At 37.8% G+C, this 60,948-nt stretch overlaps 3 protein-coding genes across 5 annotated transcripts; all 3 read left to right on the top strand.

The window, feature by feature from the left end:
• The first annotated feature begins 1,077 nt into the window (after nt 1-1,077).
• Nucleotides 1,078-14,027, top strand: CASP1 (caspase 1). Of its 2 annotated transcripts, none has more exons than XR_011440268.1 (10): nt 1,078-3,371; nt 3,991-4,257; nt 6,558-6,620; nt 8,353-8,468; nt 9,108-9,284; nt 9,711-10,098; nt 10,347-10,490; nt 12,821-12,930; nt 13,397-13,500; nt 13,926-14,026. XR_011440268.1 is itself a non-coding variant. In NM_001081842.2 (10 exon segments), coding segments are annotated over 9 exon segments (1,218 nt in total). In that variant the 5' UTR covers nt 3,333-3,364; the 3' UTR covers nt 13,496-13,500; nt 13,926-14,027.
• A 1,010-nt stretch (nt 14,028-15,037) lies between these two features.
• CASP4 (caspase 4, apoptosis-related cysteine peptidase) lies at nt 15,038-30,101 on the top strand. 2 transcript variants are annotated; one of them, XM_070272177.1, is made up of 9 exons: nt 15,038-15,444; nt 17,341-17,595; nt 21,288-21,397; nt 22,148-22,321; nt 23,493-23,727; nt 24,586-24,711; nt 25,903-26,012; nt 27,532-27,635; nt 29,357-29,964. In XM_070272177.1, exons 1-8 carry the CDS (start codon nt 15,438-15,440, stop codon nt 27,628-27,630), a joined length of 1,116 nt encoding a protein of 371 aa, XP_070128278.1. In that variant the 5' UTR covers nt 15,038-15,437; the 3' UTR covers nt 27,631-27,635; nt 29,357-29,964.
• A 5,698-nt stretch (nt 30,102-35,799) lies between these two features.
• LOC100069290 (caspase-12) lies at nt 35,800-49,044 on the top strand. The gene is made up of 12 exons (XM_014741350.3): nt 35,800-36,197; nt 37,170-37,418; nt 38,697-38,759; nt 38,930-39,007; nt 39,209-39,286; nt 42,059-42,153; nt 42,567-42,740; nt 43,662-43,896; nt 44,331-44,477; nt 47,419-47,528; nt 47,912-48,031; nt 48,635-49,044. The coding sequence occupies exons 1-11, from the start codon at nt 36,191-36,193 to the stop codon at nt 48,008-48,010; spliced, it is 1,335 nt and encodes a 444-aa protein (XP_014596836.3). The 5' UTR covers nt 35,800-36,190; the 3' UTR covers nt 48,011-48,031; nt 48,635-49,044.
• Nucleotides 49,045-60,948: the final 11,904 nt, after the last annotated feature.

The following is a 60,948-nucleotide window of genomic DNA, read 5'->3' as shown; positions in this document are numbered from 1 at the left end:
GATGCTCGAGTGTGTCCAGAAAAACAAAGAAAGAAAATCCTTTCCAATCCAGTCTATCATTGCAACCATTGATTTTAGTTTTTTAATTAAAGATTATTGTGGTATAATTTATATAAAATAAAATGTAACCCTTTTAAGGATACAATTTGATTATTACTGACACATATTTTAGTACATCAATATCCCGATCAAGACGGAGAACATTTACATCACGTCAGAAAGTCCCTTCATACCCTATGCACTCAATTTTCCTTTACCTCCTCCTCAGGCAATTAGTGATCTGATTTCTATCACAATACATTATTTTTTCCTATTCTAGGACTTCATATAATTGGAAGCATAAGGCATATATTCTGCTGTATATGGCTTCTTTCACTCATAATAAAAGCTTAACTTTTTCACCTATCTTTTTGCATATATCAATAATTTGCTCCTTTTTTTTTTTTTGCTAAGTAGTATTCCAGTGCATGCATATAGCACAATTTGTTTACTCATGCAAGCACCTACAATGGATATTTGGGATGTTTCCAGTGTTTAGCACCATCCTTTTTGAGGAAACAGTGGGCCCTTGCTACATAGTGGCTCTCTGCTTAGCTTCCCAGGGTCAGTGAGATAATCAATTGATCATGAGCTTAGGGTTCTACAACCCCAGGTCCAATGCCTCGCCATCCTTCTCTGGCTTGGATGCCACCTCAGCCTGCTTCAACTCAGTGGTGTTTGGTCCTGGCTGGTGGAAAAACCTTCATGTGAAATCTTTTAGGCATTTGGGAAATAACTAAATAAATATACAGAAAAGTAGAAGGGAGACAATATATATGCAGTTTCTGCTTTTTTCCCTGCAATGTTTCCCTGTGGCAAGGAGCACAAGATTGTGCTGCCAACTGGACTGGGCAAGTAGAAAAGTAAAAATAAAAATATCCTGAGAAAAAGATTAAAATCTAGACAGTGAATTTTAGTTCAATTAAAATAAAGGTAATACTTAGCCTAGAGACTAAGGAAGCAAAACTGGAGCCCACATGTCAAAAGACAAGTGTATTTTTAATTGTATAGAGTTTTAAAATGTAATAATAGAGCTATCAATATTTAATTTAGATATTTCAAGCGCGTGTGCACATATACTCACGTGCACGCATTCATGCACACACACGCATGCATTGAACGTTTTAGTAACTCTGAGTCCTTATTCTCTTAAGATAGTACGGTAATAAATCTAAGAGTATTTTCAGTAAATAAATTGAAAAGTGTAGGGCTAATATCTGCATTTCGTTATTAGTTCATCTTTTATCAAACAGCTATAAAATAAATTGACCATATGGAGTTTATTTCTGGGACGGTCAATTGAACATGTGCTCACTGAAAGCAATGGCCTCTTTGGGTGTTCCTGGGCTCCTCTGCCTTCAGTTTTAATGAGTTCTCCAATATTTCATTACCCATTTCCCTAATAAATTTCTTTTCTTTAGTGCTCACTACACTACAATATTCTGAATATCCAAGTTACATATTGGGTTTCATTTTTGTCTCTTGAATGTGAGGCCATGGGGGCAGGGGACCATTGTCTGTTTTTGTTTTTATTTCTTTTGAGGAAGATTAGTCCTGAGCTAACTGCTGCCAATCCTCCTCTTTTCACTGAGGAAGACCGGTCCTGAGCTAACATCTGTGCCCATCTTCCTCTACTTTATACGTGGGACGCCTGCCACAGCATGGCTTGCCAAGCGGTGCCACATCCGCACCCACGATCTGAACCGGCGAATCCCGGGCCACCAAAGCAGAACGTGCAAACTTAACCAGTGTGCCACTGGGCCGGCCCCCATTGCCTGTTTTGACTGAACCCCTACCACCTAGAACAGTGTCTGGCATGGAATAGGTCATTCATATATACTTGCTAAATGGATGAATGGAAGAGATGCATGAGGATTCTCACAAAAGATAAACTCAATGGATAATCCACAAATAATTAACCTTGGTAATTTTTCTAGTGCAAAATATTGATATTAAAAGTAATAACACTGGGGCCAGCCCCATGGCTGAGTGGTTAAGTTTGTGCGCTCCACTTTGGCATCCCAGGGTTTCTCTGGTTCACATCCTGGGCATGGACCTAGCACCACTCATCAAGCCAGGCTGAGGTGGCCTCCCACATAGCAGAACTAGAAGGACCTACAACTAGAATATACAACTACTTTCTGGGGGACTTTGGGAAGAAAGAGAAGAAAAAAGATTGGCAACAGATGATAGCTTAAGGCCAATCTTTAAAAAATAATAATAATAATTATAACATGACTTATTGTGTGCTTACTAAATGTCAGGCAATGTTCTATGCATTTTATACATTTTCTCTCATTTGATGATCAAAATTGTGTAGGTATGTGCTATTAATGAAAGTATTTTACAGATAGAGGAATCAAAGCATGGGAAAGTTCAATACCTTGCTTGAGAACAGATAGTTAAAATGCTAAGTTTGACATTCTTAGTCCAGGACCTGAGCTTTTAATTTCTACAGTGTCCCTCAAAACAGAGCCACCTGAAAAAGAAAAGCATTATGTTAGAAAAGATTTGATCCTGGTGAAAAATATTTCCTTCCTAAAAGTGGAACTGCTTCACAGGGACACATAGCTTCTAGGACACAGTCTAGATTTGGGGCATGACGGTACAGGTCACAGTGCTCCAGCTTCTCCAAATGCTATACGCTGAATGTCTGTGTCCTCTCCAAATTCATATGTCGAAAATCTAATGCCCAAGGTGATGGTATTCGGATATGTGGCCTCTGGGATTTGAACCAATCATGAAAGCAGAACCCTCATGAATGAGGTTGGGGCCTTATAACAGAGACCCCAGAAAGGCCCTGCCATGCGAGGACATGGCGAGAAGTCAGCAGTCTGCAATCCAGGAAAAGGCCTTCACCAGGACCCAACCTGACCCTGATCTTGGACTCCCAGCATGCAGAACTGTGAGCAATGAATTTCTCTTGCCTGTAAGCCACCCAGTATGTGGTATTTTGTTGTAGCAGCCCACATTGACAAAGAGACCAAAAGATGAGTTACTTTTCTAGATCACATTCTAGTGAATGAGAGATTCACTATTGTGTGAGTTTAATTGTATACATACTTTTCATTCCTTTCTTGTTCTCCAAGCCCCACGCCTTTTCCTACCCTGACCCGATCCAGGTGTGGGTGAAGGAAGTTTCCCAAGGATACACTCCTTGATGCTAAGATTCAACAATCTGGTTAGTTCTTTGGGAAAAAAAAATGAAGTCAAGCATATACATGCACAGTGGGTATTTCGCAACATGTGTATACACCCTGCTGAAAAGGAAGGTGGAACAGGCTTTCAGTTTCACACCGCACTTCAAGGCTGACAGGGAGAAGCCATGGCGGGTGAGTTTCTTACTGTCTGAAAGGACACGTTTTGGGGAAGAAATAGTTTTGGAAGCCATAATTAGGTTCTGTGACTGCTTAAGTGAGCAGAACCGAGGGAGTGGGAAGAGAGGAAGGAAGGAGAGCAGAGGGAAGAAGGGAAGAGGCCCGAAGACTTTCACGGTCTTTACATAGGAAGGGCAAGGGCCAGAAAGGAACTGGGTTTTACTGGTCTCCTGCTGTCATTTTGCAATATTAACTGAATTCTTATATGTCGTAATCTGATGGAAAGTGCAGAATTGGAACAAGATGGCTACCAGCAGCTGTGGTCCCCAAAGGAAATGGGCTTTCACGGTTTCATTATTTTATCATGCAGAGTTGAATAAACAGGGGGCATGTCAGGATGATCCCTGGTTTTCAGGTACTATGTAGAGATAGTGAATCTGAGTCTTTGAGCCACTCAGTGAGCACGTGTGGGTAAGACTGAGGGAAGAGTAGGAGATGTGGGTGTCCTCAGGACTACTGCACTGTGCAGAGGGACATTTTATTGATTAAATCTAAAGGAGGTTATTCCCTGTTGCTGACATGAGAGGAAAATGAGACTGTTTCGTGACGTGAGGAATCCTTGTTCTTCAAACAGGCAACGTCCTGAAGGAAAAGAGGAGGCTGTTTATCCGCTCAGTGGGCACGGGTACAGTAAATAGCTTGCTGGATGAACTGTTAGAGAAAAGGGTGCTGAACCAGGAAGAGATGGAGAAAGTAAGAGATGAAAATGCTACAGTTATGGATAAGGCCCGAGCTTTGATTGATGCTGTCATTCGGAAAGGGCCCCAGGCATGCCAAATTTTTATCGGTCACATTTGTGAAGATGACCCCCACCTTGCAGAGACACTGCGCCTATCCTCAGGTAAGGATCAACGACTCAGACTAAAGTTCAGATAGTTCATCGGTCATGTTACTGTGCATACAACTTCCTTACCTCTGGTTTCAGGGTCCTATTTCTATAGCAATGGCCTTATTGCATGTCCCCTGGCTCTTTTACTCTTGATTCTTGTTTCTTTGGCCTCTGTGGCCTTCTTTAGATTGAGGCTCACTTCCCATCCTGGGTATGTGGTAACTCATTTGTTGAAGTTCATGAGAACGGTTTGAGAAGCTTCATACTGTATTCTCCAGTCCTCCTGGCAAGGCACCTTATTTATTTATTTAGTTAGTTAGTCAGTTATTTAGTTAAAGTCTAGGGGTCCCTAGGAACTTAAGTAATCATCTGACATGAAGGCTTAAGGTCTGTAATCAAAGACCTTTTAAAAATTCTTTCCAAAATTTTGCTCTCCAGGAGGAATAAAGTATTTCAGTGATGGTGGAACACACAGAGAATAAATTGAGTGCCTCTATAAAAGTAAGATCTTAAGTGAGGCCCACCCACTCTACCTCCAGGCCTCCTGAGGGCCCAATACAGGTTCAAGCTTCTGAGCTGCCCCTCCTATGGTTCGTTAGTCCTTCCATGCAGCAAAGATGGGAGCTCTGGTGGAATCTCAGCTCCTGGGTTCTTTTGCATTTCTGAAAGCCATTCAGAAGATGTTCTTTGAAAGCAGAAAGTCTTGTTTCCTAGGGATTAGGGGAAGCCTATGCCTGTCTGAGTGATGTAGCAAATGTTTTCTGTGTTCATCTATGGGTAATAAACCTCTTGTTTTTCTTTTGATACCACTTTTTCATTTAATCCCCCTCCCCCAAATCAAAGACAATCAATCAATAGCAATCAGGATCTAGAATAATTGTATAATAGCCAAAGTTTATTCTTTGGTGTCCCATTCCTTTCAACTCATAGTCCTTGAATTTTAGCAGCACTTGTACACCCCATTGTGGCAACTCTAACCCCTGGAGTCTGCCTCTCTAGCTGTCAGATGATACCTCCGCAGTCAGGGCTGTCATGGCTTTGTCTCCTCATCTATTTGTCAATTTTTTCAGAGCAATAGAATGTGATAATTAGATGTAATATTTGAATGTACTTTAATGGGAGAGGTCTAAAAGAAAGTTCTTGGCATGCACGCCACTGCTATAACAAGGCCTCCTCCAGAAAATGTTCTTGAATTTATTGATGGTTAATTTAGTCCAGCAGTCTAGAGTGGAAGATGGGACAAATTGCAGCCTATGCCTTGGGTCTGAAGTTTTGTGGGACATCCTATGGCTATCCTCCATTTAGGGCAAGGAAATGGACCATATTTTGCCTATAGAAATCCTGTCTTCAATAGGTACCATGAAATGAAGACTTGGAGTATTTCTCATTTGTTAGCTCATGCCAAGTTTTAAAGTTTCTGGAATGAGTTTCTAAGGTGGATGTTGCTGTATTGAGATCTTTATAAAACCCTAAATAAATTAAACTTAATTCTTGTTTCTGAAATTGATAATCGTAATAAATAGCACCCCAGAGATTTTATTAATAAGTTTGAGTGAGTTTATGCAACCAAATAATGTAACTGAGGCTTTCCAGTGTTTTCCTCCTCAGAGTCTGGCTTATGCCACTGAGTAGGGCAAATGCAGATTACAGAGAGATTGTATTCAGGTCTCCTGTCACATGTACAACTGTACAGTACCTTTTGTGGGCTGGCAGAGTATCTTAGTGATTAAGAGCTCAAGATTGATAGTCAAGACAGATTTGTGTTCATATCCTGGCTCCAGCAATTTCCCGTTCCATGGCACTTAGGAAATTTACTTAACATTGACAGGGGGTACGCCAGTGGCACCCCTCATCATAATTTTCTGCTGTGATAAAACTTGGCAAGGCTAATTGTCCAAGTGCTTTTTCTTCTTAGTTTTCTCCAAAGTCCAGGTCAGCTCTGAGTTAGACAACTTGACTTTGCACACACCTGTTAGGTAGTAGTAGTCCTGTCAAGAGTCACCTTGAAACACACATATTAAGGTAATTCTTGATCCTATAGCTGATGCTGTCTCAATTCCATTTTCATCTTAGAAAGTAGAAATCAAGAAACTCACTTCTTGACACTTTGGTTCTGCCCCAAGTGTTAAAGTTCAGTCATTCATGCGCAGAGGCTTTTGTTTCCTTGTGATGAATGTGGCTCCAGGTAAGTCATATCTTGAATAGGATCAAGGCCTGTGGAAGGCATTTTTCATACAGAGTGTTCAACACATTGGGGTAAGATTCTTCAGAGATCGTAAGTAATTATTTTAATCTCCTTCATCTTTCCTCAGGTCCACAATCTGGAAATTTTCTTAAAACACAAGACTCCCAAGCAGTGGTTCATTCCTCCCCAGGTAATACTGTTTTCAAAGCAATAAAATTCTTTGAACCCCATCTTCCATGATTTTAGCTTCAGATTCATAGGATGAACCTAAGATGAGGTGGCTGTGGGTAACTCTCATGGATTGATCCTATGGTTTTTTTCTTGTGCTCTATTCTGCTTTAGCAGAAGCCTTTCCTACAGCTTCACTACCATGTCTATACTAACAAATTCTGAATCTGTGTCTCAAATCCTGACTACCTGAGTGCCACATTTCACTATTTAAGTGCCTACTGAACACATGCACCCACATCTCCCATAAACACCTTTATCTATACATGCCCAGAGCTGAACTTGCCACCCTTCATCACCTTGCTTCTCCTCCAGTTTCCCCTATCTTAGTTAACGGTGCCACCATTAGCTAGTTATTCAAACCAGAAGCCTGAAATTATCTTCAGCTCTTTCTTCTCTCTCACTTTCAATATTCAAGCAGTGGCCAAGTTTTGTTGATTCCTCTCTCAAATCCAATCTGTCTTTCCATTTCTACTTCTACTACTGTGTTTCCGAACCCTTATTCTTACAGTGCCCTGTGATTCTACAGCCACAACTCTCGCTCAATTTTTTTTTGTCATTTTTAAATAAACGCATCCTTTCCCCCACTGGACTTTATGCTTTATGAGGAAATTAAACATGTCTGACTTATGCATAGGTAGGATCACATGTAACAGAAGTTGGCTTAGAACGTACATGCAATAAGTATTTGTTAAAAGACTATTTCACTGAATAATTTCATCAGGATTACTATTACTCACTAAGCCATTAGAAAAATATTCAGCATATGCCTACTGTGTTACAGACCCTGTTCTATGGACTGTTTGGAGAGTAATGAACAAGACAAATAAATTTCCTGCTTTTATTGAGCTTACATGAATATATGAGTTACGAAGGAATAGGTATTAAGAATCTCCACCATCAAATTAGAGATAGCCCAAAATTTAGGGATGGAAATGACACTACACACGCTTGTATCAGTTAAGATGGTACGCAATGCTCTAACGGAGTCAAACATTTGTAATGGCTCAGAGAGGATAGAAATTTATTTCTCATTTATGAAAATTCTAAAATGGACATTCTTCATTAGCAGGCAGCCCTCCTCCAGGTGCTAACTCAGAGAAAATATTCCTCCTCCTCTTCACCATATGTACCCACCGTAGAGAGATCTTAAAGGACAGGACAAAAGCCCGCCATTTCTTCCTTCTCTCCCTCCTTTTTTCCTTCTTTTCTTTCTTTGAATCTCTCTAATGCCTACTCTCATGCCTGTTAATAAAACAAATAAATAGATAGATAAACATATGCATTTAAAAATATGTTAAAATAGACCTACCTCCATTAAATTTTACCAAAAGCTTTAAATCATTGAAAATAAATTTATAATTAACTATTTCATCTGACATGTTGATTGTTTTCTGAGAGTTTTATCATGCATGGACTTGAAACACTCTCTATTTTTTAATCTAAAATATTTATAAAAATGCTGATCCTAAAAGATGAAGGTAGATTCTTGTGTCACACCACTGGAAATCTCCTCTGGCTTGGAATGTGTTCTATTAACAATGACTTACTCAACAGTGCTGATGACCAGCACAGGCTCTCCTCCTAAGAATTCATTTCCTCCTCTGTGACTTTATACACAGATGATGCTGTGAGGAACACCAAGTGGGACACACAGGGATGCCATTATTCATAAAGTTTCTTGTCTCTTGCAGCTCTTCAGGCAATGCCGGATGACCTGGCTAAGCTTGCATTGTCAGGGCCAAAAGTGAGCCTCAAGCTTTGTTCACCAGAAGTGGTCGAAAGGATATGGAAAGAAAAGTCAGCAGAGGTGCTGTTCTCAAAACACAGGGATGGGAATGAAAGACACACTGGAGGCAATCCTGAAGTGCAGTGGCTCTTTTTTAGAGCCAATTTCCTTGAGAGGTTCTGGAAAATCATCCTGCTGCTTCCCTTACATAAAAGATTCTTATCTCCTAGAATCCCAGGCTTATGTAGAAAGTTCCAAGTTTCATCCAATTCCCTGAGTAAATAATTATAACAACAATGGCATCTATTGAATGCTTAATATAATCAGCCACTGTTCTAAGCAAGTTGCAAACAGTAACACCTTGAAACTTCATAAAAACTCATTTTAGAGACCAGGAGACTGAGGCACAGATAGTTAAATATTTTGGCCAAATCAGTAAGTTGAGGAGTCAGTTTTAAAAATTAATTATTCTGGCTTCAAAGCTTTTTCTCACAACCCTACCTCTCAAAAATAATTAAAGCAAGTGCTCAGCTGCTAATCAGACATTTGAAAACTCCATTTCCACTTCCATAGTAGGACTCATTCCCCCTCCATGTTTTTATGTATGGTTCATGAGATTTGGTTTCTGGATAGGATGAAGGGAGGAGAAGTTGTCTTAAACAATCAAGATGAATATTTATTTAAGAACAAGTCTGTTCATCCAATCTGCATTTCCTACAGATGTACCCAATAATGGGAAAGTCGATGACCCGCACACGGCTTGCGCTCATTATCTGCAACACAGAGTTTGACAATCTTTCCAGGAGAGCTGGAGCTGAAGTAGATATTGCAAGTATGAAGGTGCTGCTAGAAGGTCTGGGGTACAGTGTGGAATTGAAAGAAAATCTCACCGCTTTGGTAAGGTCCATCATAATGTAGAGACAATGGTCATATCCTTCATATTCCTAAAGAATGTTAGAAAGCTTGGTTGTAGCACCAGAAACTTAATCTCTTGACAGTCTAGAATCTAAATTTGCCATTGGAGGGTGCTGCATGCTACAGTGACCCCTTCTAATGTAGGGTCTTTTAGAGAGAGTTTGGTGAAACTTTTAATTGGGAAGTGTTCTATCAACTCAATAATTCTCCTTTCTCTCTACTAGAAATCCATGGATGGCATTCTATAACCCTTTCTTTACCTTTCTCTGAATTGAGACTTCAATTATCTTTTGCATTCCATTGATTTTTATATCACCCAGGAATTCCTTAAGTGTCTTTTTATTGGATTCCCACGGTGCCATGATAATGAATCACATTGTCTAAAATCAGGGGTATGGTCTTTTCCAGGACATGACTACAGAGCTGAAGGCATTTGCTGCCCGCCCAGAGCACCGGTCCTCTGACAGCACTTTCCTGGTGTTCATGTCTCATGGTATTCGAGAAGGCATTTGTGGGAAGAAATTCTCTGAGAAAGTCCCAGATGTATTAGAAGTCAACACCATCTTTCAAATTTTTAACACCAGGAACTGTCCAAATTTGAGGGACAAACCCAAGGTGATCATTATCCAGGCCTGCCGTGGTGGTGAGTGCTGATGTCTGTTAGAACATGAGACATTCAAGTATTGACCTTATCTTATGTATCCAGGATTTTTCAGCTTTTTTGTGTCTACTCCTTAATGTCAAAGTATACCACTGTCACCAAACAAGATTGAAACTTCTGTGAGTTGTATAACTGGTTAGTAGACAATTTATTCCATTTTCAACTAAAAAGATAGGACTTTTGTCTTAAGATTTTGATTGGATGCCGTTAGAATTCATTTCAGGGTTAGGAGAGATGAGTTGTTGAAAAGATATGTGTGTATGTGCATGTGAATGAAAGATAGTGATGAATAAATCAATAAATATGATTGAGCAGAGATTTATGGGGAGAAAGTAGTTCTCTTGACTGTTGGAATAATGAGAAACCAAATTTTGTTTTTCCAGAGAATCAAGGGGTAGTGTGGTTAAAAGACTCAACAGGAACTTCTGGAAGTAGCTCCTCACTGGCTCCAGACGATTTTGAGGATGATGCCATTAAGAAAGCCCATGTAGAGAAAGATTTTATTGCTTTCTGCTCTTCAACACCAGGTAATGAGTGCCTGTGTAGGAGGTCTTTGTGGGTGTTACTGGCGCAGCAAATCAGACCCACCCACTAGAGAATGGATATCTGTGTTCACGAGACTTCTAAAGAAAAAATTAAATCTTCCCCTCATTACACCTTCAATGTCCCTTATCCACAGAGACCAAATGTGCATATATTTTTACTTAATCAGTAACTAGTAAACTCCCGTGGTGCAAAATATTTACCTGGAACTGTGATGGATAAATAGAAGAGCATCTACACTGAAGTAAATTAGAATCTGACTCCACATAGTAAAGGTTCACGATCTCGGGATGATTCAGCAGTCCAATGCCTAGACGTCATGTATTTACAGAAGGGTAGGATTTATAGAAGGGATAGGAATAAGCAGAAAAGCAGACAAGTCTGATTGAGTCCCTAAGTTAAAGTGGTTTCAACTAGAAGTATGGAGCATATGAAACAAGAAATCTGAATGATTTTCAGTCCAGGCTTTGGATTAAAACTACGGCTGATTATATTCTGACCGTGCCATTTAGGATTTATAAACTGGCTCCAGTTATTTAGCCTCTCAGAGCTTTCTTTGAATTCCTCACTGATATATGTGAATACAAATACCATTGTTCTAAGAATTAAGTGAGACAATATATCCAACATATTGAGCATGGCACAGAGTAAAGAACACATTAAACGACTGCTATTATTCAAGATGTTTCCACTTTGTAACTTAACTCAACATTTTGCCTTGAGTAACTTTTCATCTCAGGGTTTAAATAAAAGTCATTTGAACTCTTTCATCCACTACATTTTGGAATTTCTTGAGCATTCTCATTCTCTTGATTGCCTCTGGCCTTAAGACTTTGCCTCAACTCAAACAGTTTAATTTACAGATTATTTTCTGTAATGAGATACTATCTCTCAGGAGACAACCTGGTTCTGCATTGTGTTGACCATGTCTTGATGTAGAAATCAATGATTTTGTCAGTGCTCAAAATCAATGACACTAGGCAAAAAACCTATGCATTTACAGCTTAAGTGTATTTAGGAAATGTTAGTATTAAACATAACTATTCTTTAAAATCCTTTAATGCCAGCCTTCCTCAAGAGATTTACTTCTGGCTGTATAGCCATTTGTAGGCTCCCAGCTTCTTTACATCCATCTTGTTGATTTCTGTCTCCTTTTCTTTTACTTTCCTCCCCGCTCCTTTCAAGATGATTCTTAGATACTTTATTCAGTTATCTTCAGCTTCCCCTAGTAAACCTACCTCCGCATGCTCTAGCATTAAAGCCAACTGTGTTACAGAGCTCTCCTGAAGAAAAGTGACCATCCACTCCCTTAATTTCACAAAGAACTTTTAGAGATCCCTGCCTCCACGCTCTCTCCCATCTACTCCCTTTAACTGGAACCAGCCTCACAAGATAGCTGTGGTTTTAAATAGAATTTTAATCTATTATTATTATACAATTTATTACCATTTTTATTGGCTAAAAAGTTTGGTTCTATATACAGCTATTTATACCACTTCTTTCTTATATATTTCTTTGAATAATTTTAAAATGGCCTCGTGACTTTTATGCCACTACTTTTTTATACAATTAATACCATTCTTCAGTATTTCTCTTCCATAAGTCTGTTTTGTCCTTCAATAGAATACGATCTTTTTCTGTTAAGCCTCTTCTAGCCTTGTACTTCTTTTATGTTGGTACCATTTTCATATTCAATTAAAATTTTCTTTGTCTAAATACCTTATGGTCAGAATTAATTGATTTTTGATTTAATTATTTATAAAGTAGATAAGTTGAAATGTTATTAGTATAATTACACTGTATAGACTGAGTATTACATACCCTATATTCTCCCAGGCATTTGTAACACATATAGTTAATCTTCAAATATCACTTTGCACCAGAAATTATCATCTTACTCTTTGTAGTTGAGGCCACTGCATTTCAGAATGTATAATTAAATTAAATCAAGTCAGTTAGTAACAATCCTGAGATCCACATTCAGGTGTTTCTTCCCGAAGGTCCAATCATTCCCCTCTACCCCATTCTGCCTTTCCCTCCCTCTCTACTAGATTTGCGACTCCTTGAACTCGGAAGCTGTGCTACCCTAACATCTGCACAATGCACAGCATAATTCATATGATCTTAACAATTATTGAGTATCAGTAAAAAATACTCACCAAACATTGAATATATTCACTAAAAAATGGCATACAGTGTATAGGAAACAGCTTGAACTCAACAGGGAGCCTCAGCTGGTATGGAACTCCTAGGACTCCACCTCTGTGGCCAGGCAAGAGCCTTGTGTGAGATTTGGAATGTGCTTTATTCGCAGATACTGTTTCTTGGCGAAGTCCCACAACGGGCTCTGTTTTCATTGAGAAACTCATTGAAAATTTGCAAGAATATGCCTGGTCCTGTGATCTGGAGGAAATTTTCCGAAAGGTAAGACTCTAGATGCTTCTTGCACTCCACATCCGTGCATGTTTGACTACTCCCATTGGAAATGTAGGGAGCAGCACTGGGTGTGTTTATATTCCAAAAATGCCTTTCTCTCCAAACGAGCTTTGAGGTTCTTTGGTGAATCAGCAAACCTGGAAGCCAGATCCAACCTGTTATGATCTACAAAACAACCTTTAGAAAACAATTATTTATTTTAACTCTCCACTTGCTGTGAATAGATGAACAACTGGACTCCAATATGCCTGTGTCCAGAGTTATTAGATCCAGCAGCAGATTTAAAAAGTCTGGTCATTTTATGCTTAGGTATGCATGTTGCTATGATTCTTACAGATATACGGCCTTTTGGTTTTTACGATTTATTTTGCTATACTCTTTGTAATTTTTCCAGCTTAAGTGAAAATTCTTCTGCTAATAAAAGAACAATCTATAGACTATCTTTTCCATTTAGGTCCGATTATCATTTGAGTTGCCAGATGCTAGGGCACAGATGCCCACTGCCGAAAGAGTGACTTTGACAAGACGCTTCTACCTCTTTCCAGGATATTAAAATAAGTACGTGGTATCAGTGTCTATGGATAGATGTGTGTGTGTGTGGAGGGAGGTGGGGCAAGGTCGGGAGAAGAATACTGAAACTTCATCCTGGTCAAGGTCTCAATGTCTAGTATAAGCAATAGGAAATATCTAAAGGATGCCTTTCTACTGTTCAGTGCAGAACGCAGTGCTCTTCTCTCAAAATTCTGCAGCGTTAGATGGCCCTTTCTCAGGGTCAGCTGATGTAGGTGGAGTGGTGGCCATAAGGTGAGGAAAGCTCGGTTTTAGATGTTCCTCCTCATTTCCTCAGCAGGGCGATATTTAGACATAACATGGGCTCTTCCCTTCTATGAGTGTGTGTGTCCCCATGGATGGAGTGATTTTATAACTTGCATTTCTTTTAGCAGAATTCTTTTTCATGTTTGTTTTATTTCCTTTTTCTGTAGGAAGCCAGGAATTCTGTCATTCTCTACCTGTTTTTGGAATTATGTCTGTAGTAAATAGATATTTCTTTAAATATTCCAATAAATCTGAAATAAAAATAAAAGATTGTCTTTTTTTTTTTTTTTTACCACTTTGAAAAGATAAGGGTTGGAATTCGGAGCAGGCGATGGATTTAGAGTTTTTAGACTTGATCCAGAAGAGTTGAACTGGCTAACAGTACCATTCTTTCTTTCTAGAAGCCATTTGTTAGACTTTCTGCTTTAAGAATACAGATGCAAGTCACAGTAGGTAACTGATTTCAAAGAATTTGGAGCTCAGCAAGAGAGATGCACAGAAGGCAGATAATGTGATAACAGACTTATCTAACATTCCAGAGTTCACTATTCACAAAGCCATTACCAGAAATTACATATTTCTATCCTTCCTTAAGGCATTTCAGGGATACAAAGTAATTTTGATTCAACTCCAACTAGTGGTTTACAGTCTCATTGAGAAGACAAGTCAGCAAACGTGAAACATTTAGCAGACAAGACATGACACCCTAACAATAAGCACTAGAGTGTGTTGTATGCAGAATAATGTCCCTGCATGGTGCAAAGATCGTGAGTTTGGAGTGAAATCCCAAATCCCACCCTGAGCAATGCTAGACTCAGGAAAGACTGGAAGAGCTACCCTTCCACTTGTAAGTATGAGCGCTTTCTAATCCTAACTGTCAAAAGTGAAGATGAACTTCTGACATTTTGAACACCGTCAAAGTTCAACTATCACAGTCGTTCTTTTTCACATTCACTAACTGTTCTTCCAGACATACGTCTTTTGTACTATCACACATTCATTCTACAGCAGCCTGAGACTGCTTGTATGATGACTCTTTGTTCAGAGAAAATCAAAAAGGGGAAGTGAGCAGTCACCGTCAGTAAAAATTATATGTTGAGGCAGGCTTAGGTAGGTAAAGAAAAGCATGAGGGGAGTGGAGACCAGGGCTCCTTCAGCACTCATCTCCAGTAAAAGATTGAGAAGACAGGGAGACAGGGAGCGGATGATATCATCAGGATCGGCACAGTTAAAACAGGAAACAGAAGCAATTTGGGTCATTCTTATCCGGAAATGAAAGGAGACTTGTTAGTTTTAACTTCTTCATGATGTGCTTTTGGACGAGCAAAGGAAAAATGCTGAGAGATCAGAAGGACAGAGAGAAGGAGGTGTGGGGGCAGTGAAGAGAGAGAAGGAAAAGGAAGGAAAAAACAGTCAGAGGGGCCAACTTATAGGACAATATTCTGTCATTTCCATTTTTTTTCTTCCAAAAGGAAGAAACTTTTCTTCCTAAAGGACTGGGTAACTCATTTGCGGACTACTGGGTATTTCCCAACAATGAACCCAGAAGTTCTGAGCAGTAGTTTCACAATTCATGATTAGATGGCCCCTCCCCCTGTGCTAAGGAAACAGCCAGTAACTTTCATTTTCAAGCCTGTGGCTCTCTTCAAGGCAGCAGGAAGAGTCTGAGGCTGTTACCTATGGCTGGTGAGTAGGGGTCCTTTTCTGACTAGGAGTCAGTGACTTGGGTCTTAGAAAACACTGTGACAGGCAGAAATAACAAAAGGGAAGTGAGCCAATAGTGTGCCGGCTGAACTCTTCCCTTTGTTAGCTTTGTGTAACTTGAATCAGGGGACACTGCCTGAGAAATGCTGAAGGAAAGTGCTGTCTCCAGCTATCTCAGATCGAGGAAGAAGTTAATTCCTTTCTTTCAGCTTCTAGCAATCAAAGGGAAGGTAAAGACAAATAGAGTAAGTTACTTGTGTGTGAGACAACTCTGGAAGTTTCTATATGTACTCTGAAATCTTCTCGGTTTCCTCTTGATTCCAAAGTAGTCATCCTGGTCAGGGTCATAAATACTGCTCCCAGAATCAGATGAGTGAGGCTTTGAATTCCTGCCCCCTTCGTCAGCTCCTGTGTTGAATTACACTCAGTCTGTTTAAAGTGACTCCAGTTTTCCCCCCTTTCTTTCTAGCCCTGGTGCTAACTACTGGAGCACAGTATTTCTTGGATTTCCTGGCTATCACAGGTTTTGTTTTTGGGGACTATTAGCCGGGAGCTAACATCTGCTACGAATCCTCCTCCTTTTGCTGAGGAAGACTGGCCCTGAGCTACCATCTGTGCCCGTCTTCCTCTACTTTATATGCGGGACACGTGCCACAGCATGGTTTCACAAGCGGTGGGTAGGTCTGCACCCAGGATCCAAATTGGCAAACCCTGGGCAACCAAGCGAAGCATGTGAACTCAACAGCTAGGCCACCGAGCCAGCCTCCTGTGTTTCTTTTTTTAATCACGATAAGTGGGCAAGAGACATTAGCTGTTATTAAGTTAGTTGATATTAGGTAACTTTTTATTCATGCTTGGTAATTTCCATGTTTCTTTCTCATAATCATTACCCAATAAACATTTATTGAAAGAATAATTCAAGTTAATGGGGACAATGAGCCTGGTGCTTCTGAGCCAAAGTTGTTCTTCAATATTCTGGCACATTTTTTTCAGAAAATGTCATTTTGTGTCAAGGCTATCCTTATATCCAGATAGAATGGATAATTCCCTCAGAATTAATTGGTAATTAATGCGATATCCTGCCTTCCCATAAACTATCGTATCCATACCATATGTCCAAAATGTATCTGTGGTATTAAAATAAAAGATTTATTATGTTGACTTCTACATTCCCCTATAAAAACTCAAATTATCTCAGAGAGTAATAAATTAACCTGGCATCAAATTAATCTACCATATTGAAAGTTTAGTCATCAGACTATTTTCAGTTCTCAATTTTGATTGAAACAAGATGTAAAGTATTAGGACTCTAGATGCATTCACTCACTTATTCATTAATTCATGTATTCAGGAGGCATACAAGTACTTTTAAGTATTTTAAGCATAAAGATGTGGGTAAGGGATGTGGATACAATGATGTAGATTCAAAGGCATGATGCTTTTACCAAGGAAACTAAATACAGAGGAGGGAAAAGATCCTACAGTCTAGTGGGAGGAATTTACAGTTTGGGTAAGAGCATGGACTTTCCTTGAAGCATGCATTCCGGGTGGATCATCATCACTGTGAGAAAGAGAAAGAGAAATATGAGCCCCGTGAATGACCAGAAAGCTAGCATTAGGCCCAATGTCACAGAAGGGAAATGAGAAGCTACCAAAAAAATCTTAAGTGGCAATGAATCAAACACAACTTAGTATGAATTTGATAGGCTGAAAGAACGCTACAGGTACAATGAAAGAGGTATGTACTTTGCTGGGGAGACAGTGAAATAGTCAGAAGGTATTTTCAGGGGTATTTCACATTACAGGGAGCTCTTTAAAGTCAGGGCAAAACTCTTTAAGCTGTTCCCACAAATGAAGGAATCTTTGTATTTCTGACAGAAGACAGACAAGAGAGAAATCTACTTAAAACTTTGGAATCTGTGGGCAAAGAGCTCATTACTGGCCTTTCGGTTGGCTTGGTGGAAAAAGATGTCCTGAAATTGAAAGAAGAGGAAAGGAAAAAATTTTATGAAGCCAAACCTGGAGACAAGCCCTGGGTCTTGGTGGACTCTGTGCGAGACAGACGCCATGAAGCAGGTCAAATTCTTTGGCAAGCCTTGTTTAACATAGACAGAAGTGTCATCAGTAGAAAAGGTAAGACCGGGATCGTTTACCACAGATACTTCAAATTTTCCAGAGTTTACTTAGCTCCAAGTCCCCTCCACTGTCCTCTATAGTCCTCCCATGCTTCTATTACTAAAGTATCATTTTCATTAAATCTGTCATTGTCTTTAAAGGCTGTCTTGTCTCTCGTGAGAGGGGATTAGATTTCCAATTAGCTAAGAAGCTGAGTCTTTGCCTTTAGATTCCTCATAGAAATAGCTAATTGTAGAGACTTTGTAGTAAGGCACACCTGAACCTGAGCCCAGGTTCTGTCACTTTGGACACTCTGTGATTTCATTCAAGTTTCTTAACCTCCCTAGGCATCAGTCACAGCATTTGTGGAATGGGGACAATTTTAGCCACTTCTTAATAGGCTTTGTGAGGCAAGGAACATAATGACAGGCACAGGCTGAAAACTCCTAAGATTTTAGCTCTTGTCCAGAACTCTCCTCTGAGCTCCAGATGCATTTAGCTCTAGCTGCATTCAACATTTCCACTCAAATATTCCACTGGCACAGAACTAATATATGTACAATTAAACACTTAATTCTCCTCATCAAATCTATTCCACTTTTATCCCCATTTCTGTCTCATTAGACAGGCCTATAATCCACCAAGTTTGTTAATCCAGACCATAACTGTTTTCTTCACCGACGAGTAACACCTCTTATCAGAGTGCCATGTACATAGCAGGCACATAATAAATAGAGGATACATAGACAAATGAAGAACATGCATGCAATAAATATTAGTTACCATAATTATTATTTGGCTTTCAATATTTAGACCTTTCCAGTGCTTACTGATTTCTGTGAGTTACAAAATATGATGAGGAGGTCTAAGCGTCTAAGACATCAGAACTTTCAAAGCTTTTGACCTAGGTTGAATTATAAATATTACTAGAGCCTAAATATCCTCAGGCCCAAGTTCATCAGTGACAGATTGAATTCGCTGAGTTTAGCCTGAAATCCCAGCCCTCAATACTAGGGTTTATCAATAATAATAAGCAGTAATAAACAAAAGGCAGTATAAATTACAGAGACCTCACTATAGCAAATCAGCTTTTTCCCTAAGTCCCTCTCTACGGAGAAGGGACAGTCCCACCAGGTGAAAGCACATGCTACTCTCATAGATGTCCAAGATTGTGGCCTAGGCTCTGTTCTCATTAATATTTAAGCCGGTCTTTGTGCAGGTTTGTGATTTTCTCTTAAACCTAGGATGGGATGGAAATAATTTGGAATTAAAAAAGAAAATCATAGATAATTTAACAAATGAGAATCAGAATTGAAGTAATGGAGGTTTCAATGACTTTAGTAATCCCAGGATCACGATCACAACAAACATTAAAGTGAAGGACCTATCCCATCAGAAGAATCTGTGGCAGGCAGGAGGCAGGTATAGACTCTCTCATGGAGTGTCCAGTGGCTCCCTGGCATCCATCTGCACAGGGAGCCTCCAGAGGAATCTCAAGACCCCTAGCGGACACTGGCCCAGCAGGCCAGAAAGCTGGATGAGCTGGGCTATTGGAATATACAAAGGCCCTGGCCAGGCCTGTTGAACATGGATACAATTCCGAGAGGTCCTAGCGCAGTACTGAGGAAATGGAGTGGGAGACAGGAAGAATGCAAGCTATTTGTCCATTTATTAATGAACTCATATATGGACGTACCATGTGCCAAAGACTGTTACTGAGTCAGAGAGATAATTACTCAAATTCCTACCTGCCAAGGAGATGGTTTTGTCTTACCTTGTACTAGTCTCTTTCCTTTTTGTATCAATTTAAGGGGTTTCTGAGCGTTTCATTAGGTAACAGATAAGATTTAGATGTTACAATTTTTATCTAAACTCCTAATTCTCTCATTTCTTTCTGCTGTGCTGCCAAGCTAGTAGGAACTCTCTTGGACAGCAGACTGCATTATAATATTTATTACGCTGTAATGAAAGGATTCGTTTTCATACTAATTTTACCATTAGATGTAGGTTAGAAATCCTAATTCCCAATTTTATCTGCAAACCACTCTATCTGTACATAAACACATAATGGTCATTAGGAGATGACATTTGTTAAGTTAGAGAGTTCACCAAACCTGTAAATAACCTGGAAACAGAGGAGACTTCTGGCGAGAATACATACCCTCTGCCCAGGGAATACTCTAGGACTCTGTGTGCCTTCACATTGGCAGAATCTTCTGCAATAGGAAGGGAGAGTGCATGCCACTATTTAATTTATAAAAAGAAATGTTCAGAAAGTTTGGTGTTCTTGAACACTTACAATTTGCTGCATCTCTAGAGTTTAGCTTTTTAGCATACTTTTTAGAAAGATATTTATCAAAAAATATTATTTATAAACTAATGGCAATAAATGAGTGAAATAGAAAAATATTTACAAAATATAAAAACTGAAAATTGTATGCAAGATAATATTGCTTTTCTCATTTAAATAAAGTAAAATCAGAGAATGTCTTGGTTGGTTCATGTAACTGAACCCAAAGATTTATTCCTTTTATGGACAAAACTCTTGTTATGTCAGATCTTGGTAAACTTCTCCTGTGATTTCTGTTTAAGAATTCTTCTTCCTTCCTTCTCCCAGGGAGGGCTCTGGACTTCCCCAGTCTCTTGCGAAATCTCAGTCAAAGGAGGGCAAGCAGTGTCGGATAATATCACATTGCTCTGGGATTGAGTCAGAATGAGTCAGAAGCAAACTTCCAACAGGGAAGAGTTATTTCTGTTCCTTGCATTTTAAAACATGGGTTGAAAACCTAGTGCTGGTTGTTCAACACTCTGGAGACAAGGACACCAGGACTATGTTAGAATCTCTGAGAAAAAATTGTCCCTTCAACTCTGGATACGGCACTATGGTTACCAGATAGCACTTCTCCTTTAAATAGCTGACTTCACAACTGGATGAGGAAATGCTGAAGCCCATCTCCTTTGGAAAGGTTAAGAATTCAGACTGAGGTTGCTGAAAAAATAATACTTGGATGGTATAGGATTCAAGATTCTATTACGTGTTTGGTGTGTATATGTGTCTGTATGTGTTGTGTGAATTAGGACTGGATTTGTGATGTTAAACCATCCAAGACGATAGCTACTAGCCACCTGTGGCTATTAAGTGCTTGAATTGTGGCTAGTAACACATGCTGAAATGATAATATTTTGGATACATTATGTTAAATAAAATATATTATCAAAATTAATTTCATCTCTTCCTTTTTTGCTTTCCTAATGTGGATTAGAAAATTTAAAATTGTACATGTGATTCAATTATATTTCTAATGGATGTCACTCTGATAAATATTCACTCAATATACACTTGCTGGAAGACATCAGAAAGGCCACATGGATGAGTGAGTGTCCTGGAGTAAAACCAGTGGAAAAAGTCAAACTGTTTTGCTGAATATGGAAAGGCTAAATTTGATCCCAAATCATTGAGGTGTTTTCCTCTGAATGATCAGAATCTGTTATTGCATTTTTGAGTGGATCTCCTTTCTCTACCAAGGATTTCTTCCTTCTTTCCCAGTCATAATACATCCCCTTATACTAGAAGTTAGATAGAATTATAACTCCTACATGTTAAAAAATCTTCTCCAGGGTATCCCTTCCCTGTCAGTATTCTTAAGAGATAGTTGGATCTCAGAGGCAGATATCATAAGTTATATCTGTATATCTCATATATCCTGCAGCTCTTGAGGAAATTGCGGCTGGACCAGCTGAGTCAGCAGAACCTACGGATACCCTCAAGCTTTGTCCTCATGAAGAATACCTGAGACTGTGTAAAGAAAGGGCTGAAGAGGTGCTGTGCTCTGTATATAAAATAGAGAAAGAGGGAGAAACAATTACTTTCACTCAATCCACAATTTCTTAAAACACTAGTTGCAGAGAGGAGGAGCGGGGATGGTGATGAAATACAGATCTTTCACTTTGTTCACTTATTTGTTCTCTTACCTGTTTGGGATTTCTGACAATTTTAGCTGTAGTCATAGACTCAAAAAATTTGTAAGATAACACGACTGAGTAGTAACTCTGTGCATTCTATTTGAAAAGCCTAAATGTGAAGCATATTTAAAAAATATCATTGAAGTCTGCAAGGCATGTTATGCTGACAAGTTAGAAACAGTACCAAAATAATAACATTACCAGAGGCAAATGAGCTTTGATGTATTCATTTTTAGCTGGAGCTAAATGTCTCCTCGTTTTTACTAAATGTGACCTGAATCTTGAATGTTAAGAAAGATTTGAGTAGCTGGAGAAAAGAGAGGAGAAGAAGAGGGTAGGAATTATTCTAGTGTCCTCAGGATTCTTGAGTAACCATCCCAGACACGTAATGGGTCTTGTTCTGGGCTCTTGAAAATAATTCACTTCCAATTTGTGCTTCTTTCTACTGTCAACTCAATCCATTTCAGAGAGAGGGAGGCAGTGTCTTCTGGTATGGGATAGGGGAGAGGGCAGCTCTATGAACCCTTAACAAAGCAACAGTGATTGGTGGATGAGGGTTTAAAAGAGAGTTAGGTAAATCAAACTCACTGCATTCCACTTCCTGCAGATCTACCCAATAAAGGACAAAAAGGATCGCACTCGTCGGGCTCTCATCATATGCAATACAGAATTTGACCATCTCCCTTTCAGGACTGGGGCTGACTTTGACCTCTCAGGGATGAAGAGGCTGCTCGAGGATCTTGGCTACAGTGTGGATGTGAAAGAGCAACTCACAGCCACGGTAATGGCCCCTCACCCATCCCTAACACGCATACATTCAGCATAGATCCTCCACTAACAGATTTGCTTTATGATATTAGGCAGATGCTTTAACAACCTTAGGCAGCTGTGTGTGTGTGTGTTTGTTTACAAAAGTAAAGCATTAGGTAGGTGAAGTCTGTGTCTCTTTTGAGCTCCAAATATCCTCAGCTCCAGAAAACTGGACAAAAAAGGATTGGCATGTGTACCCACACATTTCTTTTTTCCAAAGTGGGATGATTAGGATTCAGCCCAATATTCCCCAGAAAATTCTAGAGTAATGAATATTTAGTGAGTGTGTACTTGCCCTATAAATATTGAGTCCACACTTTGTTTTGGGGCTATTCTTGGCACTGGGGATAGGTCTGTAAATGAGACAGGAAGTTCCCAACTCCCATTGATCTGGGTTCACTTGGTGGGGGGGTAATCAAGCTGTAAGCCCAACAGAAAATTTCAGAGATTTGGTGTACCTATGTGCCTCTATAAGAGTGAAAAGAAAGTTAAAAGTAAGTGAAAAGAAAAGGAAAAAGGAAACATCAGAGCTAAGTGGTGAGTGGGGAGTAATAATGTTTGATGGGATGGTCAAGAAAAGACTTTTTGAGGAGATAATATAGGAGCTGACACAGGACTCCAAGAAACAAGATGGCTCTGGAAAGGTGTGACTGAAATACATTCCAAGCAAAAATGGCTACAAGTGAAAAATCTGAACTGAATATGAAACCAGCACATGAGAAGCACAGAAAGGCCAGCGTGAGTAGAGGCTAGAGCAGGAGGAAGGACAGTGGGAGGGAGGAGTATACATTTGTCAGAAGTCTGATTTTATTCTAAGCACAGTGGGAAGGGTCTTAGAAGGAAAGTGGTATGATACATTTATGATGAAAGGCTCTTATTAAGTAATGAGAGAAAAGACAGAGATGGAAAGGAAAAAATATGTGACAATAAGTAAATACAATATGTATCACGAGGACAGTTTTCTTCTTGTCAGCACAAGCAAACAGCTGAACCCAGTGCTCCAAGATAGAAAGACCAACCACTTTTTGAAGGCACTATGATTGGAACATGACAGATGTTTCTTTTACTGCTCGTGATAAATAGGAGGTTAGATTAATTTTAATGTTTGTCATGTTAAAGTAAGACTTTGTGGTCTTTTTCAGGATATGGAGTCAGTGCTGCGGGAATTTGCTGCCCACCAAGATCACAGGTCTTCAGACAGCACATTCTTAGTGTTCATGTCTCACGGTATCCTGGATGGAATCTGCGGAACGACACATAGTGATGAAAAACCAGATGTGCTACCTTACGACACCATCTTCCGGCTATTCAACAACAGGAACTGCCCCAGTCTAAAGGACAAACCTAAGGTCATCATTGTCCAGGCCTGCAGAGGTGGTGAGTTCTGAGGTGGAAAATCCAAAGGTCATGAAGCTGTTTGCAGACGATTGTGACCTATGTTTTGTTTCTAGGGGAAAAAATCTTGGACCCCATCCAGTGTAAATAAACTCAACTAAACTATTTGGAAATTCCATCTAGGGGGCTGGTATTATGAGAATTTGTCTCGTTGTCTAAGAAATTTCAATTCGATTTAATCTAAAGTAAGTGTAAAGGAGGTTATCAGAGTCCCTATATCAAAGTAAAACAAAAATATTCAAACTTTGAAACGAAATCAGTTTAACGACAGCTTTACTTGTAAATGTTTTACAGACATTTTGACACTCTTGAGGAGAATTTCATTTGAAAATGAGGCTATAATGTAATAGCATCACCCTTATTTTTCTCATACATTGTTGAAAGGGAAATGAGTAGGAAGATGAGGGAAGTTGGAATTGCAGTAAAAATTTTCTTTTCTTTTTTTTTTTTCTGACTTCCAATTGCCTCTTAGCTTTTGAAGCAGTGTTTGAGAAGAAAAGAGCAGAAATAATTTAGCTAAAAAATAGTAACTAAGCTATGAAATTATGCAGATAAGGTTTTAACTCCTTAGTTCTTTAACTTCTTCGCTCAAATGGATTCCTCCAGTTTCTTTAAAATTTACTCTTCTTAGTAAATAGATTCTTTCCATTGTAACTATTTATTGACATGATGCTCTTACTATTAGATGGCACATTGCCCAAAAAAACTAGAGAGAGGCAAAGTGTTGTGTGTGTGTGTGTGAAACTGGTTAGAATAAACATTTAAAAGGAATGAGGTGGGCAACTGTGATAGTCACACTGAGGGAGGCACACAATGTGTAACAAGTTGATGTCTCTACAGCAAATCGTGGGGAATTGTGGATCCGTGACTGTCTAGCAGCCTTGGCACCTGAGAACTTGGAGGAGGACGCCGTTTACAAGACCCACGTGGAGAAGGACTTCATTGCTTTCTGCTCCTCGACCCCACGTATGTGTCTTTCAGTTGCAGACAGGGGTTTGTGGGTCTGAGGGCACCTCAGAATGATTCTGGAAAATCAAGATAGGCTCTATGCAGCAATGATCTGAGATAAATTTTGAGGGCCGTCAATACATTTTACATTTTACCTTTTCTGTTTTGTGGAGATGGAGATTCTGGTTTTTTCCACTTTTTAAAATCATATTTTCATTATGTGTTGCACTTTACAGTCAAACGTATACCAAACATTAAAACAACCTAATACGAGGAACGCCCTTCACCATACACTATTTAAAAACAAATGACAGATTCAACTTTCTATTAAATCCATTTAACATTTTGAGTAGAGTCCGGGGTCCCTGGAGTGGCTGCCCTTTCTCAAATTATAAACTCTAAGCCCTTTTATCCATATTTCCCATCTGATGCCATTTAGAGTTGTGCCATTGCATGCCCCAGCAGGGATGTGAATGTCCTTTTAAAAGAAATAGAAAAGAAACTATGAGGCTTAATAGGCCTAAAAATAGGTGAATAGTCTTGACCTCTGGGTTATCATCTTAAGAAGCCCTATATTTGAGTGTTCCTAATTTGCAAATTTTTAAGTTTTTTTTAAATCACTTTATGGAGATATGTGACATACAAAAAGCTGTACATATGTATAATGTATATAATTGAATGTGTTTGAGGTAAGTCCATACCCGTGAAACCATTGCCACAATCTATGCCATAAACATATCCTTCCCCTCCAAAAGTTTCCTTTGGATCTGTTTACCTATTTTGTTTATTATATTGTGAAAGACCACATGGCATATAATCTAAACAACCACCTGTGTGAACATGGGAAAAGTCTTTAATCCTTCTGACCTCCTATTCTTTCCTTTCTAAAATGAGTTAATTCCAGTTACTTGGCAAGCCTCTTTTCAAAGCCAAGCAAATGAACATAAGGCACATAGTAAAAAGTCAGTCCCCAAAATACAATTCAATCACTATGCAATCTCCAGCAATGCCAGTGAGCCCCTCTTTAGTTTAACCTCTGCCAGTTCTTCATGTTCTCTCTGTGGAAGATGAGTTAATGTAGGGTTATAAGTGTTTCCCCTAAATATTTCAAGATAATTCCCAAGCTACGTTAAAGACAAAAAATCCAAAATGTAAACAAAAAAATAGTGAAGGCCACAGCCCAAGGCTTACCACTCCCTGTCTTCATAGATAATGTGTCCTGGAGAGACATCACAAAGGGATCTCTCTTCATTACACAACTCATCACATGCTTCCAAAGACACTCTTGGTGCTGTCATGTAGAGGAAGTATTTCGGAAGGTAAGCCTCTCTTTCCTTTCCTAATCATTTATTTGCTCAGGAAGACTTTACTACTATTTGTGTTTCAAGTGACTATGACAGACTTTGTCAGGCAAACAAAAGGAAAATGGCACCTGGTTTCTGTCCTCCAGGTGTTTAAAATCTGACTTAGAAAAAAGAAGATGTTAATACATCACAGGATGAGATCAAAAGAGAACAAAATAATATAAAATGTAAGTTTGTATGTTATTGGCTATAAGTTCTTACCATTCAAAGAATGGAAAGTATTTTGAATTAATTTTCATTGCTTAACTTATTAAATATTGGGTGTTCTACCTGGTAATGAGTTCTTTCCTAGAGATGCAAGGGTGAATGAGACACAGGTGACATCAGGTTACCTAGGACTTACATTCTTGTGAGAGAGATGGATACTAAAGATGTAGGCCAACAAACAAATGTTTGATTATAGATTCTGATAGGATCCATAAAGAAAAAGAACTAGGACATGTAAAAGAGAATGTAGGAGAAAATATTGTTTGAATGGAGCAGTCCAGAAGGGAAGACCTGATACTCCTTCCCCAACTCAGGGCATTCCTTATTCCCTGCTCCTTCCCAGCTTATTTTCCTCTATAGCTCTCACCACCACCCATTCAATATATATTTCATTTGTTTGGTTTTTACTTGTATTTACTCATTTGAATGCAAGCTTCATGAAAGTAGGACTTTGCTCAACACTTCAACTTAATATCCGTTGAATAAATAAACACATTCATGAATGAATAGGTGCTCCTCCCTTTTTTAGGGAGAAAAGCATTGGTATTAAGAACATGGGAGGATGTGGTTATTTTTAAATTCGAGACCATAGAGAAGAGGAGCACTCCTGTGGAAAAGAGGGATATATCTTTAGTCAGTTGTAGATTGCATCATAACATGCGTCAGTGTTTCTGTGAATAGAAACTTAGGAAGTTAAGTCCCGTTGGATGAATAGGATTTAAACTTTGTGTTTTCAAGGGCATTTCCTAGGAAAAGACTAGAAATAATGGATCTAGAGCAAATACAATCACATTGATCAGTCCGTGGCCAAAGACTTCAGAGGTCAGCTTGGTGGTGGGGATGTAAAAGTTGTTCACTATTCAGGCTTAAGGACAAAATCCTGGAATTTGAACCTTATTGAATTGAGGAGTTAGCCTTGGTGGAGGTTGAAGGTAGAAGATCTTTGGGATCCAGTTCTCATGAACAGACCCCAAGGGATAACTGATCGTCAGAGCTATAGATCAGAAACAGAAAATAGGAGAAATGGAATTTTAAAGGTCTTGGGTTAGGCATGAGGTGTTTATTTTGAGATAAAGAGCATATTCTGAACTGGGGTGTCACTTCTAAGAGGTAGGGTAGCAATGGAGGGAGCCGGAACATCCATGGGCTTGGTCCCATCAACCTTAAGAGCCCTCTTCATTCCCATAATTTTCTGGCTTATGGCGCAAAATGTTTTCTGAGAGTGCATATGAGGAAGGTCTCATCTAGAGCCTCTTTTTGATTTTAGGTGCAACAGTCATTTGAAAAACCAAGTATTAAAACCCAAATGCCCACCACTGAACGACAATCCATGACAAGATATTTCTACCTCTTTCCTGGCAACTGAAAACAGTAAGTTTCAAGAGTCATTGTTGGCAAGTCAAATAAATGGGAGAGTAATATTGGTGGTGAGGTCTAATGACCAATGACAGCTGAACACTTGGGTGGTCAAATTAGTATTCCTTGTTGACATAGTTTGGTGATTAGTTGCTATTTTTTACTCTACTTATATGCATCTGGATCCCCCTCCATCTCCACAATCAATCGATCAACCAGTAAATCAAGGAGGTAAGCCAAACCAAGACAGGAAGTATTAAACAAGGAAGGACATGGTAGCAATTATTAAAATGGAAATGTACTCATGCTTCCACTATTACTTATATTCATCTCTCTTGCTCTCTCTCTCTCATACACACACACACACACACACACACACACACACACACACACATTGAGCTACCAAATACTGCCTCAGATCCTGAAAAACTAGAAAACAGAAGATTTGACAGTAGAGAAAGTATGACTTTGGTCCCCGGATGCATGTATCACATTATTGACATTGAGCTACCATTGCCAGATAGTATAAATTATATCCTGGTAATGTTTGTGTTGATGAATACTCTGGTTCCCTGACTGTTCTCACACTACAGATCGCAGAACACTCAGAATCTGCTCTGAGATCCTCAATTACTGCCAAGAAACTTTTTCAAGCACCCATGTTAACATTTAAATTTTTGGGGGGTGAAATATCTTAGAAGAGGTACATTGAGTTTAGACCCAACAATTACTTCACTCACTCATAACAACTTTATATAACACTATAGTATGGACATATTATTAATCTTTCTCCCAGAAACATAAATAAAATTATATTTTATAGTAAAGTTTACCTCAATACTCTAAATATTTGCCACACCATCTCCTACCCCTGGTTTCTGACACCCAGGTTGCATAATCCCATAGATACTTCAGCAGAACAGCTTTGAATACCTCATTAGTCTGATAGAAGCACATTTGGGGATTGACTTATTCATTTGACTAATATTTCTCAAGCACTTACTATGCTCCAGGTTCTGTTCTAGATTCTTGGAATATACCAGTGAACAAAATTAACGGTGCCCTGACTCTCGGAAAGCTCATACTCTAGTGAGTGGAGACAAACTCTAAATACACAAACAAGTAAATATATTTCAGAGAGGTATAGAGCTAAGATGAAAAGTAAAGGAGACTAAAGAGACATAAAAAGATAGATGTTGTTCTGCTATAGCTAGATGATTAAGGAAAAGCTTCTTTGAATTGATAATGATGAAATCAGAACAAAGAATGGAGAGTGAGGGAGGGAATCCTGTGGGTCTATGAAGGAAAAGTTCCCCAGCACAGAGAATAGCAAGTACAAATGCTTAGAGGCAGATATGTGCTTAACATGTTTAAAGAATAACAAGATGACAGTGGACTGGAAGGGAATGAGAGTGGGAAATGGCTGAGACAAATTCAGAAAAATGGTGAGAAGCTTGATTGAATGGGCTTTGGTGACCATGTTGTAAATGTTTTGAACTTTTTATCCTGAATGAGATAGGAAACCCCTTAAATGCTTTTGAATGGAGAAATGACATAAGCTAACTTTGATTTTGCAGAGATCACTCTCAGCACTTTTTAGTGAACAGACTACAAGGGTCACAGATAGAATCCAAGGGAAGTGGCAAAAGCAAATGGAAGAAGAATCATGACAAGGGGTGTATTGAAAGCTTCTAGGGATCACTGTCTTGATCTTGTGTTCTTTTTCTCTTCTTCAGGAAACACAGGCAGCCCAAGCCTTCTTGATTAGCTTTAAGAAGCATCTTGTCCAGTCCAGCGCATGTAGTTAACCTTTTGCTATTCAACAAAAGTGGAAACAAATGAACTATGTCTTTTGGATCCTCTAATAGAGAATAGAATATCAATTAAAATGGTGGGTGAATGGAAAAGAAGTGGAAGAAGCTACCGGATTTTCTAGCCTTATGACTCATAGAATATCTGCACTTCACTGAGTGAAGAGAACTGGCTATGACTTGTCCTCAACAATAGGGTGAGAGGAGATGTTACCTATCTGGAGATGAGGACTGTAAATCGGTCAGCTACTCATTTGTACACTCATCAAACCATGAGTCTTGAATGATCCAGAAGAAGTTTTCTAATTTATTACTTAAGTAATTTCATAGGTTGAGCTCATTTTATCCTTCAGTAAACTATTATGATTTTAGCAAATTATTCCCATATACCTCTCTTGCTTGCTACTACAAGCTAATTAATTTTCTTGTCAATTATTTTCTTTGTAGACCTTTGCACATTCTACAATATGGGAAAATTTTATGCTTTAGCAAGAACTTGGCAATTGTCTAAAATAAATTGGGCTTTGGTTTAAGATGGTGTAACCTCAGTGCATTTGTGTATTATGGAAATACATATATATAATTAGTTAGACAGTGAAAAGAATGGGGAGTGTCAGCAATGGATTATAAAATGTCCAAATTTCTGGAAGGGTGAATGTTGGTAGAGGAATTTTGGCATCATGGCCATCGGAGCTACTATGAAAGGAGATGTACCACTTCTGCAATGTACACGGAGAATGCTGAATAAATATTTCAGTATATAACTTAACTGGGTTAAGAAAATACGGGTATGCTCTAAGTGTCAATTATAACCATAATAGTTAATATTTATATAGATTAATTTTATGTCAGGATTATTGTAAAGATTTTGATTATTGTAAGAGATTTTATATATAAGTAACTAACTTAATCCTCACAACAGCTCTGTAAAGTGCTTATTATCAACATCCCGTTTTTACAGATAGTGAAAAAAAAAGAACATAGAGCTTAAAAGACTTGCCTAAAGTCACACAGTTAGTTAGTGGCCTCACCAGAACTTGAATGCAAATTGATTTGCTCTGGAATCTGAGTTACTAACCACTATCCTGCATTACCTCTCCAAAGCATGGAGAGACTGAAATTGTAAGGGTTAACTGAATGTTGAATTGTAAAGATTAATTAACACTACAAAGATTCATGATGTTTATATTTCTGGACTTTGTCCATGTGGAAACATGAGACACGTCACAAAGATCCAAAGGGATAGAGGAAAAACACTTAATTTGAGAAAATCTATAGCTTTCTTATGCACAAATATTAAAATATTACAGTCAAATAAAATACAAGTCAAAAATATTTCTATTTAATTTAGCACTAGACTTCCTTCCAAGCCAATAAAACCAAAAGTAAAAAAGTTTGCAACACAAGAAACAAAATCTTAACCATTCCTGGAAAATATTATGTATTCATCGACAAATCTCTTCAAATTAATAATAAATTCCCCACATTTGCAAGAATTCAGATCAATATATGAAATTTAATAATATTCCTGTATTCAAAAGGTGCTCAGTCAGGAAGCGTTTGCTTTTTCTAAGCCTCTCTTTGCAACAGCAACAAATGTCATAGGATCCTTAAAGATAACTCTAAACCAATAGTTGCAAAATATACATGAAAAGAATATTTTAAAAAAAGATTGAGTGACATGAAAGAAGATTTAACTAGCATGAGGGATATACCACCATCATTGATGAGAAGACAAATAAATGTAAATGCTTCAATTTTCCACCCAAATTAATCTATAAACTCAATAAAATTCCAAATAAAACCTAACAGGATATTTTCTTGAACTTGATAGGTTGTTTATACTCTTTGTTTAGAATATAAAGTAGTGAGACTAGCCAAGAAACAATTTTTTAAAAAAGTGGAGGGAGATTGCCTAAAGACAAATCATGACATAATATAAAACTCTATCAATTGGCACATGGGTAGACAAATAGACACATAGAAAAAAATACAAAGTCTAGAAATGAACAATATAGAATATGGCACATTTCAGAGGTAAAAAGTGAAAAATGATTGAAGAAATTATTTTGTAGACGAACACACACATGCATACACACTTTTTCTACCTCAAGCCATACACAAAATAACATGCCAGATGGGGTACAGACCTAAATGTGAAAAACAAAATTTTTAAGTTATTAGGAGGAGAAAAATATAGGGAAAAATCTTTATGAGATCCAGGTAAGGGGAAATTTCCAACAAGATTCAGAAAGCACTGTGCATAAAGAAAAAGATTAATAAATTTAATATAACAAAATTTAAGAACACTGTATACAATGTTAGCCTTTAATTCGGGTGATACTATCATAGGTAGATGCGTATGTCTAAACTCATCAAAATGTATACATTAAATAAGTGCAATGTTTTGTATATAAATCATATCTTAATAAAACTAAAATAAAAGCAAATATGAATACATAGACAGTGGGGGGAAAAAGAAGATAAGCTGCAGAAACTAAAGGGAAGGACTTTTTAAAATGCATAGACTCAACGAAAAATCCATTCATTCAGTCAACGTACAAATAATGAATATTGACTATATGTCAGGCATTAGGCAACAAGCAGAAAACAAAGCAAAGTCCTTGTCCTCTTGGAGCTTGTAGTCTAATAGGGAAGAGAGAGATAATAGGCAGAAGCAAAATAAGTACATAATTTATTAGCAGAAGAGACTTGAAGAAAAAGAAGGAGCGAGCATGAGATATGTGAAGGAAAAGCATTCCAGACAGAGGGAAAGCAAGTAGGAATATCCTGAGATAGGAACATGGTTGGTGTGTTTGAGGAGTAGCAAGGAGGTTAATAAGGCTAGAATTTAAGGGCACAGGGGAGTGAGGGAAGACTGGACATGGGATCAGAGACATGACCAAGGTCCAGATCATATAAGATATCATTGCTATAAAAGACCATCCACTTTTACTCTAAGATTGAAGGCTATGAGAGAATTTTGAGCAGAAGAATGAATTACATTATTAGAGCCACAATTTATCAAGATAACCCCGGCTACTGGGTTCAGATGAGAATGAGAATGATGGGGCCAAGATAGACACAGAAAGAGGACTTAGAAAACTATTGCAAAAATTCAGATTTTATGGTAGTCTAGATCTACCATCAAATTTATCCAACAGAATTGGATAAAGTTGTGAGAAGGAAAGAGAAGGAAGTCTTCTACTGTGAATAACTGAAAGGTTAAAATTTACTTGAATAACTGGAAGAATAAAATGGGAAACACTCTCAGAGGTGGTAGGTTTGGGGGGATTGAGATCTCTAATAGGCATTCAAATAGATGCCTGGTTGACATTGGCTATATCAGTATGGCATTCACGGGACAGGCATAGGTTGGAAGTTAAAATTTTGAGTTGTCTTCCTATGTACAAACAATATTGAAAACAAAGTTACTAGATGAGGCTGCTAGATAAGTGAAGACAGTAGATCAGAGCCCTTGAGATATGAATTAACTGACAAAGTTTACTAGAAGCAGCTGCCAGTCAAGCAACAGGAGAATCAAGATAGAATTGTGATTTGCATTGAAAATGAATGAGGGGTTTTGGGAAGAGGTGCAAAAGTCATTGTGAAATGCTTCCAATAGGTCAAAAAATGATTGAGTATTAAACATTTAATTTGTCAGTGTGGAAGTTACTGGCTACATTAATGAGAGTCGTTTTGATAGAAGGATAGACATAAAAGAGTGATTGGAGCTGGTTCAAGAGAGAATAAAGGATGAATAGAGACAGTAAGGATAGATGCTTTTGAGGAGTTGTGGGGAAGTAGAATCAAGAGAGATTATTATTTTTTTTAAATGGGTCATTACAATGTGTTTTTATAGTTATAGTAATGATATGATTAAGTGAGAAAACTAATGATGCAGGAGAGCAATGGGGTTATTGTTGAACAATGTCCTTACAAGGGTGAGAGGAAGTTGAATGAAAAAAGTGATGTCTTAACTTTAGAATTACAGGAAAGAAAGCTAAGTATACGAGACCAGGTAATGATAAGTTGGTATATTGTTAGGCTGGAAATATTCTTCTTTGAACAGAAAATTCTTAAGTAGATCAAACCCAAGGAGAAGAAAATGTAGGCCCAACACATCATTTGGCCAGATTACAATATATATATAGCCAATAACAATATAAAAGCTTTTCATTTTTTTTTCAACATTTATTCTATGGACAAAGCCACAGAAGACTTGGCTGTGGATACAGAAGTGAATGAAAATCTTAATAACTTTGAAAATGTGAAATAAAAATATAGGTTAAAATGATGGTCTAGGGGGCCGGCCCAGTGGCCGAGTGGTTGGGTTCACATGCTCCACTTCCGTGGCCCAGGGGTTTCACCGGTTTGGATCCTGGGTGTGGGCAGAGCATCACTCATCAGGCCATGCAGAGGCAGCATCCCACATAGCACAACCAGAGGCACTTACAACCAGAATATACAACTAGGTACTAGGGGCGCTTTGGAGAGAAAAAGAAGAAGGGGGTAAAAAAAAAAGAAGATTGGCAAGAGATGTTAGCTCAGGTGCCAATTTAAAAAAAGAAGAGTGATGGTCTAATTGGAGGTGAGAAAAGAAGGAGAAAATTGTATGAGGCTGTCATCAACTTACATAGAGGAGAATTAAGCTACTGACCAACACTGGGGGAAGAAGAAATGAAGGTTAACTGTTATTTAATGGTTAAAAATTAGTCAAGGAAGGAATTGAAAATTGTGATGTCATCAAATATTAGGTAGAATAGGATAGAAGTGAGGCAGTGTAAGTGAACTACATCTCATTTTCATATGAGACAGTCAATGACATAGTTTATATTTATATATCAGAAAACAGAGCAATAAAATAGACATGTTACTGAGTGTTCTAAAGATTACCACCAGAAAATAAACACAGGTAATTTAGGGACCTTGTAGGTAGGATGTGGGATTGAAGATGGGGAGAGTTGTACTGGAGAATATGGTTTTTATTATATGCTTTTCTATGCTACTAGGTTAGTTGCCTTATGTATGCAATAATTTGACAAACCATTTTAAAATTATACTCAGCATTTTTAGTACTATACAGTCATCAAAAAATGAGATAGTTCTTAATATGTCGACTTTTATAAATGTTCGACATATACTGTCAAATTATAAAAAAGCAAATTATTGGGGCCGGCCTGGAGGCATAGTGGTTAAGTTTACACACAGTGGTTAAGTTTGTGTGCTCTACTTCGGTGGTCCAGGGTTTGCAGGTTTGGATCCCGACATAGACCTAGCATCTATCGTCAAGCCACACTGTGGTGTCCACATAAAATAGAGGAAGATTGGCATAGATGTTAGCTCAGAGACAATCTTCTTGAAGCAAAAAGAGAGTGATTGGGAACAGATGTTAGCTCAGGGCCAATCTTCCTCACATACACCAACACACACACAAAGCAAATTATTGATAATATGTGAAAAAAGTTATAGGTAAATATGTGTTTGTCAGTTATCTGTTGCTGAGTAACAAACCATCCCAAAACTCAGTGGCTTGAAGCAATAAGCATTTACTATTGCTCATAAGTCAACCAGTCAACTGGGCATCTTCTTGTATCTGGGATTATCCATGTGTCTGAGAACATCCACACATAGAGTAGGCGTCTCTACTGACATTGCTGGGATCTCATATATTTGGAAGGCATCTGGCTTTGGAAAGTTTGAAGGTAGTGTAGGATGACCTTGGATGAGACAGCTAGGCTCTCCTCCATATGATGTTTCTTGTCCTCTAGCAATCTAGCCCAGGCTTATACACATGGAGGTTCAGATATTCAAGAGAAAGAAGTGCATGATGCTTCCAAAGACCTGGGCTCAGAACTGCACAATGTCACTCTACAGCATCATGGGGACCAAAATCAAGTCATAAGGCCAGTTACTAGTCAGGGCAAAGGACATGGATACAAGAGGACAATGGTTGGGGCCATCAATAAAATCAATATTGTATTAAGTGTTTTTTAGAAGCACAGGAAAAAATTCACGAAGACGTAAGCTAAACACATAATTGTGTTTACTTTTTAGTGTATTAAAGAAGCTGGGTGATCTTACTCCAATTTATACAATTTTCTATTGTTTAATTTTAGTGGCAAACATCTATCTATTATTTTAAAAAGTTTTTAAGTAAAAGAGCCTTGTGCATTCTACAAAAAAAATAGATACACATGAATCTCATGGATAAACAATACCTAAAATTGACATATAAGCAGATCAGGAAAGAGAGAAGAAAAGAGATTACTTCTCTGGGTTTTTAGAACAGTGATAAGAGTATCACTGTGTCACAGGTCTCAATTTCTCCCTTCTCTCCAGCCTCCCAAATTCACACTTCACTTCCAGGTTGAGCAGGCATCAGTCAAGTGAGGCCTCACTGCCATTTAGTGGCTAAGCAGTGGTACAGGGACAAATAATGGTCAATTTGACTTATTAACAGTGTTAAAAATAGACTGGAAAACAGAACACCAAAACTTTTTGTTGTGTGTGTGTATTACATTCTGGTGACTTTGTTATAGCAAAGAGAAAAGACAAGTGTTGCTTCCTGCTTTCCAAAGCAAAGAAACTACACACCACAGAGGAGTAGTCAAATTCTAACCTGGCAAAGAGCAAAAGAATTTGAGAAGCTGCAGTTTCCCATCTAGTTAGTATCAATATACAGGTCCAGTGAGAGCAAAGAGAGAAAGCTGCTTTCATTTTCACTGTTTTTCTGCCCTGGGAGCCTGAGCAGTAGCAATGGCTGGTGAGTGGCTGTGGGTTTTCCTGGGTTTCCTGTTTATGACTATGTTTGGGGGGAGTTACAGCTCAGGAGGAGGGGCTGGGGGACGGGGGAAGGAGCTACTAAGGGGGACACTCAGTAGACACAATGATTTTACTCTGGGTATGTAGAGGATGGAAGCTTGGGGCACAGAAATGAGTATGCTAACAGACAGAGTATTTTAGTGAATATGTTATAGCTTTTTGGACAAAAGGAAAATGTAAAAGATCTGGATTTATGTTCTTCAACGCCTTCCTACGATTTTAGGCTTTTTTGTGGATTCATACTGACCCAGAATTCTCATCCGTTTTCTAAGTGTTCTTTTGTCAGGGTGAGAGGGCATGCAGCTGAAGAGAGGAACTTGCATTTCCTCCATATTTCTGCTCTCTGTATGACGTCTTATTGATAGCAGCCAACAAACCAGCTACAGTTTGTCCTCTCAATCTGCATACAGAGCCGCCCTGTCAGCCCTGCCTATGGAAACCAAAATATCTTCTTTTACAGGTGTAAGACATTTCAGTTGTAATGCTGTAAATACTGAATATAATGGGCTTTTAAATTATGTATTAATAAAAGTGACAGGAAGTGAAGGGATCATGCGTTATGCAAACACTGAACGGAGTCAGCTATCACTAAGCTCCTTGGTGAAGTTGCTTCACTTCTCTGAACCTCAGTTTCTCCATCTGTCAACAAGCAGAGAATTGAACAAGATAGGTGTTACTCTAAAGTGTTGTCTTCAGACCAGTAGCTTTGGCATCTCCTGAGAAATTGTTAGAAATGAAATTTCATAGGCTCCACCCTAATCTGTCAAATCAAAATCCCTGGGAATGGGGTGCAGGAAGCTCTGCTTCTCAAGCTTTTCAGGAGATTCTGTTGCATGTTAAAATTTGAGAACCATTGGCCTAGAATCAGATATCTATAGTCCTGACCATATCAAAAATCCCATCATTCTCGCAGGCAGGGGGCCAGAGAAAGAAGATCCGGTCAACCTGATGAAGTCCATTGCCAGGAACATGTTTGAAGGCTTTCTTGATGACTTGGAAAATAATGTGTTAAGTAGGGATGATCTAAGAAAGTTAGGGAAAAGAGTGAACCGCATCGTGAATGGGACTGAAAACCTAGTTGAAGATCTCAGTGAGAAAACAGAAGTGGCAGGCAAAATATTTTTGAAACATCTCTTGAAGCCAAAGAAACAGATGAATTTAAGTGAGTATCTCCAGCCATAAGGCTAGTAACTGTTCTTTATCTGCTATCCTTATGTAGTTTCTGTCTTCTTATTTCTGTTTGCAAGTGGAGAATAAACGATCCACATTTCTAGTAATTTCTTTGTCCATCTATTGTTTTTAATACTGAAAAATGCCTTTACCTACCCTGGTTCCTGTTCCAACATCCCCAATCACTTTACACTGCTGCACATTTTCTTTTTTCTTTAGCAGTTGTCACCTTCAGTCATTCCATAACATTTAAGTGTTCATTATATTATATCTCCCCCTGCTAAAATGTAAGCTCCGTGAGGCATGGATCTTTGAATATACCTCAAACTCATGGAAATAACACCTGACTAGGTGCTGGGTAAATATTTATTAGATGAATAAATGGTGCTGGAAATGTATTAAATTCAATGATAGTCTTTAGCTAATCCATGTTACTCTAGCCATACACTATGGACTCTAGAGCCATTCCTAGATATAGAATGTTCAAGAGAAAAAGCCCACCTTCTTCTGTTTAGCTGTGACTTAGCCAAAGGAATGAATCTCTTGGAACCTAGGTTTCTCCTTGTTAAAGGAAGACATGGACATAGGGAATTTGAATGCTGGTGAAACATAAATGCTTCTTTTTCTCTAGAGCACAGGTTGGCACATTTTTGCTTTGAAGGGCTAGATAGTAAATATTTTAACGTTTTTGGACCATATGGTCTCTGTCACAACAACTAGAATCTGTTGTTGTAGCATGAAATCAGCAACAAATAATAAGTACAAAATGAGTGTGGATTTGTTCCAATAAAACTTTATTTACAAAAACAAGTGTCAGGCTAAGTTTGGCCTACAGGCCATAGTTTTCTGACTTCTACTCTAGAGTGAAACATATGCATGAATACATTCCCAATTATTGGAACATCTCTTTGGGTTTATCTTTTTGCTGAATGACTATCTAACTTTGTACAGACATGTACTTTTCTTCCTTAGAGTGAAAAATGCTATTGCCTTGATCAAAGAATTTGATTATTCCTTGAATTATATAAACGTGAAGATACTGAACTTTTTTTTGTTTCAATGAAATCCTGCCTTCTCCTTCACTTGGCAGAAGGTTACAGTCCTCTAAAACAAACCTGGAGCTTAGAGAATTAGCTAAATCTTCAGGTTTCATAGGGTAGCCCCAGGTGAACATAGTCATTTCCTTGTGAGTGAAAGGGAAAGAGTTTGAAGTGTGTAGGTTCTAGAAACTTAGTTCTTCTAACAAATCTTTTTTTTCATATTATTTCAGAATCTCTTGCTGATTATGAGGATGATGAATCTGAGGACACTGAGTCACCTTTTTCTTCAACAGGTAACTGCCTCCAAATCTCACCTCATAGGTGAAAACTCTTAGACCTCTAGTGCTGTCAGAAGGTGTTCTGGTAAAGACATAGTAAACCTGTGTTCTCAGTCAATTTCGTCTTTGGAAGTAACATTCAGAGTAGAACACTGATCCTTAACTTTTTATTCACTCCATCTCAGAATCTGAAGATGAAAGTGAAGAAAGTAGCGATGAGGAAAAAGCTGAATCAGCCCAGGGATTGGCTATGTCTCCAACAGGTAACTGTCACCAAACCCAGTGACTCATGGGAAACTTTCTGCATCACTGGGGGTTAGGCAGCTGACAGGGGCCCTACATTATAGTGGAAAGACCACTGAATTGAAGTTTAGGAAATCAGGGTTATTTCTCCCTTCTGCTCTTAACAAAGTCTCTCAAAAATAAAGTTAGCACTTACAGCCCTGATTTTTAATTCTCTTAAGAATCTGCATGTGAAGGTGAAGATGAGGAAACTGAGGAGAATGCAGGATTGTCCCAGGCATCCGTTCCACCTATGACAGGTAATATTATGGACACTTAATGACATTATTTGAGATAAGGAAGATAAAAAAAACGGGCCCTATGGTGTAGTGGAAAGAGAACTGGAGTGAAACCCAAGAAATCTGTACATTGAGTTCATCACTGCTACTCACTAACCATGTTCTCTGATATAAATATCCCAACTTTCCTGAGACTTATATTTTTCAGTGGGATTAATAACATCTTTAAAAGAATTCATAAATATCAAAGATATAAGCCACTACTAACTGCACAAAACAGCCTAAGGATGTGGTTAAGAAAAGCACACAAAAAAAAACAACCAGTATGAGCCACACATACTATGTAGTCACCAAAGAAAGCGATGAATTATTGGGCCACATTAAAGAATCATAGCATCTAGAAATGGGGTATTGATAGTGTTGCCTTCCAAGTACCACATTTTCAGAGGTTCTGGATAAACTTACAAGGGAATAAAACTTTGTAACTTTATTCATTGTTACATCCATTGAAATACTATATGTATTGATATATTAATTGAAAAGCTACTGTATGCTATTCTAATTACTGTGTTGATAGCAGCAAGCAAGATAAATAAAGATCTTGCTTTCATGGAGTTTACAGTACAGTGAAGGTAGATATATAATAAACATATAAAAAAATAGTATAATTTCAGTAAATATACAAGAGAAAAGAAGATTAGGCCATAGAAAGAGATGTTGTTGTTAGGGTTGAGGTCGGCACATGAGCCAGGGTCAACAGTTATGAGAACGCTTTTGAGGTGCTATTTCAGCATATATCTGAACAATAGGGAGGGAGCTGCGCCAAACTAAGGCAAAAGCATTCCGTGGAAAGAGGCAGGAAGAGCAAGGAGATGTGTTTGGAATGGCCTTTAGAAGTTTTTAAGCAGAAGAGTGAGAGACTAGCATAGAATCAGAAAGGCTAATTGAAAGTTGTTTAAATGTTTCCATTAAGAGATAATAGCTTTTAGACTGGGGTTGTAGTAATAGAGATGATGACAAGTGGTTAAATTAGGAATCTATTTTGGAGGTAGAGTCAATAGAAACTACAGATGGATTGGGCTAATGAAAGAGACAAAGGAATCAAGAATGATTCTAGGTTTGGGGCTTGGCAACTGGGTGAAGGGTACCAATTGCTGAGACAGAGAAAACTTGTGGTTGAGAGAAAACTCAGGAGAAACAGATTTGTAGGAGTGGACAAGTATCAGGAGTCTTTCTTTGCACGTGTTTAGTTTAAAATGTGTTACACCCAAGGGTGGATGTTGAATAAATAGTTCACAGAGGAATTAGGGGTGGGAATAAATACTGAGATCCCTCAGCATATAGATAGCATTCAAGATGATGGGACTGTAAGAGGCCACCTGGGGAGAGATATTGATAGAGAATAACAGAGAGTCCAATATAGAAGAACCCAACTTTTGGAGGTATGGCAGAAGAGGAAGAGCCAGCAATGAAGACAGACAGATTTAGAAAGAAAGGCCGGAAAATGCAGCATCACAGAAGCCTAGAGAACATTTTTCAAGAAAAATGTGTTCAACCATGTTAAATGCTAAGAAAGCAACAGTCAGCGGTAACCTTGATAACAACTATTCATTTAAGTGATGAAGATAATATCCAGTTTATATTGCATACAAGAAAAAAAATTCAAGTTGAAAACGTGAAAAGAGATAATGCCTCTAAGGAATCGTGCTGAGAAGTGGAGCAGAGAAACAGGACAATAATCGGTGGTGAAACAAGATAAAGGGAAGGTGTTTTTAAAAGAAAAATTGATATTAAGACATGCTACTAGGCTACACAGTGGAGAGAGATGGAGAAATTGACGATGTAGAAGACAGGGCTGAATAAATGCCAGAGTAAAGTCCTTGTGTGTGAGAGGGAATGGAACTCAGAGCATAAGTGGAACTCAGAGCATAAGTAGAACTCAGAGCATTAGAAGGAACAGACGACTTGTTGCCCTAAGGGAAAACAGAGAACCAGGGGACACTTGGTAGCCATTTTCAAATATTTGAAGATAACTATTTATTTACAAGCAGATATAAACTTTTAATCAGTGCCAGATATCATTCTAGATAGAGGCAACACAAAGATTAAAGACATCTCCCCTTTCCTAATTAAGCTTACGATACAGTAAACACAATTAAGATAAAATACAATAATTGTTTACATGGGGTATTTACATAAAATAATAGAAACATAAGGAAAGATGTATTGAAATCATGAAAGAATTCACAGGCTTTAATAGGGACAGAAATTAGATGTTTTTCTCTATGATCCCAATGTGGGAAATAAATAGCAATGCTTCTAAGGTTCATACTTTATGATACTCAGAACTGTTCAAAAATGCTTTAGAATTTTTTAAGTTCCCTGTTAGTGGAGATATTTCAGAGAGTGGTAATAATAAAGCAGGGATATTGTAAGTGGAGTTCATGTTTCTGAATAAGTACATGACTAGGCTAGATGAACATTAGGCTTCCTTCCAAATCTTAGATACTGTGTTCATGTGAATCTAATGTATTGAGTCTGAAAGATTAGTCAATGTCATGACCACTAAAAAAAACAGAAACGTATGATGGGGTCAGTAAGAAGCAGAAAGAAAAAGAGAGAGTAGTCAAGATTTTTGTTTCATTTTAAATATAAAATGATTTTCTTATTATATTAAGCTTTTTGGTGGGATGGGAGTAAACATTTCAGAAGAATCAGGGCCCATCTAAAAGATGTGCATGATTGCAAGGCAGAGGATATTACTGCTTAAGAAGTCATTTTTTTCTCTTTTAGATCCTCAGGAAACCCAAGTTTCCCAACCTAAAGACAAGTTGAAGCCTTGTTCTCATGATCATTTCTGTAAACTGAAGACAACAAAGGCAGAAGAGGTGATATGCTTTGGAACAGGGAGCCATAAGATTGTGCACTCAAACAAGATACTGGAGACTCACTGGGAATTGTAGTTCTTGATATAAATGCCTTAAGATCAGTCCAAAAGACATAGCATGTTATCTAATCATGTTATTAATTAAGTGGCCTTACGTTAGATTTCTTGTCTCTTCCATCCCATCATGGGACACACTAAACTCCTATCCAACACCCAACCAAAGCCAAGTTCCTAGAGTGTACACTCACATCTAGCACGTGTTTTCAGTCGGTGGTCCTGTCTCTTTCCTGAGGAGGACATACTTCCATTCCCAAGCTCTCCAGCCATCCACTCCATAATTGCAAGGACCCGTATGGATGTTGGAGGCAAAAGGAAGGAGGCCTGGGACAACTCATTCTGTGTCTGTTGTCGCAGATGTATCCAGTGATGGAGAAGAAAGGCCGAACACGCCTGGCCCTCATCATCTGCAATAAAAAATTTGACTATCTTTCTGATCGAAATGGTTCTGAAGTTGACCTTGTGGGGATGCAAGACCTGCTTGGAAACCTTGGATACTCAGTGGTTGTAGAAGAGAATCTCACAGCTCTGGTAATGGCCCAGGAGAGTGGGACAGGCTTCCTTCCCTCCTAAACAATTTTGAGCTTCTTCCTTAGCAGCTGTAAGAAACAAAATGCATGTTACAGGAATTATATTTGCTCCAGAATAGGACCCCCTCGATCTCAGCCTCCTCCAGTGCACAGTCTCGTAGCAAAGATTTAGAGCAGCTCTCTATGAACCATTTCACTAACCAAGTTGGGTCTTTTTAAAGTTCTCAGTCTGGGAGGCCTCTGCTATCTTGATAGTCTGGGTGAGACACAAGCTCTTGAAATTGCCTGATATCTACAGAATGAGCTCATGAGACTTTTATAATTTCAATATAATGTGTCTAAATTTAAAGCCACGTATGTAGTAAAATAAAAACTTTGCACACGTATATGTATACCTAAAGAAAAAGCTGTGATTCTGGCTCTGCCAAAAATATCCTGAGTGACATTACACAAACCATTTTAAACTTAACTTTCTGCTGTTCCTCGATGAAGGAATTTGTTAAGTGTTTCTAGTTTTTGTCAATAGAAAGCTCTCTCTCATTGTCCCCGTCTCTGTCTCTGGTCGTTCTCTTTTTAATCAAAACTTACAGAGACTCCAACATGTAAAACAGATAACTGCAAAGCCTTCCTGTTGGAGACTTGACATCTCACTTGCCCCTCATTCTACTCTATCTCCCAGCATCTTCCAAAGTCTAAGGTTCTATTGAAAACCATTGGGCTAGAGGGCATATAAAAACCCTACTAACTTTAACATTCTATACCTCTAATTTTCTGGTTTTGTGTCAGAACATAATTTCTCTTACAATTCCAATCAGTCCAAGTCACCTGATTCCTTAGTGTTGGCTCCTTTTTGTGAACTCCATCTATTTGATTACAAACTATTTGGAGAGTTCCTCGACAGTAATTCTAGAGTCTCTTTCAGGAAATGGAAACAGCGCTAAGGCACTTTGCTGCCCGCCAAGAGCACCGATCCTCAGACAGCACATTCCTGGTGTTTATGTCACATGGCGACCTGGATGGTATCTGTGGGACAAAGCACAATGAAGAAGAGCCAGATATTCTTCACGATGATACCATCTTCCAAATTTTCAACAATCGTAACTGCCGGAGTCTGAGAGACAAACCCAAGATCATCATCATCCAAGCCTGCCGAGGCAGTGAGTCTGAGCTGGGGGAACCCAGGGAGTGGCGTGCACTTTTTTCTATTAGCTTGGTGTCTAGCCTTCATTTTCCCAGGGATGGGTCAGAGAAACAACATTTTAGTACTACTCTTTGGTCCAGTCCAGGAAGAATTATATTGTCTGTACCATTTTTAAAGAAATGAAAAGTCTCCTAGAATAATGAGGAATGTCTTGATCACTAGGGACTAGGTTGTCAACACGGCTATTCTAAACTTAAGTGGACTCTATGCGGTTCCCAATCAGTGAGGTACTTTTTCTAGTTGTGAGATGCTTGACTTTTGATAAATATCATGTTGAAATGTACTGAAGCAAAAGTATAACGTTAAAAGAGATTGTGTGTGTGTGTGTGCGTGTGCGTGTTTGTGTGTGAGAATATATTATCTTTCATAAGACAGGCATGTCTCTCCTAGGAGGTGATGGGAGTGTTTGGGTGACTGACACGGGAGTAGCCTCTGCCTATAGTTCTGACCAGCCCTTCCAGGGTTACATCTGGAATGATGCTGTTACAAAGACCCACGTAGAGAAAGACTTCATTGCCTTCAAATCTTCAACTCCACGTAAGTGTGTTCAGGTACAACAATTTCTAAATCTCCTGTTGGTTTCTAACTCATGGGTTTGGCTAAGATCATATCTTATAACTAATATAATAACATTTCTTCTCTAACTAATGAGATATTTTAGGTGAAGAAGAGATTTAAAATAATGAGATTTTCATAACTAGAAAGCTATAAGTCTTGATTTTGGAGAAACTTTCAAAGTAAACAGGAGTTGGTGAGGATCCAGAGTTAAAATAGCCTATAAATAAATGAAGAGATTTTTGTTTTATTTTGTTTTTTAATATAGCAATGGCACAGAAATGTATCATCTTCTCATAGTTTGGTATCTCCGATAATCTGCTAACAATTAAATGTGCCAACCAGTAAAACAGTAGTACTTGCTCCCCACATCCTAGAACCTCTTGGTCTGTTATTTGAATGTAATCTTAGGAAATTAATTAACATTCAAATGTCTGCCTTCAGGATAATGCAGCCAGTGATGGAAAATCCTTCTGTGGCTGGAAAGCCATAGTAGAAGGTAGAAATAGAAGATATTCTTGATTGTTTATGGTCAAATCTGCAGAAAATCTATTTAACACTCATCCACAGTATTGCTTTATCAATGATGTAGATAACAAGGGCAATTTTAATAACCTAGTTTACACAAGCCACAGTTCTAAGGGCTCTAGCGTAGTAATCGCAAACTTTCATGTGCTTAGAAATCGCCTGAGATTCTCATTAAAATGTAGATTTCTGATTCAGTAGGTCTGGGGCAGAGCCTGAGATTCCACCTTTCTAAAAAGCTCCATGGTGATGCCAGTGCTGTTGGTCTCTGATCACACATGAGTAGCAAGGAACTAGAGGACCTTCTGTGTTTAGCCTGGGGAAATAGGAAAAAGTCCATGCAGGCAACACCCACTCCACAACTGGAATAGTTCTACATCTCTTTGTTTTATATATTGGAGAGTTAATAAGGTTTGATTTGAAAGAAGAGCTCTACAATTTTAGCTATTAAAGAAAGTTAAAAAGGCATATATGGCCTGATACATACGCTAAGAGATTATTTAATTTAGTGGAGAAAATAGAGCCTAATATGTGAAATTCTTGCACTCATTTTTTATACACATAACTGTGCTAGGTGCAGGGCATATGATACACAACTATGGCAGACATGAGTACTGAACCCTTACAGAGTGTCTAGTCAGGCTGGAGAGGCAGAAATTAATCGGGGGGAAAATATATGCACAATATAACAGAAATAATGATTATCACTTGTGATAAGTTATTTAAAGAAAAATTTGTGCTCACATTTTGAAAATGAAGAAGTTAACCACATCAAGGGTAAGGGAGGAACATTCCAGATAGAAAAATTAGTGTACAGAGAGGACCTGAGAAAGAAAGGAGCTTACAGAAGAGGGCCAGTGTGGCTGAGCACAGAGCCAGGGGAGAGTACCAAAAGGGAGTTTGTAGAGGTAGGCAGAGCCACACAACTTGAGGCCTCATATGTTTGGGAAGGATTTGGTCTTTTATAACAACATACTTTATTACTGACATTGCTTTATACTAACAGTACTAGGTAATTTTGGTGAAATTTAAGTAGTGAACTGATGAGATTTTCATTTTTAAATGATCACTCTGGGGGTTATGTGGGGAATGGATTGCAGTACAGCAAGAGTAGATATTAGGGAGATAGGTTAAAATGCTACTTCAGTATTATAAGCCATAGGTGATCATCTTTGGATAAGTTAAGTTGTTGGATCCAAGAAATAATGAGCCTACAAAATTAATATGACCTGTTGGTTTAGTGGATATGGCAGGTGAACAAGAAGAGATGATAGAGGTGATTGAAGTGTACAAGTGGATGACTGTGGTGCATTCATTGAAATGAGAATCCTGCAAAAAAGTTTGAGATGCCTTTGGCATATTTCGAGATGAAATGAAGGGTAGGGAGTTACACAGCTGTATATTTCAGAGGAGAGATCTGCATTAGAATTTTTGGAGATGCTTGCCTAAGGATGATATTTAATATTTTCAAAATTGATGGAATTATCTGAGAAAGAGAATAGAGTGAGAGGAGATCCTCAAGCTGAGGCTGGAAGAACTCTAGAGTACAAGATCAAGGATAGAAATATTAGTCAACAAATTAGACTCAGAGGGTATGATCAGAGACCAGGAAAGAAAAATAGGAGAACGCGTTTGTTGCCAGTTACCAAGAAATAATCTTTTGGAGTTACCAACAGTTTCTGATGTGAATGAGAAATCAGGTAAAGGTGAGGCCTGATGAATGGCCAGGATATTTAATGTCTTGGAGGTCTTGGATGACCTTGGGGAGAACCATTTGGTAAAGTTAGTATGGGATGGAGAAGCCACACAGGAATGAACAGCCTGGGAGGAAATGAGGATAATGAGTAGAAACAAATTTGAGAAATTTAACTATAAAAAGGAAGGAGAAATAGGAAGGTAACTGCAGATAAGCGACAATTAGACGAATATTAGCTTTTCTATGGTAAGAGAGATTTGATCACATTGAATGGTAAAGAGAAGTAGTAATTCAAAATACGTTCACACAATAAAACACTTAAGTGCAAAAAATTATAATAAGAAACAGTATGAATGAAGAGAAGCCCCAGAATTAAGGAATATCAAGAGCTGGATTCTTTTTTTTTCTATTATGTGGTAAATGCTAAAAGGACTCATGTTCATTTCCACTACTTGTAATCCTAGGGGCCATAACTTTGGCCCAGACTACTAAGAAAGTCAAAGGAATTTATGATTGAGGGTTCATGAGGGTTTTCTCTGGGCCTGCTATTGAAATTTGAGGTCCCAGCTTTACCCATATTTAGACTCCCTCTCTCCTATAAAGCACCCAAATAGAACTTTGTCCAAAAGCTATGGCTCCTGGAATCTTCTACACTTATACAAAGGCCACATGTTCCAATATTTTAATACCTTTTATTTGCAGATAATATTTCCTGGAGAACTGACAAAACTGGCTCAATCTTCATTTCCAAACTTATCTACAACTTCAGAAAATATTCTTGTTGTCACCATTTGGAGGAGATTTTTCGAAAGGTAGGGATCTTCTTGTCTTTTCAATTTTATGTTCCGGAAAACTTTGTAGAATCATTTGCAAAACTTTTTTCAGGAATCTGGAGCCCTTAAGTCATCTTGATGCTCCCTCCTGTACTCCACATTTATTTAAAGAGGAAGTTTTTTGAAGTACTACATAGAACCAGCGTGAGTTTCTCTGATTCTGATAGTGTTGCTCATTCAGGGAACGCTTTTGAGGGCACTATTTCATCCATGTATGCACTATATCCAAGGAAAAGCTAAACATTTCTTCTGTTTATACTGCCTGGCCATGGCCTTAAGACACACTATAAATTTTCTCACTCCTGAGAGAAGTCCAGATTTCCCTTTTAGAAAATTTCTAAAAGCTTTCCTTATTACTTTAGGTTCAACGTTCATTTGAGATCCCAAGTGTAGTGATCCAGATGCCCACGATTGAAAGAGTATCCATGACGCGATATTTTTACCTCTTCCCTGGGAATTAAAACTCATACAAAGCATCTCAGGTAAATGTATCCAAGAAATGGATTTGGGTGCATCCAGCTCAGCGTCTATACATAATATTCAGTCTCTATTCTATTTAGAATAGAGAGCAATGATAGAGTTCCACTGCCCAGTAGTCACTGAGGCTCATCTTATCTTCCATTTCTTAATGGCCCTTGGTGAAACCTTGGTTTTGTGTGACTTTGGCCATAATATAATGATTGCATAAGAAATGATAAGTTCAATGATGGCCAGCTTGAAAAGCTCGCAGTCCTCATTTCTCTCGAGGACTTAGTGAGTGGAAAATATTTAGTTTTGCTAAATGCACAAAGCAAAATAATGGGACCTGATATACAGCTCTGTTTGTCTTCTTCCCCAAAAGCCGTTTTGCTGAGTCACATCCCTTCTCTGTAGTGAGGTCTGACTGTACCACAGTGCCACAGTGTCACCTGACTACTCCTGGGTCTGTGCTGAGGCAATAAAGCCCTAGTACAGGTCTTCCCATTTGATGATGACAGGTCCATAGCCCTTTTATGAAAGTATATCTCACAGTAGAGATTAGTTCGATTTATATCTTACCTCCAATAGCCAAATTACTCATATTCTCTTCTCTCTACTTTTTCCAGGAAAATGGGGGCCTTATGACCTCTATGAATCCACTATTTTAAAAGTGAAATTTTTGATCAAAAATATTTTTATACCAAACTTCCCAACTGCCTACCTCTACAAATACCAGGCTAAAGTTACTCTCATACTGTTGCTGAGTTAATGCTTAATAAATTCTTTTAAAATTATGCTTGTTTTGGGGCTGGCCCCTTGGTCGAGTGGTTAAGTTCGCGCGCTCTGCTGCAGGCGGCCCAGTGTTTCGTTGGTTCGAATCCTGGGCGCGGACATGGCACAGCTCATCAAACCACGCTGAGGCGGCGTCCCACATGCCACAACTAGAAGGACCCACAACGAAGAATATACAACTATGTACCGGAGGGGCTTTGGGGAGAAAAAGGAAAAAATAAAAAAAATCTTTAAAAAAAAAAAATTATGCTTGTTTTCTCATTTTATCATTAAGGTAAATGTAGGGAAGGAGGAAATTTTCTCCTACCCTTCTAGGTTCTTCTGGCTGGTCTAAGAATTAAACTGACATGAGACCAAATAAGAGGAGAAAATCAAACAAAGTTTAATAACATGTATACGTGGGAGAAACCCAGGAAAATTGAATAACTTGCCAAAATTGTTGAAGCTACCATCTTAAATACCATCTTCAGCTAAAGAGGATGTGGGGGATAGTGGTTTGGGACTTCAAAGGGGAGGAGGGCAATTCACATAGAGATGTAAAAGCAAATGTTTGGTGAGCAAATATTTCCCATGCTTGCAGAGACAGTGGGACATGGAGAGGACTTTGATCAAAGGGGCCTTGCTGGGTCCCTCCCTGCCTACCACTCCTACTTCATATACTATAGCTATCTAGGGTGATGGTGATAGTTCTTTCCTGGAACAGACTTCTATCTTAAATTCTTTTAGGCCGTTAGGGGGAAGGTCAAAGTTTCTTCCTGAGTCTTTTGTTCCTAAAAATAATCAAGCAAAAGAGACAAATTTTGGGCTAGCAAATTCCGCTCCCTTATGTAAATCATGCTCATTGCAAAACAAATTTTAAATATAGGAAAACAAAAAAACTGTTAATGAAGAGTAATACTTCTTAACCTTTTTGTAAATAATCGTAATAAACTCAACTTATTTTTATGAAGTTCATTAATTTTGTATACTCAATTTTGTATCTGTTTTATTATTTTTTCATAACCATCACTAATAGTAATAAAAGATGTCCCATATATGATTTTTTATTTTATAATATTCATCAGATGTATATACAACATATTATTCAAACTTCTACCTTACTTTTCAATATTTATTTCCTACATGCTGTGTGATGATGAAGATGTTTATGTTTTTACTTTTGTTTCAGTTTATTTTCTTAGAATGTATTCCTAAAAGTGGAATTTCTAGATGCAAGTATAAATACTTTTACACTTTCTATTGTCAAACTTTTATGCCAAATTGTATGTATACAAGAAATCTAAGATAATGACTGACAGAGAAGTGAAGATAAATGTCTATTTTTAATACTGTTGCTAATAAATGAAAAACAGTTATTCTCCTTAGCACATTTTTTGTTTTTATTAATTGTTTTATCTTTATTAGCTAGACTTTTACATAACTTATTAATTTATATCATTTTTCTGTTTTGTTTCAAGTTTTGTATTTTTATTATCTTATGTAAATGCTTTCTGTGTAATGACATATTAGTTCATGGTCATTTGCCTGGCATTTTTTAGTTAGTTGTTTGATAGTAAATCTTGTGTTTGATATTATGTGACACACAGAACATTCAAGTTTTCAGCAAGGAAATCCTTTTACATTTCTTTCTGTGTTTGCTTCTGTTTTTTAAGCTTAAATATTGTAATACTCCATCTATAATTTCTTATAATTATTTTATGACTTTTTTATTCTTCTCTAAATTATATTTAAGTTATTAGCTATGAACTATGCAATATTATTACTGGTATTTTTTCAATGAATTACCAACTGTGAAAGATAAACTATTTGAATCATGCTTCATTTTCTTACTAATTTTAACATTGTCTTTAATATTAATTTAGAATACACTCTGGCCTATTTTTTTTGAAGGATATAAAATAAAAATACTAGGCTTTTATATCTGCGTTAGGGGATCTTTTACTGCAAGAGATTAAAATCCACTCAAACTACCTTCAGAAAAAAATGAAAAACAAAATAATGTTCTTGATATAAGTATACAGTAGGTAATCTGATATCCTTCTGGTAGAAAACAAAAAATAACCAGATCTGGGGAAATCTGGTCTAGAAAATAGAAAATCAGGAAATCATTCTCTCTGATTAGCATTCCAATATAGATGAGGACTTCTTTTAAATCCTGCATTTATAAAATGCTAATTGTGGCTTTTTAAATAAATCAGTTGACTGCTCTGACGCCAGTTTCCAGTATGAAGTGGGTACACTAATGTTTGACTCATTTTGAGCAGGTGTGATGTTATGTGCATGTAGTTCCTCCCTTTTGCACTCCCTGTCACATAGTGGGCAATTGTTTATGGTAGAAGTCACTGTTAAATGTACTGATTTATCTTTCATGGCTATGCCGCATCACACTGCTAATTACTGTTGGTTTATCATCTTCACTAGTTCTCCCTCGTTCACCCTTGTATTTCCCTTGGTTACCCTTGTATTGTACAGGCTTCCAGGAGAATTTTAGAATGATGTTCTGAGTCTTCTGACAATTAAAAAGGGGCTCTAATGGTATTTAAATATGAATACGTGATTACCTAGGACCATATTTTATGTAATCATTAAACCACATATTCTTCTTTTATCTTTAAGCAAAGGTTTATATTATTTTTATACAACCTCCTCAAATTTGGGAATAAGGGTATTCCTAGACAGATTGCATTTTCTTACTGTTTTGAATTAGAACTTTTTCCTCCATTGCTTCCAAGTGATTATTGCTGTGGGTAAGAAAAGAAAAGGACAGGCATTATTGATTCTTAAATATATATAAACTTAATTCAGCAGCTCGGCTGAAAATTCACTGACCTAGAGAATTTTTCACTTAGTTTTTCTTTTGAAAATTCTACATATAAAATTTCATCATCTACAAATCATAGATTTGTCTCCTCCTTGCCAATATTCACAGGTTTTATTTCATATTCATGAAGTTTTATATTTATCATATACGTCTAGATAAAATATACAATTAAAATTGTGATAGTGGGTGTTCTTTATTATTATTCTAATGGAAATGCTTTCACCATTCCATCATTAAATATAATATTTCCTGTTGACTTAAGCTAGATTTTTTGATAATATAATGTATATTTATGTTGATATTTTTCACATGGTTTATCTCCCTCTCAGGGGTGAATGATATTTTGGGCCCTTATGTAGAAAAGAGGAAATAGGAAGAATGATTTTTCTTTTTGAACCTCATATATGATTATATTAATAGGTTTTCTTATATAAAGCAATGACTATATTATTTGAATTAAATCTTTTCTTTGTCATAGAGGACAATTCATTTACTCTCCACTTGAAATAATACTACTAATATTTGATTTAGAACTCCCATGTTTATATTTAAAGATAAGATTCTCACTTATTTAGGTTCATTCCTAGCTTGGCCATAGGATTTTTTTAATAGTATTTTTTCAATGAACTATGAGTCATATTTTTTATGAACTCTAGAATAGAGGCATGCCTCAAAGACATTGTAGGTTTGGTTCCAGACTACCACAATAAAGTGAATATCAGAATAAAGTGAATCACATGAATGTCTTGGTTTCCCAGTACATATAAAAGTTTTGTGTTCATTATACCGTAGCCATTAAGTATGCAATAGCAATATATCTGAAAAACAGTGTACATACCTTATTAAAAATATTTTATTGCTAAAAATTTCTAACTGTCATCTGAGCCTTCAGCGACTTCTAATCTTTTTGCTGGTGGTGGGTCTTGTCTCGATGTTGATGGCTGCTGATTGCTCAGGGTGGTGGTTGCTGAAGATTGGGGTGGCTGTGGCAATTTCTTAAAATAAGACAGCAATGAAGTTTGCCACATCTGTTGACTCTTCCTTTCACAAACGATTTCTCTGCAGCATGTGATGCTGTGTGAGAACTTCTCTCAAAACTGGAGTCAGTCCTCTCAATCCCTGCCACTGCTTTACCAACTAAATGTATGTCGTATTCAAAATCCTTTTCATTTCAACAATCTTCACAGCATTCTTCACCAGGAGTAGAGTCCATCTCAAAAAACCACTTTCTCATCCATAAGAAGCAGCTCTTCATTCATTAAAGTTTTATCATAAAATTGGAGCAATTCAGTCACATCTTCAGCCTCCATTTTTAGTTCTAGTTCTCTTGCTATTTCTACCACATCTGCAGTTACTTTCTCCACTGAAGTCTTGAACCCCTCAAAGTCATCCACGAGGATTGGAATCAACTTCTTCCAAACGCCTGTTCATGATGATATTTTGACAATTCCCATGGATCATGAACATTCTTAATGGCACCTAGAATGACGAATCCTCTCCAGAACCTTGTAGATACATTTATTCCTATCCAAAACGGCCAGAAGACATTTGGTCCATGCCAAAAGGTCCTTGACATTTGGTCCTGTCTAAAATGTCCGTGAGCTTATTTGGTTGATGCCAAATGGTTTTGGACAGGACCAAATATCAAGGACCTTTGGGCATGGACCAAATGTTTTCTGGTCATTTTGGATAGGACCAAATGTCTACTAATCTTCCAGAAGTTTTTCAATTTAGTTTGCCCCGATCCATTAACGGAATCTCTATCTATGGCAGCTATAGCCTTGTGAAACTTATTTCTTAAATAATAAGACTGTAATGTCAAAATTATTCCTTGATCCATGGACTGCAGAATGGATGTTGTGTTAGCAGAAATGAAAACAACATTAATCTTGTTGTACATCTTCATCAGAGCTCTTGGTTTACCAGGTTCATTATCACCGAGCAGTAATATTTTGAAAGAAATCTTTTCCTGAGCAGTAGGTGTCAACAGTGGGGTTAAAATATTTGGTAAACCCTGTTGTAAATAAATGTGCTATCATTCAAGCTTTATTGTTCCATTTATAGAGCACAGGCAGAGTACATTGGCATAATTCTTAAGGGCCCTAGAATTTTCAGAAAGGTAAGTGGGCATTGACTTCAACTTAAAGTCACCAGCTGCAACAGCCAGTAACAAGAGAGTCAGCTGTCATTTGAAGCTGTGAAGCCAGGCAATGATTTCTCCTCTCTAGCTATGAAAGTCCTAGAAGGCATCTTCTTCCAACATAAGGCTGTTTCATCTACAGTGAAAATCTGTTTAGTTTGGCCACCTTCACTTATTATCTTAGCTGGATTTTCTGGACAACTTGCTGAAGTTTCCACATCAGCACCTGCTGCGTTAGCTTGCACCTTTATGTTATGGAGATGGCTTCTTTCCTTAAATCTCTGCTAGATTCAAACTTTTCTTCTGCAGCTTCCTCATCTCTCTCGTAGAATTATCTGTAAAGTGCAGTAAAATGAGATATGCCTGTATCTGAAAATGTTTTATTCCTGAGTTCACTTATAAGTTCATCTAAAAACACATATAAAGGCAGTCTGAATTCATTCCTTTTAAAAATTATAACAATTTTGTAAAATTTTAAAAAAACTACCAACATAGATCTGTATGTGTGTATCATTATTTTAGCATTAAATCTGTGGATGAAGGCCAATTCATACAAGCACTAAAAAAAGCTTTATTTTGTGTTAATTTCTCGAACATCAAGATTATATAAAAACACCTCAGTCGATTTGAAAGTTATAAAGAGGGAAGTGAAAATCACCTGTGTTCCACAAGATGATTTCTGTTCTTTCATCTTGCTGTCTTTCTCCCACTCTCTTCACATACACAAACTCACGGATAATTTAGAAACATATTGTACAAGCTACTCTACCGCTTGTATTTTTATTTTTTTAAAAAATAACTGTCTAGGATTAAAGTTAGTAACAGAGATGTGAAGCCTCAGTAATATAAACAGCATACGCTTAGAAATGTGGGGGAAGGCAAGCCAGGACTCACGAGGGGGGGTCTCTTTGTCATCCTCACCCAGGCTGTCCTTTCTATCAGTCCTTATTATATTTCAAAGGCCACTTCTTGGTTCAAGGTCACTGCTGGAGCTACAAAGTTCACTATCATTAAAAGCACAGCACTCCAGCCAGTAAAAAAGAGGAAGAGATGAAAAGCCCTGCTTCGTTTCTGAAGAAGCACATGTCCTGCTTGCTTTCTGAGAACTGTTTTTCCTGTAAGTCGTTAACCACAACTTAGTCGCAAAACAACTCACAGCTGCAACGGGAGCTGAGAAATGCTGGGTTTATTGTGTGTTGACACATACCTGGCTAAAAAATTAGAATTTCTATTAGGAAAGGGGGACAAAAAGATATTGGGCCTCAACTGGCTGTCTCCACCACACATAGTTTCCATATTTAGAGGCTCTCTAATATTCTATTTAATATGTATTAGAACGTATTTTAGGAATTTAGGTAGTTTCTAAATTTATTATACTAAGCAATCTTATAATAAAAATTTCCTTGTAAATATATCTTCAAATTTCTCTCTGATAATATTATTAAAATAAACTCTCAGAACTAAAATGATAGGATCAAACACATAAAAAATTAAATTTTCTGTGTTGGATATTAATCAAAAAATTGTCCAAATGTGCACTCTCCATGAGCTGAATGTGATATGGCCCTTTTTCCTATACTGTCACCAACACGATGCATAATCAATTTTGTTAATTTTTAAGGCCCAAAACAAAATTAATGTTTATTTCTTTGCTTTATAAATTGATTAAGCATCCTTTCCCATACTTATTGGTCATTGTATACAAGTTCAATGTTAGCTGGTGTCTCGTCTTGCCTACAAGTTCTACCCAGGGTTGCCTTAAACTCATAGTGATGAGGATTTTAGGCTAGTTAATTTTAAAATTGCAGAGGAGAAGCAGACTCTGAGGACTGGAATTTGCTTGCTCTTTGATGAGAGATATTTGCATATGTGAAGGAAGGGGGGATGGCTTTATCTCTGGAAACTCTTAATGGGGAAGGCAAGAACTTAAGTTGTTTACTGTCTGGCAACCTCATGTAACTGACCCCCCCCCCCCCAAATCCTCCTTTGTCTTTGGCTGAGGATAATATTTAAGTGGTGACTTCTGCCATTTACTCAATCTGGTTTGATTCTTATCTAAAAGTTGTGGGACCATTTTAACTGTTTTTGTCTTGTAAAGAGATAACACATACCTATGCCTTAAATTTAGCCTTACTCTCCACCCATGTTTGCAGCAGAAGTGGCAGCAGCAACATGCTGGCAGCAGCTCTGCCTGCCCATGGGTCCTCTCCCCATGCCAGCGGCGGCAGCAGCAGCTCCCCATGCCAGCAGCATCTCTGACTGCCCGTGGGTCCTGTCCCCATGCTATTCCATACTATTCTCTAAGTAAAAGAGCACTACTGCCAGATCTTAAGAGTCCAAGAAATCTTTCTTTCGACTCCTCCGCTCACAGACCCCGCATCAGTAGCAACTGGCTCTTGGGCTTCCTCTCTGGCTTCAAGCCCTGCCAGGGCTCTTCCTCTTACCTGACAAGCATGTTCTCACTTCAGAATTTGCTAACCTCTCTGCCTGAAACAATCTCCTCTCTCATCCCCATGTCTACATGATTTGCTACTGTGCTTCCTTGAATCACCACTAAATCAAGACCTTATCAGTGAGGCTTTCCCTCACCACTCGAAATAAAACAGCATGCCCTCTCCTGCCTTAGATACAACATACATCCTTATCCTGCTCCATTTTTTCCACAGTTTTGATTACCTTATGACACATGTAATTATTTGTACGTCCATCTCTCTGCATGAAAATATAAGTTCCATGTGGGCAATGACTTTGTTTTGTTTGGTATGGTATGCGAAGAGCTTAGAGGAGTGCCTAGCACAGAGCAGACACTCGATTTTTGACTTGACAAACGAATCTATCTGGGAAACATTATGATGTGGAGCTATAGAGATAAAATATGCAATATATTTTGCAAATGTCTTTGTAATACAAGCTTTGTTTTTTTGCAATATAAATGGTAGGTTTTGTTTTAGTTGGGAATTTTTTTTCCTATTTTACTGAACCTGTTCCATTTTTTGTAGATTCTTTTTTGGGAGCATCTATTGTTTATGTGTTAGAAATTCAAAATGCATACTTGCCTTCACAACCAAATATCTTTCATTCCATAAACAGTATCTGTATGATTGTCCCCTGCCCAATTCAATGGTAACCCTTGGCAATATAACAATGAGAAAGATAGACATGTGTGCTGCTTATATAGAGCTTATTTAACATAGATATCTGAAACACATTGCTTTCATCTGAATGTTTGTGTTCCCTCTGAATTCATATGTTGAAATCCTAATGGCCAATGTGATAAGATTAGAAGGTGAGGTCTTTGGGAAATGCTTGGGTCATGGGAGTGGAGAACTCATGAATGGGATCAGCACCTTATAAAAGAGGATCCAGGGAGATCCCAAGCCCATTCACCCATGAGTATACAAGGAGAAGTCTGTGACCCAGAAGAGGGATTTCCTTCACTCGACCCTGCTGGCACCATGATCTCAGACTTCCAAAATCCAGAACTGTGAGCATTAAATTCCAGCTGTTTATGAGCCACCAAGTGTGTGGAATTTGTTAAAACAGCCTATAAATACATATATAAATGCTCATAATATTCATTCATTGAGTCTCTCTTCCAAGATCATATCTTCCATTATATGATATTTATTTATTTTCTTTATTTTTGGGGTTACATCATTATATTTCAATTTCTGTGTAGATTACATCATGTTTACCAGCCAAAGACTAATTATCATCCATCAAAACACACATGTGCCCAATCACCCCTTTCACTCTCCTGCCTCACCCCTTCCCCTCTGGTAACCACCAAACTAATCTCTGTATCTATGTTTGCTTGTTGTTGTTTTTATCTTCCATTAATGAATGAGATCATATGGTAATTGACCTCCTCCCTCTGACTTATTTCACTTAACATAATATCCTCAAGCACCGTCTATGTTGTCACAAATGGCAAGATTTCATCTTTTTTATAGCTGAGTAGTATTCCATTGTGCATATATGACAATCTTCTTTATCCATTCATCCCTTGATGGGCACCTAGGTTGTTGCCAAATATTGGCTATTGTGAATAATGCTGCAATGAACATAGAGGTGCTTACATCTTTATGTATTTGTGTTTTCATATTCTTTGGATAAATACCTAGCAATGGAATAGCTGGGTCATATAGTAGATCTATTAATTTTTTGAGGAATCCCCAAACTACTTTCCATAGAGGCTGCACCAGTTTACATTCCCACAAGCAGTATTTGAGCGTTCCCTTTTCTCCACATCCTCTCCAACATTTGTTATTTCTTGTCTTGTTAATTATAGCCATTTTGAAGGGTGTGAGGTGATATCTGATTTCAGGTTTGATTTGCATTTCCTTAATAATTAGTGATGTTGAACATCTTTTCATGTGTTTGTTGGCCATCTGTATATCTTCTTTGGACAAATGTCTCTTCAGATCTCTTGTCCATTTTTTAATTGGGTTGTTTGTTTTGTTGTTGAGCTGTATGAGTTCTTTATATATTTTGGATATTAACCCCTTATCAGATATATGGTTTGAAAATATATTCTCTAAATTGTTAGGTTGTCTTCTCATTTTATTGATAATTTCCTTTGCTGAGCAGAAGCTTTTTAGTTTGATGTAGTCCAATTTGTTTATTTTTTCTTTTGTTTCCCTTGCCAGTCAGACATGGTACTTGAAAATACACTGCTAAGACTGATGCCAAAAAGCGTACTACCTACGCTTTCTTCTAGATGTTTTATGGTTTCAGATCTTACATTCAAGGCTTTAATCCATTTTGAGTTAATTTTTGAGTATAGTGTAAGATGATCTATTTTTATTCTTTTGCACGTGGCTGTCCAGTTTTGTCAATACCATTTATTGAAGATATTTTCCTTTCTCCATTGTAGGTTCTTGGCTCCTTTATCGAAAATTAGCTGTCCACAGATGTGTGGGTTTATTTTTTGGCTCTCGAATCAGTTCCATTGATCCGTGTGTCTATGTTTGTGCCAGTAACATGCTGTTTTGGTTACTATGACTTTGTAGCATATTTTGAAATTAAAGACCGTGATGCTCCCAGCTTTATTCTTTTTTCTCAGGATTCCTTTGGCTATTCGGGGTCGTTTTTGGTCCAGAAAAATTTTAAGATTCTTTATTCTATTTCTGTGAAAAATGTTGTTGGAACAGTCATAGGGATTGCGTTGAATCTGTAGATTGCTTTAGGAAGAATGGACATTCTAACTATGTTAATTCTTCCAATGCAAGAGCATGGAACCTCTTTCCATTTCTCTGTGTCTTCTATTTCTTTCAACAATGTTTTATAGTTTTCAGCGTAATGGTTTTTCACCTCTTTGGTTAAATGTATTCCTAGGTAGCTTACATTTTTTGATGCAGTTGTAAATGGGATTGTATTCTTTATTTCTCTTTCTGCTACTTCATTATTACTGTATAAAAATGCAGCTCTTTTTTTTTTTTTTTGAGGAAGATTAGCCCTGAGCTAACATCCATGTCCATCTTCCTCTACTTTATACGTGGGACACCTGCCACAGCATGGCTTGGCAAGTCCTGCATAGGTCCGCACCTGGGATGTGAACCAGTGAACCTAAGGCCACTGAAGAGGAAAGTGCAAACTTAACCACTGCGCTACTGGGCCAGCCCCTAAAATGCAACTCACTTTTGTATCTTGATTTTGCTTCCTGAAACTTTACTGTATTAATTTATTATTTCTAATAGGTTTTTTGGTGGATTCTTTAGGGTTTTCTATATATATAAAGTAATGTCATCTGCAATAGTGACAGTTTTACTTCTTCCTTTCCAATTTGGAGACCTTTTATTTCTTTTTCTTGCCTGATTGCTCTGGCTAGGGTTTCCAATATTATGTTAAATAAGGTTAGCGAAAGTGGGCATCCTTGTCTAGCTCCTGTTCTTAAAAGGATAGATTTCAGTTTTTCTCTATTGAATATGTTATTGGTTGTGGGTTTATTACATATAGACTTCATTATGTTGAGGTACTTTCCTTCAATACTCATTTTATTCAGAGTTTTTATCATAACTGGATGCTGTATCTTGTCAAATGATTTCTCTGCATCTATTGAGATGATCATGTGATTTTTATTCTTCATTTTGTTTATGTGGTATACCACGTTGATTGATTTGCAGATGTGGAAGAATCCCTGTATCCCTAGAATATATCCCACTTGATCATGGCATATGATCTCTTTACCATAGTGTTGTATTCAGTTTGCTAGTATTTTGTTGAGGACTTTCACATCAATGTTTATCATCAGTGATATTAGCCTATAATTTTCTTTTTTGTGTGTTGTACTTTTCTGGTTTTCGTATCAAGGTAACGTTGGCTTCATAGAATGAGATAGGAAGCTTCCCCTCCTCTTCAATTTTTTGGAAGAGTTTGAGAAGGAGAGTTGTTAAGTCATCTTAGAATGTTTTGTTAGAAGAGGAACTGTTTTGTCCTGGACTTTTACTTTTGGGGAGGTTTTTGATTACTGTTTCAATCTCCTTACTGGTTCAAATTCTCTATTTCTTCTTGATTTAGTTTTGAAAGGTTGTATGATTCTAAGAATTTATCCATTTCTTCTGGATTATCAAATTTGTTGGTAAATAGCTTTTCGCTGTATTCTTTTATTCTCTCTTGTATTTCTGAGGTGTCCATTGTAACTTCTCTTTCATTTCTGATTGTACTTATTTGAGCCTTCTCTCTTTTTTTCTTGGTGAGTCTAGCTAACAGTTTCTCAATTTTGTTTATCTTTTCAAAGAACCAGCTCTTAGTCTCTTTGATTTTACCTATTGCTTTTTACTCTCTATTTCATTTATTTCTGCCCTGATTTTTTTGTTTCCTTCCTTCTACTGATTTTGGGCTTTGTTTGTTCTTCTTTTGCTAGTTCCTTTAGGTGCACCATTAAATTATTTATTTGAGATTTTTCTTGTTTGCTGAGGTAGGCCAGTATTGCTATACACTTCTGTCTTAGTATCACTTTTGCTGTGTCCAGAATTTTTGGCATGCCATATTTTCATTTCCTTTTATTTCCAGGTACTTTTTGATTTCTCCTTTGATTTATTTGTTGAACCAATTTTTGTTCAGTAACATTTTGCTTAATCTCCAAATATTTGTGGCTTTTCCAGCTTTCTGCTTGTAGTTGATTTCTAGTTTTATGCCATTATCATCAGAAAAGTTGCTTGGTATTATTTCAATCTTCTTAATTT

The sequence above is a fragment of the Equus caballus genome, chromosome 7 (genome assembly GCF_041296265.1).
Source record: "Equus caballus isolate H_3958 breed thoroughbred chromosome 7, TB-T2T, whole genome shotgun sequence".
Classification (NCBI taxonomy): Eukaryota; Metazoa; Chordata; class Mammalia; order Perissodactyla; family Equidae; genus Equus; species Equus caballus.
Note: the sequence above shows the minus strand (reverse complement) of the source record. Positions and strands in the feature narration are given on the sequence as shown.

What these genes read in the sequence shown, in the direction of transcription:
- CASP4 (XM_070272177.1), top strand. An exon ending in AAGAGCAACTCACAGCCACG is followed by an intron (nt 22,322 to 23,492) that starts GTAATGGCCCCT and finishes GGTCTTTTTCAG; the next exon opens with GATATGGAGTCAGTGCTGCG. An exon ending in TGTCCAGGCCTGCAGAGGTG is followed by an intron (nt 23,728 to 24,585) that starts GTGAGTTCTGAG and finishes ATGTCTCTACAG; the next exon opens with CAAATCGTGGGGAATTGTGG.
- LOC100069290 (XM_014741350.3), top strand. An exon ending in ATTGGCTATGTCTCCAACAG is followed by an intron (nt 39,008 to 39,208) that starts GTAACTGTCACC and finishes AATTCTCTTAAG; the next exon opens with AATCTGCATGTGAAGGTGAA. An exon ending in AAGAGAATCTCACAGCTCTG is followed by an intron (nt 42,741 to 43,661) that starts GTAATGGCCCAG and finishes AGTCTCTTTCAG; the next exon opens with GAAATGGAAACAGCGCTAAG.